Source organism: Cryptomeria japonica, chromosome 4 (assembly GCF_030272615.1).
Source record: "Cryptomeria japonica chromosome 4, Sugi_1.0, whole genome shotgun sequence".
Lineage (NCBI taxonomy): Eukaryota > Viridiplantae > Streptophyta > Pinopsida > Cupressales > Cupressaceae > Cryptomeria > Cryptomeria japonica.
Window position 1 is genome coordinate 760,424,469 of NC_081408.1, and position 64,147 is coordinate 760,488,615.

Here is a 64,147-nt window from a genome sequence, read left to right on the forward strand (position 1 = left end):
CTTAATATCTACAAAACAATAATTATTATCAAATATATCATATTGTGAATCCTCATCCTCTTGGCCTCTAGAATTAATCCTCACTCAACATAATACTCTTTAAGGCTTATTATTATGAACCAAAATTAGCACAAGTATTTAATAGCATGAGATTTCACCTCCTTAACCACAAAATTCAAAGCCTCAAAGAGTTGTTGATTATAGATGCCAAGAAAATTGGTAAGGCTCTACATCCTCCATTGTTTAAAGCCCAAATTCAAGCCATATTAAGACCATGCTCTATTGCTTGATTCAATAATGCAACCCCTGTAAAACCTTTTATGAATTTGAACCTAAATTAAAATTTTTGGGTCAATATTATTATTAAAACATCATTAATGTGATGGATATAAAGGAGTGAATGTTTCCTTTAAAGGGGAATCATCTACACTTAGCAAATTCTTTTCAAAATATTTTATGAGTACTTATGTTTAAGTGTGTAGATTTGAGGGAAAAACTCATAAATTTGATAGAAGATCAAATGATGAAATCTCTTTGATTTCAAAGGTTAAAGGATGTAACCCCTTTGGCTAGAGTATGATCTCATAAAGAGTTTATGTTAAATAATCATTATTCACAAATTTAGTTGCATAATATTAGTAATAATTTGGTATTGTCATGCGTATGTTCATTACAGTTTAGTATTGTTATATCTAATGAGTATAGAATCTATTTTGAATGTACATTTAAATTCTATTATAAAAAAAAGAATAATTCATGAGGTAAATTAATTATTTGTTAAGTTACCATTTAGAATGTAATGATAATAAATGATGTAAATAATAACCAAATTATATTGGTTTTATAAGATCTAAGTTCAATATTGAAACCTAATATTATTTCATGAATACTTAACATTTGAAAAGGTCATCAAATAAATTTTGTAATCATATTTATGTTGATATTTTGACTCAAGAAATTACACCTTGGTTGTCTAGTGTTTCCACATGGTAGCTAATTTAACATACCACACCTATTACATGGGTAAAAATACATCTATATAGAATTGAAATCTTTCATATCTAAATTTTAAAAATCTCTTTCAAGAATTTATCTTTATGATTTTAACATTTTTTTAACCTTTATATGTGGTTTATAGACTCTTGTATATTTGTTTAGATTCTATAGGGAATTCCCTCAAGTCCCATTAAATAAAGAAAAAGGTTTTCACATCCTCATTTTTGTTCTATTAACATGTCTTTTTTATGTTTTCTTATGTATTGTATGTAGCTTAGTCAAATGGATTAGGAAACACATTCTTCATTAAATTTGACACACCTTAAAAGAAAAAAGAATCTATTCATACTAATTATGTATAAATCACAATTGTTCATTGAAAATAAAGATTTGAGATTGAGTAAATTTGTTGCTCATACTTCATGATTGATCTAGACAAAAAGAAAAATTCAAAACTTACATTGAAACAAATTTAATGAAATAAGTAAAAGCATAAGATGTTTTGTGCAACAACAAATAAGAAAAGATACATATTATTGTGTTAAGATAGTGAGTCATACAAGAAAGACAAAATATATAGAAAAATAAAATAAAATAAATTAAAGAATAAAACTTTTGTAACAACATAAAAATGCTCTCTCTTTGTGCTCTCATTTAATAACTAAAAACTATTACATTTATATAGAGTCCACTACAATTCTTCTATCTAAAGAAATTCTTAAAATTAGATATAAATTTAATTACAAATTTTTTTACACATCTACCTCTTTCAAAATACACTTTACATAAATGTGTCAACCTCGTGAAAAAGAAATAAGATTTACAATGTATAACAGAACACTCTTCAAAATCTGAAGTTGAAAATATGATTGTAGATATTAAATACTTTTACATTTTAAATGAAGATCTTATACTAATTGGTATACAATCTCTTGCCACTAGAATCTAGATTTACTTAAATAATGTACTCTTATATTTAAAAGAATCAATAACAATTTTACAATTTCAATAATAATAGATATTTCTCCTGCAAAAATTTGCAATTAAACTGAATGTATATTAAGAATAACCTAAATTGCAAGGAGTTTCATCAGATTTGCAGTTAAACGTGTCTTTCTTGCCACTGTAAAATGGCTGATCTCAACGAATGGTTAGATATCAGACTCATATGCTCAAGCTTTACATTTGTCATGGGCGATGTGTCGTGTCCTTGATAAAACCATTCCTCCATGGCCTCCCTTTCGTATGTAAACCCGTCTGCTGCAACACAAGGATCTTGCATAATCTCCTGCAAATTAAGTAAAAGTTTTTTATGGAACAGTAATTTCCTGACAAAGTGAATCGTTGTTTAAAAAAAAAAATGAAACTTTGAACTTTGATTGAAGCGAAACAAGTGTACAAAGCGAACTTTACCTTCAATATTGGACAGAAGAAGCAGCTCGGAACATCTGTAACCTCAGCTGTGCGAGGCCTGTCGGCGTCAGTTTCAGCGATTGCAAAGTTTCGAAGCCTTTCAAGCATTTTCATGACAGTTGGCTCAAGGTCAGGCCTTTTCTCCCTTACTGGTTCCGTGCAAAGTAATGCAAGTTCAGCTACTTGAGTAGCGTGCGCAAAAGGCCATTCACCTGCTGAAGGGTCCAAAATCTGTTTCAATTTTCCATTATCAAGCGCACTTTCTACCTCATTTATCAGTCCCAGCGCTGATTTCCCTGTAAGAAGCTGAAGGATGATCACTCCTAGGCTGTACACATCAGATTTGGTTGTGTATTTGCCGCTGCTCATATACTCTGGATCCATGTACAAAAATGTGCGTCTTGGCTCTGGATCTCCCTGTACAACTTCTGATACAGGGCGAGCGAGGCCAAAGTTACTGGTTTTGCTTACATCATTCTCGTCGAGGAGTATATTTTCGGGCTTAAGATCGCGGTGGACGATTGGATATGGCTTTGAGCTGTGTAAGAATTGTACGGCGGAGCAAACTTCCATGGCAATGCGAGTTCTGTCCTGCCAAGAGAGCGGCTGAGCGCCGGTTTCGCAGCTCAGACGATCTGCCAGGCATCCGTGTGACATTTGCTCATAGATTATACAACCTCGCTCGAAGCAGTTTCCTAAAATCGTCACCAAATTAGGATGTTGAATGCCTCTTAAAATATTGACCTGCAAATAGAAGATTTTAGAAAAGCCCTAAGAAATCAAGAAAGAAAAAAATCTACAATATTTTAGATTACTTTTAGGTTTATACCTCGCGTTGGAACTCCTGCCAGCACTGTAAACTGTCCTCCCTGAGGGTTTTGACTGCAACCCTTGTTTGTCCTATTTTGCCTCTGAAAAGGTTGCCGTGGCCACCGACTCCGAGATTTAAACTGTCAGAGAAATTGCAGGTTGCCGCTTTAATTTCGTCAAAGGAATATTCCCTTATTTGAAGGGTATTTGAGGAGGAAGGCGTTTCCATACGCGGCCGAGAACGCAAGTAGTCTTGAAGCTGCTTAATTTGAGCCTCCTTTTCTTGCAAAAGGCGGTGGTTTTGCTTCTCCATCGCTGCGAACTTCTCCCGTGCTACTTCGAGTTCATGGAAAGCTTCGTCCCGTTCATTTGAAAACTGGTTAACCAGTGATGTCCACTTGTCTTCTTTAAGTTTTGATTCTAATATCGCGCTTTCCTTCTCTTCCATAGCTTCTTCCAGGGCGCCTTCATAATCTTTAAGCTGGTAAATGCAAGGAAGTTTAAGCAGTTTACTACAGTAGAAAAGAAAATTGCATCTTAAATCACAGGAAAGAAAAAACAGTGCCATACCTTGCGATTTGTTTTCATGGCAGCCGCCTGTGCTTTCATCCGTTGTATGGTCTCCCTTCGCAATTCTCTTTTTGCATTCTCTGCCACCTCTAACGCCTCCATTAACTGAAATTTCAGGATTTCGATTTCTGTACTCTCCTCCTGCATTCAATTTCTAACATTTGTAAGAATATATTTACATCTTTCCAAGATCACAGTTAATAACTCCTATGAATCTTTTAGAAGAAAGATATGAAAATTGAGAAAACTTTGAAGGAATGAAATTGATCTTTAAGAGGGTGAGAAAATACTGGAGATAATTGAGAATCAGACTGGACATCATTCACATCCTCTGACGAAGCTGCCGGAGAATCTCCAGCCAATGGAAAATTAGGGGAAGTTTCACTGGAGCTGCTCAAGCATCGTTGGAGGTCTGGCTCCAATGAGAAAGATCGGCTAAAATCCTCTGAAATTTATCCCAATCGTTTCGAATTTCAAATAAGAAAATAAATACCGCATTTATAAACTACGACTGTAATATCCAAGTGAAAATTTATTTTTACAGAAATGGATAGATCACTGACCGTTTTCCACAACACAACCTTTCCCCTCTGACACAAGATTATCTTTACATACGATCAACACGTCGCAGGAGTTGATCGCGTGCTTTCGGACATAATCCGCTTTCCCTCGCCCTTGAATCTTCAGCCTCCTGTCGTATTTTTTTAAAAATATGTTAAGAGTCTATCAATATTGACAAAAATAGATGACGTTACAGACCAAAATATTGTTGTGCATACTTAGACAGGCCACCGCGTGTGGAAGTTGTGCCCATGACAAGTTTCGTGATGCCTCTCTTCCAAACTTCTTCAACTATTCCTTTGGAAACATCAAGCTTGGAAACAATCAAAGTATCTGCTTTCACCTGTTAAACATTTACGGATTTGATAAGGCACATGCGTACAATTCATTTCAAAAAATGAAAAAAAAAACGTTTTGTAGAGTCCGTGAGATTCGTACCTTGGCTCGATTGCAAACCTGCAAATATTTGCTCATGCAACTGTCGATCTCCCTCTTTTCACTCTTCTCGTAGGCCTCCTTCACTTCGCTCCTTACTTGCTTCACAGGCATATTCCCCGCTGCAATCGCATAACTCCAAATTCAAAAACTAAAACAAACGGATCTACATATTTTCATATAATTGTTATCTGATCATTCAAAAACTTACTTCCGGATGGTATAAAGAGAGGTGGAACATAAATATGAAGGAGGACTATTGGCGCTGCTTGTAAGGTTTTTAGCGCCCATTTGAGAGCAGAGGCGCTCTCATGCAAATCCTTTCCAACGGCAACATAAATTTTCTCAGCTGCAGGAACACTTTCTCCCCTGACGATTTCTTCATTTACTGGGACTGATTCAACCTGCGGGCATCGGCTTCCAACAACAGTTCTCATGCTTAAAATGTCCAAGAAAATTGAGCCACTTACACTTCAACAATTTCAGATACCAAAGAATATTTAAAGTGTCGATCTTATCTAGGACAGCTAGGATCAAGGCGGACATTTAAAGAAGTGTTTGCTGTATCTTCACGCAGAATCGTTTCTGGATTGAAGATAACAACATTTCTACTCATCCAAAATAGGATGCACAATTTTTAAAAACATATAAAAAACAAAACATTTCTGCTGGACTTCTTGGAAATGAGGACTACCTTTTCTCTGAATATTATCTTTATTTATTGTTGTTTACAGAGAGCGACAAAAAAATATTCGAAGCGTTGCTTGAATATTCGTATGATGCTCTCGTGTCATGAAAGTTCTGTAATTCTTTTTAAATCTTAATGTACATGAAGTCGCTGTAATGTAAGATTTGCAAATATTATGAGGGGCGGCAATATCCACGGCCTAATTTGTTTTGTAGTTAATAATTTGTTCGGAATTTCTTCTACTTTGACCAATCAACTTGGGAAATTAGGGTGACAACTTCGTAGGTGACCAGGTTAAAAAAGTTTGGAGGGAATTTGTCTCGTCTTTATTTAAATATTAATAAATATATATATATTTTTTTTTGATGAATAGGTCTTTTCTATAAATTAAAAATATTAGTGTATATTCACAAAAAAAGGTCGGGGGATACAAGATCACCTCGCGAGAGTCACTCGGTTCGCAGTCAGAAACAAAAAAACAAGTTATTCATCAAAAAACTTCCCCAGGCTCACCTTGCGAGAGTCACTCAGTTTGCGGTCGGAAACAAAAAAACAAGCTATTCATCAAAAAACTTCCCCAGGCTGCCAAAGCAGTGGCAGCTGACGGAGGAGGATCCAGATCATCTTTTTTGCCCCATACATTAGCTGGGCCAGGAGTCGGGTCCGGCACAGACCACCCATCTTTAGGATCTTTTCCAATTTCTCCTTCCTCCTGCCTAGGAGGCGAGATTGCCAGATCCAGGCAAGGAAACTTTGAACTAGTGGTAGAGGGCCACCTAGAATCATTAGCAGCAGGAGCAAAAGTCACAGGAGCAACAAAGGGCCACCTCGAGGCAGAACCCCGACGTGGCGGAGAAGCCGAGCGGCATCGCCAAGCATCATCTCTCCCGCTTGAGGGGCGGTGGGGAGGATGGGACCGCGGGATCTGAGAGCGGTGAGCAGAGGAGCTGTGACTGCGGCGACGACCATGGGGCGGAGTACGGTCGGCAGAGACAAAGTCCGATGGTACTCAGGCAATCGCACAAGGGGCATTGCCCTAGTGCTGGAGAAGCTCTTGAAGGTGGGCCACCTCCAGGGCCACCTTGTCAGCTTGCACCTGAATCTGCATTAAAACATTGTTACATATGCATGCTTTAGCATAAAGCGAAACATTAATAACCAAACAGCTGTGAGAAAAAATAACAACATTTCTATCCTTCCAAAGAGTGTATAGGATCTCCATTTTGAAAGCATGCTAGATCTAGGAGAATTTAGAGGGGATTCTAAGCAAATCATCCTAAAGAGCCATGTGCCAGGAAAATGGCTCAGGCCGAAAAGGCCGAAAGAAGTCATGAATCCAACTCCAATACTGTTGAGCTCTTCTACAAAACCAAAAGATGTGCATAAAAGTTTCTGGGTGACCACAAAAAGGGCATCGGGAATGAGCAACTCCCAAATGCTTGAGTCTGGAACCCAAAATAAATATAATTTAATAATGTTATTTATTATTATTTAATTAGTGATTTTAATCTTATTTGATACGTTATTATATAGGATAAAAATCAATCTAGTTTAATATTAAAATATTATGTTATTGAAATAGAATATTATCTTATTTTCATTGTATTGAATAGTTTGAGTTTATATAATTTATGTACTATTGATGCAAAATTTCTAATAGTAAATCAAATAAAAATTTATTTATTTACTGAAAATATATGTTTAACATGTGTCAAATCATTAAATAAGTGTTTCACTCTATTTCAAGTGATATGTAGTTATTGTTTTTGAAATTTGAAATGAAATGAAGTACATGCAAATTTAATTTGCATTTCAAATAGTCACTATTAGGAGCCTTTTTTGCCACATCATCACTACCAGGGGTCACGTGTGTGAGAAGGCAATTCTAGCAACTTTGAGAAGTAGTACATAATTAGTTTTGAAGGTGGTCACATGTTTTCCTCAGGCCATGGGTATATCCTAAACAATCTTCTATAGCCTCAACATTCCCTACAAGGATAAAGTGCTATTTTGTCTTTTAGTGAAGAAAGATGTCTTTGGTGCCATATTGTTTTATAACAAGATTATCAAATTGACATGTGTACATGGATTTAAGCTTATGGCTCCCATGTTTCTATAAAAGGGAATTCTAAGCCATTATACATGGATTCCAGTCCTATCTTGAAAGGTGTTGGGTTAGGTCTTTTTGTAAAGCATTAGAGACAAGTGTTATAGTAGAAAGTGATAGTATGTCAATATGATATTTGGATAGAAAATATTTTGATTAGAATGCAAGAAAAATCAAATATACTTATGTTTGAGTTGTTTGCATGATGTATACATATAATTTTTAAAATATAATGAGAAAGATTCATCTATTTCAAGTTCATGATGTTTTAGTGTGTCTGTATTGTCTCCACTTCTTTTCAAGTAGAAGATTAAATTGATTTAAATAGAACACAAAATTTTGGGTAAATAATTAAGGATCTAGAAAAATAAGTGATATGGGTTCCATATTAAGGGGCGTTAACGTAAGGCATTGATATTGTGAACCCACTAGTCTAAGCTAAATTTGTTAAATAACTTTATTTGTTGTTTATAACTAACTTTGAAGTCCTTTAAAAGGAACTAATTTGGAATTACACTTCAAATTGATAAATCATTGGTGTAATTGTAGTATTTTATTTATTTAAAGTTTGGATATATGTTCTCAAGAGAAAAGATACATATATTCTAGGAATTTTTGCTAGATTTGTTGCGTATTGGATGATCCCACCTCATAGGAGATCAATACAACCATAATTTGTTATATATATATTGTCATTAGATTGACTAAAGATCATAAATTAGTTAATTATGTGTGTCATGATAGTAATATTCTTGATGTTGCTAGCAAATATTATAGAAGTTATGTATCTCTCTTTCTGTGGAATACCTTGAAGAGAATTTATTTAAATTATGCCAAAATTATGAATGGTCTCTTACATTTGACTTTTGGACATTGTTCTTTATTGTTTTTTATTAGGATAAATAGGTTTTGAAGGGGCCATGAAACCCTTTACAATCAGAGATCTTCCACTAAAAAATGGAAAGGACTAATTGGAAGTGAACCATAGGTTTTTTAAAGGACCTGAAACCTTCTAGAGTTATGGGCATCCAACTCCCAAAACCCAAAGGCTGCACCAAGCATAAGCAACCACAACCAGCCAAACGCCAGCCAACTATCAAGAGATAAACATTACAAAACATACTAGCACAAACAAAGATCTAAGTTAACAAACAATAGACCTCAAGAGAAACAAAGAACAAAGGATTTTTGGGTACCCTTAGCCAACAAGAAGGGTTTTTCTAGGCTCCCTCAACCTGTAACAGAGTCTTTGGGCCATAAAAAACTACAAAGCCCAATGCTAACCAAAAACAAACACCGGCCAAACTAAGCCCTTGAAAACTGCTAGCATCCAGCTTGTCCTTGCAAGAAGTGAAAAATGTAACATTTTTCAAGGATCCCTCAACCAAGATAGTGGGTTTTAGAGGGCTCCCACAACCTGAAGTAGGGCTTTTCCAGACTTCATCAACCTTGACGGTGGGTTTTATGAGGCACACACAACTAGACATATGATTTTTCTAGGCTCCCTCAACCATTAAAACCAAAAGAAACAGATCCATAAAGATAAGCACTAGGTCAAAAACTGGATCCAGAGGAAAAGAGGGAAAAACCAGACACCCTCAGCCAAACATGTGGATTTTTCTTGGCACCCACAACCAGAAAAAATCCAGATCACAACAAAACAACTTGAAGAAACCATCTGAGCAACATGGTTTTGAAAAGGCACTTAGAACCTTTCACAAGAAAAAACAAGAGGGTTTTTATAGGTTCCCTCAACCCCCCCAAAAAAATAGGAGGCTGGGATATGACAAGGATCCCAGACCCTTCTGTGAAGAACAACATGAGAGAAGAAACAAGTAAACTGAAACAATAGCTCAGACAACAGCTCGGGCAACATCCTTCACTCCTTCTCTTCACCTCAATAGAAGACATATCCACCTCAATAGGACATGGAAGAAAAAAGACCAAAAGCCCAGAAATTCCACTCACAATTGGTAGAGCCTGAACCACTCCCCCACACCTAGTGACATTGTTATTTACTGTTATTATTTTATGGAATGAAAATATATGTACATGTAAATTATCAATATGACTTGAAATTTATAAAAAGGGGGATTGTGGTGCCAGGTTAGAATCTGATTAGTGAGTAGCTAGGAAAATGATTGACAATTAAAGTCATGGGAGTTTGATTATCATCTAATATGGATTACTATTGGGTTTTAACTATAAGTTATGGTTGTGTTGTGCAGGGAAGAAAGACAAACAATGAGGATGAAGAATCTTATCTACCAAATCAATTACCTCTTAGATAAGTGAAAATTTTAACCATTTTGACTTATAATAAAACGAGGTTTCATTATTTTATATGGATGTGTTTATGAGGTTTATTATTGTGGGTCTTTAAATTTGAGAGATTTTGGGTCAATTTTCATGTTTAAATTACAAAATATAGACCCCCACTGGGGTCACTACCCTTGAGGTAGGGGCCTATTGGATATGCAATCAAAGCACTAAGGCTTGTTTTAACACTCCAAAAGTCCTCATTAAGATAAGTGATGAGATTAGAAGATAGAAGGGTCGAGGGTACCAACTCCATCTCCATACCTCATTTATGAGGGAAGACTTTGGGGATGGGCTGTCGTAGTTTTTGTCCCCTATTAAATGAGGAAAAGACCTCATGCAGGATTGGATGGGAATGTGACAAGTGTCGCCTCCCCATCCAAGTATTCCAAGTTGAAAATCCATTATATTGGGTTTGAAGAGAGAGTAAGGTGTTACCCACTTCTTCATTTTGTAGAAAACCTGAAGATTTGGAGAAAGGAAGAGAGATTTGAGAAAAGGAAGGAGCCCTTGCATGTAGAGATAGAGAAAAATGATGCATAAATTTGGAGAGATAAGTATTCCCTACTCCATCTACCCTTTTTATTTATGTGTTGTAAGATTGAAAGAGCTTTACAAGGTCCATCTTTAATTTGATAGGAACAAATTCTAATATGGGATGTTGAGTGAGTGATATATTTAGATTTCTCTGAAACTTGTAGTGGTCATGTGAAAATTTTGATATTATGTTATCTTTGATCATTTGGTGATATGAGAAAATACTTTATTAATTTGACATTGGACCAAAATTTTCTTTCTTAGGGGTATGGCTAGAGCCCATGAGGCTCCATGACGCGATTAAGGCGGGGTTGAGGGAAATGCTTTGTTATTTATTTTACGTTGGAATACATCTAATGATGATTATATGTTTGATTTGAAAATGGTAATTTAAGAAATCTCTTAAGTAATAGAAGAGATAGTCTTGTTTTTGGTGGTTATTTTATTAACCTGTATGATTATTTTGGCATGGAAGTTTAAAGGTTTTTTTAATGTATTTGGTCAAAGAGTGTCATTATCTAATAAAAGAGAAAGCTGTTTAATATTTTACATTTTATGCTGTGAGAAATCTATTTAAGATTTATCATGCATGTTGAGAGTGTGCCCTTCATTGTAATTTTCATTTTGACAAATTTCTATTCAAGACCACTTGGTTATTTTGAAATGTAGACTTAAGAATAATTTTATGGTGTTTAGGGTGAAAGTTAAATTTTTCAAGTGAAGAGAAATTTTATTCCATTTTGCATGACAATCTTATAGCTAATGGCTTATCTCTCGGAAAAGATATTTGGCGCTTTCCTGTTTTAACTCATAGTATAGCAGAATAAAGAAGATTTATTTCATCTTATTGGTATAGACAGATAAAATATATATATCCTTGTCCTATGCATGCATTAGTTAAAGCATAGAACATGGCATATTAAAATACATAGGCCTATGAAGTCATGAAGAAATATTATTCATTTATGTTTCTATAAAGCATTAAAAAAAAGTGAATAGAAATCTACTTATCAACTAATGTGTCTTCCAAATGTGTCAATGGTATGTTAGATCATGTAGCCAATACCATGTTTAATCATGTACTTATGATTCTTGATTTAGATATCGTGACATGTGATGATGTAGCATGTATTAAAAAATTGCTCTTTAGTTGATGTAATTAAAAATAAAATTTGTGACCAACATGGTATTTATGATATTTATTTGGATTTATATGATGAATTTGGGTTATGTACCTTACAACGTATAAACCAACTTAAGAGTGCATAAACGTGTAATTTAATGACTAAATAATAGACCTAAGTCTTGAAACCAATAAATTGAAGAATAACATAGAATCATACCAATCCCTTGTGGAGAGGTACAAGAGAATCATTAGTTATTGATTCCTTATTATTCTCCAACAATCCTTGAAGCTTCAATCATGTTTGCCATAATGGTGAATAGACTATATTCAAGACTTATGTTACTAACTATCCTTCAACTTTGTAGAACTTTGTGATCAATTTGGTAGAGCTTTGTTATCATAGAGATTCTATGTCTAAACAGGGAAATCTACTATCTTTTATATCAAAAGTTTAACTTTTGATAAAAAGTTAACATAAACAAAAATTGAGACCAGATTTTGTAATGTCAAGGCCGACACTCAAAATATTTGAAATTTTGAAACATTTTGGTAGAACATGTGTTGGGCACCCTAGTCCCACTAAAATGAGTTGTTAGAAAGGGAGATACAAGAATTTGGGCCTATTATATTACATCTAGGCCTAATTTGGGTTTTTATGAGTACTAAATGTAGAATAAGATAATTAAGTTTCAAAATAAAATATGACATATCTCCTTGAGTTGGTGTTAAATTCAAGGCTAAAGTGATTCTTAAATTTTTTATGAGATTGAAAACTAGATCAAGCACTAGAAAAGTGTGAAATTGGGCTCATAATTAAGGCATACAATTTACAACACTACAATTCTTTTTTAAATAATAAAATTATGATGAAAATAAAACTCTAAAGGAACATTAAAGGGTGGCTAGTATAGAAGAAAGGAATACCACACAATTAAACTCAAACCTTAAAAGGAAGGATAAAACACTGAAGTAGCAATAAATGGAAATATGAACCCCAAAAACATCTAAGAAAGGATAAAAACTTATAATCATAGATCTAAAACCCTAAAAGAAATGAAAGTATAAATTTAAAACCAAACTCTAATGGGTGTAAGGTATATAGGTTTACTATAATGTAAGCTACTAAATACCTTTTTACTAGGGATACCCTAGGATAATCAAATATACACATAATAAAGAGCAATAAACCTAGATAAAGTCAAGGTAAAGTAAATGTTATTTTGAGAAATTAATTGTATGAGGATAGGATACTTAGCTACTGAATGATGAAGAATAATTGTTGATTTTTATAAAATTGATTCATCAATGTCTAGAAACACATTCCTTTGATTTATATATTACCTCAAAATTGGAGTGTACTCGATTATTTATAGGTTGAATGTGAAATCATCATAATTGATTTTATTCTCAATAAAAATGTTATGGTTTGCAAAATATATCATGTAACCCATGTGATTTATTTGAAAAAGTGTGTACTTTTGAAAGTTGATTTACACCTGTAATGGTGTGAAAATAGGGTATTCACTAGTCTAGCTATGCAATTAAGGAATAATCCTATTCCCACTACCCAATTACTTTAAATGGAAGTTAAGTCAATAGATTCACTCCCAAGGGATTAATGTTGATTGAATTCTAGTTATATCCCTTTGTTTGAGTTGAAAATGAGCTATGGAAATGTGTAAATTGAATGATAGTTCTAGGGTTATATGCATAAATGAAAAAGAATATGGAATACAAAAGCTAAGAGGAACCTATGTCTCAAATCTGAACTTGAAAGTGTTGGATAGGGATACTTTGGGTGACCCTATCCTCAGAATGTCAGATGCAAACAATAGATATCTTTTTAGGATTAGAATAAAGTCCAGATTGGTCTACTAAATTATTGTTGGAAATTAGTTAGACATGGGTGTGTGGGGTGACCTTCTCCTCCATTTTTTTCTCCTACATAGGTTGTATCTAATTTTATCTATCTATCTATTATGTTGTGAACTCAATGGTCAAAGCTAAATTTTCTAGATATGTGTTATTTTCTCTCTATGACTAACTCTATAGGCCATGAAAAGGTACTAGTATAGGAAGTCCTATTTCTATTATTTGGATTCACACTCCAAATTGATAAATCACATGTTTAACTTTAGTATTTTCTTTCTTTAAAGTTTGGATATATGTTCTCAAGACCAACAATACATATATTCTAGGAACTGAGCCAAATTTGTTGCGTATTTTATGTTTCTTGGTCTAATTAAGTGAGAGAATTTATATTTTGTAATACCCAAATTTCCAAGTAATTATATCATTATGTATTATTAAGGGATGAGTCTCCTTAGCCTTACTGAGTGAAAAGTGTAAAGGAAACCAACCCTATGATTGTTTCATCTTCATTAGCAGCTACATTGAGATCATTTTTCATAAAAAAGTGACAAATCTCTAAAATATTTTGAGCAATTAGTTGGTGGAACAAACTAATTGTATGGAGCAAAACATAATTCAAAATAAAAATTTAAAACATTGAAAATGTAAACAAATCAAGCAATCAACTAACAATTGATACACAACAGGTTACCTCATGCCAAGGTGCGCAAAAAACTAAAAAGATGGAATGAGATCATATGTAGCTTAGGGAAGGAAACATCCTACTTAAGACAAGTAATAGATGTTTGGGTGATAACATAATGAAATTTTTTGTTACAATTATATGTTATCAACATTGATGTACATTTTGAAGGTATTTTATTAAAGGTACATCTTTTAAGTGTGATTTTGAAGGTTTGAAAGTGCATGTTAATTTTTGGTGTTCGTATTGGGGTGACCCATGTAGTTTAGTAGTATAAACACTTGCTTGGTGAAACTGCCACCAAGGTTGAAATATCCATTGGGTAGCTATGCTCCTAGACTCGGTAGTTTTGTTGGGCTAGTGTGCTTGTGGATTTGAATAGCAATAGTGTTCAACACCTTAAAAAGTCTCCATTAGCGATCGAAAATAAATAAATAAATTTGGTGTTTGTATGTTTGTATTATTTACCATGGAAGGCATCCTAGTCTCAAAATCAGAAAAAAGCCATAAACCAATAATTATTTTAATGTACGATGTAATCACATACAGACAATTCATAAAAATGCATGAAATACAATGGATATAAGTATGAACTAAAGACATGGAGAGATGATGATAAAATAGAGGAAGACCTAAAATATTGTGAAGTGTAGTTTATTACACATGGCTCTTACAAATAGGTTTTCACCATGGCACTTGTTCAAGAAGCTACTAGAGGTTATTTTCCTCCAAGGATGATTCTTATCTTCACTATTTTTATTATTTATTATGTATTTTTATTTTTTTCATGGATGTTTAACATGATGTCTATTTACTAGATTTTCATCACGGTTATTTCCTTGAGGTACCATATAAATTGTTTTAAATTAAAAGAAAATTCTATTTACTATTATTCCTAAATCTCTCTTCATCTTTATTGTTCATTTAATAAACTATTCACCTATAATTTATTACTCAATGATATAACCCTTACAAGATTGTTTAGAAACCTCAATATTTCATTAAAAAAAATTAAACTAAAAGGTGAGCTAGGAGGAATTATTAATTTTTCCCACATCTTTATTTATTTTTAAATATTATATCTCTACCAATTAAAAGTTGATCTAGATCACCTTTAATTTCAAAACCCTTAATTATTTCTTAAATCAAATGGTAAACCAACTTTCATTTTGAAATTTAAAGACTTTTATTTTTATTTTATTTCCAAATAGAAATTCCTTTGATTCCCTTTCATCCTCATTTTTTAATCAAATTCTAAAAAAGACTTGAAAATCTAGGAGATTCCTACATAAAATGCACATGTTCCAGATCTCCACTATATTTGTTGGCTATACTTTTATAATAAAGAACTTAAGACCATACAAAATATCTAGAATATAAAGTAACACTCTTGAGAATAAATAAGACAAATATAGTTTCACATTGATTTTAACATAAATATATTGAATGTCAAACCTCTCGTTGACCCTAATTACAAGACGCTTTGAAAGTGTGAGATGTTAGTCACTCTTGGAACCCATGGCAGCAAGAACCCCCCCAGATTGGCTACAAGTAAATATAAATCGACCAACAAGATGGTTTCTCAAACTGAGACTTATTCCAAAAAGAAGAAGTTGGTTTCTAAAGACTATGGTCCCAAGACCTTGGACCAGGAAATTAAATTGGACATTCCTCTTCATGTCCTAAAGGAGAAGCAGGGGACTCTGCCTAAAGATGTGGATAGTGGCTTACAAAAGGAAAGTACTCTAATGAATCTGGTGATGGAAGCAACTAGAAGCCATGAGAACGGCTGGAAGTGGGTGGGGAAGGATATTGATACCCTCAAAGAAGGGATTAAGGAGATAATTGGTATCTTCACTGATTCGCCCGAGCCTAACAAACTGGAGAATCTCATGATCATGACCCAGAAGCTTTCCCATGATGTGGAGGTTATGAAATGCAATCATGAGCAAATAATTGAGAAGGTTAAGCAATCTATGGAGGAGATCAAGAATAACCTTAAGAATCTAGTAGACATAAGCAAGGAGGCCATGAGAAATAGTATGGAGGGGATGGAAAAGATCAATGCCATGGTGGCGGAGTACAGATCCAATCCCATTGACAATGATTATCTTGGTGACAGTAACATAAAGAAAGAACTGGGTGGTGAAGACTCTACTGTGGGTGGCAATAAAACTACGGGTCCTAGTTTTAGGACCAGAAGCAGGAGCATCAATAAGGGTACCTACAGGTTCATTATGGAGGACTTGGAGGAAATCAACAAAGTTACCATACAGAAGAACAAGGAGCTGGTGCACTCTCTTAATTGAGTGTTTGTTTGTGCTTTGTTTTGTTGCATGTTGATTATTTTTGCTTTTGAGATCGGTCTAGGGTGTTCCCTTGTTTTGCTGTTGGTTTCTATTTGGTTGGTTGATGGCCAGTTTCTATAAAACTCTTGTTTTCAGGTCCATGTAAAACCCGTTTATCTTTATCAAAAAAATAAATATATTGAACACAGCTATGGAAAAGTATTTAAATATCAACATCCTTCATTGGGAAGCCATAATAATTAACAACATAATTTGAGTCTAGAATTCTAGGTGAGGAATGTACACGATTTTATTTAATGAGTTAAAACCTGATATGTTGATAAATGAAATCTTAGGCCTATCAATGTAAATTAAAGATAGTATTTTCCTTTCATAACATTAGAACATGAATAGGCTTAGCTATGACCCTGAAAGGATAGTTAAGCACTAAGGTCCTATACTCTTGTTGCAAAAGAAAAGAGATTTTGAAGTGTGTGTATGTTATCTAGGTTTTATGATAGAAATATAATTGAATTTGATAGAGAATAGTAGATAGAAAAAGAAAACCAAAAACAACAACCTTGATCAAGTACAACGATACATAGAAGAAACTAGATCTAAAATCTAAAGTAGAATGTGTCAAATAGGGTATTAGGCATCCTATTATAATGGTGATTGAAACTAATGAAGGCAATTAGAAATGCAATCAGGAGGCTCTATGCTACTATCTCTAGAAAATTAATCTTGGATTATTAGGATAGTGGCATTAGGTGAATTAGCCATGGTTTTTCATTTGTTTGAAAGATTTTATCTATAAATATCTTCTTTGCACTACCATATCCTTTTCAACACATAACTTGCACACATAAATAAAAAAAAGAAAACATATTTGTGTTGTATAGGGGCTTACCTCAATTGAATGCCATGTTGGTGTTCCCACCTTTACAATAACTATTATTATGAAAAGAGTGTGTACTCTTGTAAGGATAGAGGATAAACATGTAATGAAATGTTGACTTGGCAACATATTACCTAAAGTATTAAACTCTTTCATGGAATCTCACACGAGAATTGATGTGATTGAGTGAATTCTCAAAACATGTTAGTGCATGGTTTTAACATGGAGAAATAATATAATTGAAGAATATTGTTGTAACAAACTTGTACTCTTTTCTACTTGAATGAATTGAAATGCTTATGAATATTCTTAAAAGTCTTGGTTATAATTTTATACTAGAGAGGGAGTTGTATTTATATGCAATTTACATATTTTCAAAATTCATTTTATGGGAAGACAAATACAACAATGCACATTCCTACTATTTTCAAAATTGACCTTTATTCATTGAAATTTGGGCTTTATTTGACTAGATAGGGGTATGCAACACCCTAGTATTAGAAAAATAGGCCATGAAAAAGGTTGTGAGTAGAGGAATGTAGCAAGTTTACAAAATAGTCCTAAAATTGGGCATAATTAGGTATAAATTAGGCACATCTACTAAATTTGGTCCAAATCTAATGTGAAATTGTTAAATTATATAATTTACAACACTACAAAACCCATACAGTAATTCTTCATGAAAAGAGTAAAATAAAGAAACATGGACCTCCTCCTTAAATTCCAACTCTATCACATACATTTGTGAATATTTCTATGAAATATCCTTTTAAAACAAGATCATATTTCAAATTCTCCTAATGTGTTGCAGCTTTGTCTTTCCCTTGAGAGAATATTTCCTCTAAATAGAGTTTATGATATAGAAATCTCTAGATTTTAAACTACATCCATGAAATGTAATAATATTTTTCATGAATTGTCAATGTTTTTTATTAAAGGAAGGTGGGCTTTTGACAAGGCAAAAACCGAGGTACACAACAAGGAGCATACCAAAGAAGTAACCAATAATAGGTAGAGAGAATCCAAAAAAATATTACAACCAACAAACAAAACAACAATCTTGTAATGAAAATGAACAAATAACAACAACTAGAAAGATCAATTTAAATCAAGGTTGGGTTCTAACTTCACCCCTAGAGGAGAAACATGAGAGGGGGACCTTCAAGGAATGATTTTTTTTATTATGATGAACAACTATCCAAGAAGAAACATCATCATGAGTAGACAACTTAGGAGTAGGGGAGGAGCCTCCATAAGTATAAACATAAGAATATTGACCCAAATGAGAGCCTAGTTTAGAGGGAGAAACTTCTCGCAACAGCGACTAAGAATTTGGTACAATCGAAAGAAGAGGAGAGCTTCCTAATTCACTAGGAACTACGACAATAGAAAAAGAAACAACATCCAAGAAAACCAAACTAATTGAAGTTGTAGTGGAAGAAAGCATCAAGTAAGGTGATTATATTGCTTGACTTGGGGATTTTGCACACCTATTCTCTACCAAGTCCCACCTATTTTCTACCAACTCCATGAGATATTCAAATTTTAACAGAAAAGATTGAATGATTATATAAACCTTAAATGAAAAGATTATATTTCTAACCATAAAATGAACCAAATACAACCTAATAGAAAGTGCAGCAGCAACGCAACAATGGATTTGTGTAAGGATTGAAATACTTTTCTATAAGAGAACAAATTCAATGGGTATAAATGGTCAAGTCAATGGTTTTATTTAATATTAAATGACAACCAAGATTGATCTTCGTTTATTCAAATCAGGCCAAATGTCGATTAATGTTTGCCCATTTGAACATTCTATTCAATTAAATTATCTATTATAATGATAAATAAATTTTTTAAAGGGCTTATCTTGCTGTACGTTGTACAAATCGAGAAAAAAGAAGAATATCAAAGTGATGAATGTTGAAAGTGACAAAAATGTTCTACCCAATTCTCATGGAAATAATAGTATAATAATATTGAATTGCTCATAATAAATTCGTTGAGGTGTCAATTTACTGTTTAATTGGACTTTCCGATCCTGATATAAGGCAATTCTTAAAATGGAGAAAAACGAATATTGATGACCTCCATTAAAAAATATTGAAGATAAACCCCAGCTTTCTTATATTAAAATAGTTCTATTTTTTTAACTATAAAATATGTAGAGATATATAATAAGTTAATTTGAAAGTTTTAATTATCTTTTAAACAAATTAAATAAATAATTTAAAATGATTTCGAATCTTAGTTCTCTTCATGAAGAGAATACCTACTTTCATTTTGGTACACATCAAATATTAACTGATTATTTTTCTACGACAAATTAACAACATTAACAAATATGATCAAATATTATGGAAGAAAGTTGAGATGCCTTCCAATCATTATTTATATTTTGTTATTTGAATTACGTGAAAGACAAAAATTATTACTAAGAATTAAATGATTTCAAAACTTTAGGAAAAAAAAAAATACTTTAGCCTTTTAATGTCGTTGCCCAATGAAAATAATAATAATCTATAGTTAAAAATATATAGTCTTTCCAGTATTAAAAAATTATGGCCACTTATACAAAATTGTATACTACCATAAAATAGATGTAAGGAATGCAATGACAAACACAAAAAAATAGAGCCACTCTTGTTGATGGCAATTGCAAGAACTTTTCATGATTATGCAAATCAAATAAATAATAATGGCAACACTCACCATCTTTTAATGGTTTTCAATAGTTCTAAAACTAGTTATTGGTATATCACAAAACATGGGTCTTTTTAGTTTCTAATTGTAAATAAATACAAATATGAATAAGATAAAAGATATGTACACGTATATTCATGTCTATGGAAATTTCATTTTATTAATAATTAATTATTTTATTTTGTAAATGAAACACTCACCTCTTGTGGAATAATTATAAATGAAAATACACAATCCATATGGAAGATTAAATCTATTTTATAAGCAATAAATTATATACATACATATACATATACATACACACACATGTATGTATATGTGTGTGTGTACACACACACATACATGCATACATATATATACACATACATGTGTGTGTGTGTGTGTGTGTGTGTGTGTGTATACAACTATGAGCATCTCTTAGACCTAAAATCAGTCAATATCAAAGTTATATTAGAAGGTTGATACAAGAGAAAAAAAAAAAGGTTGAAATTCAATTTTTCAAGTCAGAAAAATAATTTTTGATTAGGATAAAACAGGTTTTGAAGGGGCCCTAAAACCCATACAATAAGAGAACTACCATCGATTAATGGACTAGACTACCTAACAATAAACAATAGGTTTTAGAAAGGACCTGAAACCTTCTAGACTTATGAGCATCTAGAACCCAAAACCCAAAGACTGCACAAAGCATAAACAACAATACAGAGCAGCCACAACTAGTCAAACATTAGCCAAATTTTCAAAGTGAAACATTACAAAATAGGTTGACCCAAGCAGAGGGCCTATGTCAATAGACAATAGACCTCAAAAAATGAAAAATGGGGGTTTTTAGGTACCCTCAGCCAACAAGAAAGGTTTTCCTAGGCTCCCATAACTTGTAACAGAAAATATGGGTCATAAAAAGCCACGAAGCCTAAACCTAACCAAAAACAAACATTGACCAAACTGGGCCCTTGAAAACTACTAGCATCCAGCCAGTCTAGCCAGTCCCTAAAAGAAACAAAAAACATAGGGTTTTTGTAGGCTCCCTCAACCTCAAGAGTGGGTTTTGCAAGCCTACCACAACCTGTCAAGGCCCAGACAACAACATCTCTTCCTGAAAGAACAATCTGGGACACAGTGACATTGAATTTTAACAAGGCTTCCTTAACCTTAAACTTGAGGAAGAATAACTTTGAAAAAATTATACCCTCCATCCTCTCCACCTTTGTAGGAGAATAAGGAAGGAAATCAGCATAAAGACTAGTCTTCGCTCTCAAATAGTTAAGAGACAACACATCAATAGCTTCCTAACAAAATTTTCCAATCTCAACCATAGAATCCACCTTCACCTCAATAAAATGTAGGTCATCTCCAACACAATCCATCTTCACCTCTAAAGAAGATAGGTCCACCTCTTAGGAAAAGCCATAGAAAACAAGAGATGCTGAGGAAAAAACTAAAGAAAGAAGGAGAAGCCAATGCAAGAGCCAATAGGGATAGAAATATTCAAAACCGCCCATAAAGATGGTGCACCAAACAAAACCCAGGGGACCACAATGAAGGGCTCCAAAAAAGAAAGATAAGGAGGATAACCCATATCAGAGAAAAGGTTACCATCCCCCATGAAACACACCAGTCCCAAAATTCTCAAAAAATAGAGACCCCCTTCCAAAAAATAGGGCCACACAACCAAGTCGGCAACATTTCCCAAAATGATTTCAAAAGTAGCAAAAGAAACCATGTAGTACCCCTACTCAATTGAACTCATTAGACTCATATTTTATTATTATTTGTTTTTAGTGGACACATTACCATGATGTGTTATTTAGATTTTTATTACATTATTTCATGCTTTATCTAGATATGAGATGCATAATTTATTTGCAGTATTTCAGTACTTGTGAATTATGGCATTTTATGGATTATTGTTATATACTGACACTTTACTTTATCTATGTAATGTGGAATTATATGTTGTGTGTCTGAGAGTGTATTGGATGTAAGGGGACGATTTTCCTTCACTCATTTTGGTGAGACAGGGAACGTCGCGATTCTCCTTCATCGGTGTGTATGTCGTGTTTTCTATATTGTATATATGTATGTGTGTTTCGGTGATGTAGGATTTTCCAGGTACAAGTACTGGGTAGGTACGGGGTATAGTCTCCACCTGGCTCCACAGGTCTGAGCGTGCCTTATATTTTCCAATGGAAGTGGAGGAGATAGTAGTTCACCCTATTTTACTATGTTACACTCGTGTGAGTGTCGTTAGTTGGTCATCCTGTTAGTTTGTTCGGCCTTCGTATTTTGTTGTTTGATCTTTTTATGAGTATTTTCTTGAGATTTGTTTAGTTTGTGTGTTTTAGTGGATTTGATTAATTAATTAAGTTTATGGAGTTATCTCATAGTTGAATTATGTATGCATTGAGATTATAAATTTAATTAATTAAAAGAAGTTATTAAATTAAGTTGCAAACTGCATGATATTAGAAATATATTTTATTTAAATTTTAGTGGAAAAATAAATTAGATTATTTGTATTTATTATTTCCTAGAATTTTAAATAAATAAAAAAATAAATAAATAATTAAATGAATAAAAGAATTCATTAAAATTATAGCATTGCATTAATTTCTTTATTTAAAAAATTAATTATCTGCATTAGAAAGGAAAAGAATGAAAAAATGATTTTTAATTATTGCATGTTAACTTATCCTTTGTTAGGAAATTAGAAAATAAAATAAAATTTCTTTTATTACAAAATTTAGGTTTTTGGAGAAAAAGATATTCAACCTATAATTTTAGTTTAAAAAGGGGAATAGGTTATTATTTTAGGATACATAGGAAACAAATCAGGGATTTAGGTGAAGAAATTTATTTGGAAGCTGATTGAAGGATTGGTTCTCTTCTACAAATTTCTTCCAAGGAAAGCTATACGAGGTTGGGTGGCTTTTGTTGATTGTTTGTTTTAAAGAAAATATTTCTATTCCTTCTATCTTTTGAATGATGTGTGTGTCAAGATGTTTGTCATATCCTGTCTGATTAATTTTGTTCTTAGCTAAAGTCCATACATGAAGTTAATTTCTAGTTTAATGGAAAGAAGTTATTTCTGGGTGTTTGCGGATTAAATTTTGAGAAAATTGAGAAAATTATTATAGCAAATATTGCCAAGATTTTTATAATGAATGGAAATTGCAAGATTTGGGAGGAATGGGATTTACCAGAGAAATCATTCCCTCTTGTTTGTTTTTGTTCCACTATTGGCTATGGTAGTCTTTTAATTGTATCTCTGTAAAATTATTATTTACTTAAGAAATAAATTTAATTATTAATTAAATTTATTGGATTAATTAAGTTTGGGAAAAATCATTTTTACCATATTACTTTTTTTGGAGAAAATATGTAGTAATTACATTTCCTTGAAATAAATTGTATTGGATAGAAAATTTAGTTAGAAATAATTTTTATTAAAAATAACATTTAATATAAATTAGGTTTTTGAACTTTAAAAAAATCAAAAACAACAACAACAACAACAACAACAACAACTTCGGTAGTTACTACCGACGGTAGTACAACTACCGGCGGTAGTGCCTGCTACCGCAAGGTAGCAGTGCTATCGGGGGTAGTACTTGTTACCCACGGTAGCATGGGTAATTTAAAATTTGCTTTCCCTAGATATTTCATGCAACCCGAAATATAGTGTTTTGGATTTTCACGCAAGGTATTAAATTTTTTTTTAAATTAATGTATTAAATATATATATATATAAAATCATAGATAAGTTATTTTATTTTGGATATTATGTTATTTAGTATTATTTAAATACTGTGGAAATTAATTTTGAGTTGACATATATATTTTGTAATATAATTATAAGTATATTATATATATACGACGTATATATAGGTATTCATATATATATATATATATATATATATATATATATATATATATATATATATATATATATATATATATATATATAGATAATTTAATTTAGAGTGTGAGTGTTGAGTGTTTTCAGAAAAGCTTGTAATTTTTAGATTTTTTTAATGCTTGGAAACACATTAGGAGATTAATTCATATGTGAATTTATTTAACTTTATTGGACAAATGACAAGATTGATTTCTTTGTATTAAAATAGTTGTAAATTCTTATTATCTGGAAATTCTTTATTTGCAAGTTATTTATGGTTTTGGTTGTTGTAAGAAAAGATTGCCTATATTAGGATCTTGTGTAAATGGTGTTTGCAGTCAAGCTTAATTATGTTGCAATTCTGGTTGAGTTGTCATTGTGTCCTATGTTATTATATCTCCTTGGTCAAGTGTTGTTGTATAACCTTATTGATGTGAGCCATTGTGTGTTTTGTCCAAATGGTCAATCTTGGGTTAGTGATTGTGTATCCTGTACCTGTGATTTGTCAAGATTAGTTATGGTTGTCTGTTTCATCATAGAGTTCTTGTAGAGAGACATTTTTTGTTAGTATCCTATGAGAGAAAGTGTCTTTCGAGTGGGGGCCATGCCCGAAGTGGATGACAGGATAACCCGTCAAAAGTCAGTTAAAAAGTGATAGCCTAACAATATATTGGGGGGGAGAAGAATAAATATTAATTAAGATAATGTACCTTGTGCATAGGTGAGTGCTAGTACAGGGCTCATAATATTACGAGAAGGTTTGGAATGGAAAACTTACCACCTTGTCTTCATGGAAAGATTGGTAGGGTCCACATGAGACTTAGTTGGAGCCGAAAGCTGGGAGAGGTTACCAAGATAGAGATCCAGGACATAGGAGGCCTACCATGGTAACCATCAAGCTATGTGATGACACTCTCTCCTTAGAGTCACTAGTGTTTTGTGAGTTGAGTCACATGAATGTTTGCAGAGTCTTGTAGTTCTTTTGTACTTGTCTTACTTTGCTTGATTGAGGGTTTTCTACTATCTCCTAGCACGGTGGGGTGGTTCCATTTCGGGATCACATGGTAGGGTGGTAGTGCCACTTCCCATCGAATATTCTGGATTGTATCTTTAGGAAAGGAAAGGCTTCACTAGTGTTTTCTTGGTTTGTGGTTCATGTACCATCTCATGTTTGTGATCATTGTTCATTTGAGACCTTGTGGTCATTGTATCAGTCTTTTGTGTAACCTTGATATTGTAACTTTTTAATTCGTGGTATTATTGGAAGCCATGTAATTATGGATATTGTAATATTATGTGAGTGGAATGTATGTTAATTCAGTTACTTTGATCTTATGTATAAATAATTTATGGAAAACTGAATGCATTGGAATACTTTATTCTCTCATTATGGAATTTAGATGTATGTGTACTTTTAAACTTAAGCATTTACTTTATCTAATTAAATAGACAATTGGATTAACCATGTTGTTAATATAATCTACAATTAATCTTCGTTGGTAACCCTTAGGAATTCAGGTGTTAGTCTTCCATTGTGTTATTAGACATGCAATGGTTATAATTAATGCACTTAATCTTTTAAAAAAATAAAATTATTTCACCCTTTAGTTGCTAAGTTGTGTTGTTTTCCTTTAGGGTTCCTGGTAGGGCATTACAAACCACAAGCGTAGCCCATGCACTCTTCCCACAAGCCATACCAATCGTATGGAAGAAAAATATGTTGGATAAGGGTGTCTTTGCAAAAGGAGAGCCTACAAAAAAAGACCCAATTGAGGAAAGAACATATTCCCTAAGCAGAGAAGGGAGGTAGGTAAGAGAGCCCTCATTAGTGATGAAAAAAAAAGAGAAAAGAAAGGGAAATGGGAAGACCTCAACACATCTCCCACAACCCTCAACCCCACCCGAAACTTTGATAACTAGCTTTGTTGCGAACTACAACACCATCTTCATTCAACTTGTTCTTGAAAACCCACTTAGTACCTATAACATTTTTTTTACCAGTTGGGGTACTAGATTCCATGTGTTGTTTTTCTCAATTTGTTCAAGCTCCTCCTTTATATCTTTAACCCAGTGATCATCACCAAATGCTTCCTTAGCAGTTCTAGGCTCAATAGTGAAGATCATGCAAGAATTTTCTCTGACTCTTCTTCTGGTTAGCACTCTAGCATCCTTATCTCCAATAATATGTTCAAGATTATGATTGAGTCTCACATACCTCGGAATAACATAAAAATTATCTTCAGCTATATTTTCTTCGTTATCATCCTCTTCTTCTGAGTCTACCTATTCCAATTGAACTGGTACATGAGTATTTGCTTTACCGGTTTTAGGTTTCATAGGTTATGGTTCTAAAAGAAAAATGCAGGGATCTTTATCCTTTCTCTCCACACTAGTTTCCCCTAAGAATTCAGGATACTCATACACTCAAACATCAACGCTCTCAATGATTTTCTTTGTTTGGTTGTTAAAACATTTATAGGCCTTACTCTTGGTGGAATAACTAAGAAATATACCTTCATCACTTTTAGCCTCAAACTTTCTAATATAGTCACATCTTTTAATAAAACATTTGTTTCTAAATATCTTGAAATAAATAACATTAGGTGATCTACCATACTAGTATTCATAAGGAGTCTTGTCCTTACCTCTTTTTACCAAAATCTTGTTCATTGTGTAGATAGTTGTGCTGACAGCTTCTCTACAGAAAGTGTTTTCTACACCTCCTTGTATCAACATCATCCTAGCAACTTCAACAACTGATCGGTTGTTTATCTTTGCAGTACCATTTTGCTGTAGTGTCCTTGGTGTAGAAAGTTGTCATTTGATACCATTCTCTTCACAATATCTAGTGAATTCTCCACCTTGATCAGTCCTCAAACACATTATCTTCTTTCCACTCTCCTTTTCGGCTAAGGTCTTGAATGCCTTGAACTTACTGAATGCCTTTTTTTTATCTTTCAAGAATGTGACCCACATCATCCTTGAGCAATCATCAGTAAAGATCATGAAATATTTATCACCTTGAATACTTTTAGTCCTTATTGGTCCACATAGGTCTGTATGAACCAAATCTAGTAGATGCTCCGCTAAAAAAGATTTTCTCTTGAAAGTTGAGGATGTCATCTTTCCAAATTGACATTCCTTACATAGAGCATTAACTAGTTTGTCCAACTAAGGAAAACCTCTCACTGACTTGTACTTACTCACTTTGACAATGTTATCAAAATTTATATGACAAAATCTCCTATGCCAAATCCAACTATCATCTATTTTAGCAATTAAATAGTTGCTGACTTTAGGATTCAGGTGAAACAAGTTACCTTTAGTTTGTTTGCCGATCGCAATCAGTTCACCTTTGCTCCCATAGATTTTGCACATATTATTTTTAAACTCCAATGGGTATCCTCTATCATTGAGTTGGGCAACACTCAAAAGATTGTGCTTTAGACCTTCAACCCAATAGACATCATCTGCACTACTCTTTCCATTAAGAGAAATATTTCCCTTATGTTTAACCATGTAGGGTGAGTCATTACCAAATATTACAACTTTGCCATCAAATTCCTTCAAAGAAAAAAATTGCTCTGGTCATCGGTCATGTGGTGTGAACAACCACTATCAATGATCCAATCATCAGAATTATCCATGCAAGAATCTAAAGCTTTCTGATCAGATGTCTTCTCTTTAATGGCTACAAACACAATATCTTAATTAGCATCACCATCAGATTCCTCATCAATGACACTGCCATCAATTTCAATAAGACAATCTCCTTTTCCTTTTCCCTTGTACTTCTTGAACTTGTCTCTCTTTTACTCATTATCACCATTAGGAAAGTTAGAAGCTATGTGTCCAATCTTGTTGCAAGCAAAACATTTTAAAGTTAATTTACCTTTATATTTATTGGTACCTCTTGGCAACTACTTAGCCAACAATGCTTCAAGCTTGACTAAACTATCTTCATCATCAATTTCTCTGTTGGATCTAAATTCATGACAATGACTAAGATCTCTACTTTTCCTCATAGATGGGTTAGAAATAGAAGCTCTAAATGCTTATTCATATTTCTGAATGCTACCATCATAACCATTTAGTTTAAAAGTAGTAAGCTTACCAATGATGGAGTCAAGGGTTACCTTAGTTTTGTCGATAGATTTAGGTCCTGAATGACTGCAACTTGGATAGCATAGACTAGTAGCAAGTTTCTCAACACCTTACTAACTACTATGGCATCATCCATTTTACTACTAGCACTCTTAATCTTGCTCACTATCTCTTTTATCCTCTGACCATAGTGTTGGATATTCTCACCTTCATCCATCCGCATGTCACCAAACTTCCCTCTCAGAATCTCTTCCTTGGAAATCTTCCCATGTTCATCACTGCTAGAAATCTCTTCAAGTTTCTTCCATACCTGATGTGCAGTCTCAAAACCATGGACATCAACATATTCAACATCAGACAAAGAACTGATAATAGCCTCCAGTGCTAGGTTGTTTTCTAGTTGCTCTTTCTTTTAATCATCAGTCATAGTCCCAGTAGGTGCAACATATTGAATATTAACATGTTCCTAGTATTGATTTCTATGACTTGATATAAATTTTCATTCTGTCACTCCATATCCTATAGTTCTCTTTATTAAACTTCAGACCTTCCTTCTTCATCATGATCTACAAGATCTTTACATCAAGTTCTTAGGCTTAGACCTTAGAGGACTTGAGAAACGCTATGATACCAATTGATGGTATGATGAAATAACAAGGATCCAGTCAACTACTAAGAGTGGAGGTGAATCAGTAGATAGAAAAACTTATATTAACTTTACCAATCTCAAAAATAACTTGTCAAGTAAACATACAACAATCAATGCAATATCTTTGTTAGAATAAAACTGTCAAGATAAACTGATTGAATGTTTACAATGGATAACAGTAAACAATTTGTAACTCACAAACTTCCAAGTACTTCTACTGACATAAGTAAAACCTCATTTCATATTTTTGTTACCGGTTAACATAACTTATCAAAGTGAAATAAGTATTTAAGAAAATCAATCATAGAAACATAACCAAAAAAACATTCACCACTTGACACAATATTTTTTATGTGGAAACCCAAATAGGAAAAACCACGATGAGATGAGACTCACAAGATAACTATCTGAACTCTTTTGAAGTTCACTCTATTAGGAGCCAAGCATGTTAAATTTTTTACAAAAAGTCCTGATAAGAACAGATCTTGTTAGGGACCACCCGGTTAAGGGATTGACTATAATGCCTTATTAGAAGCAATACCCTATGAGGAGTAACCTTTGTAAAGGATTTAGAATCCAGGCTAATGGAGCACCTTGTTAGAATAGTTGAATAACACCAAGCTTGTTAGACCTTACCCGGTTAGGGGATTTCACTCTTGTAATTGTTAGAAAACAATAGGAGTTTGCTGATCTATTTGAATAGCACTTCATTTGCTTGTTCAGATCTTTTTCATGCTCCTTTCTTCCTTTACTCAAACTGTAGATACATCATCGAATTCAACAATCACATACTCAATTCAACTTTTCCACCTCTTAAACTAAAACAACTCATCGATCTTATAAACAAATCAATTAGGTCGTTAACACAAAAAAAACCTAATTCTCGTAGAGATTACAACAAGTCAGTTCAAGTATGACCATTGGATTCAATAACAATATCTACACGTCATTCAAGAAACCCTTGACTTCTCCTTGATCATTGCTTCATCGAACTTAGTAACTCATCACGTGCTTTGCATTACATGCAATATAATTTCACATTCCCTAGACAAAAAATATTAACTAAAAGTGCCAAAATTTCTTTGAAACACTCTTCATACATTATGCATATGTGTCATAACCATTTCCGCTCATTACCAGATCATAAACCAATATAACCAATTCACCAAACTTAATCGGTTAGGGTTTATCAAAACAACAGGTATAGTTTACTAGTTCAACTCTCCAAACTTTGCAATATTGGTTTAGTCCACAAACTTACCTATCGGTTACAGTTTCCTTTCACTTAGCTCTTCCTACCAATTACAAGATATTATTACTATAATAACATTACCGGTTAATTGACATCAATGACAACATAGCTTATCATCAATGAAATCTTCATGCAAATGCCAACACACTTACCCCTTGACAAAGGTTATTTTTCTTAGAATAGTAGTAGCTAACTATGCCAAAGAAGCTTGAGAAATCCTCCCAAAAAGATAAAAAGGCACTAATAAATTCAGATTGGTGAAGCTCTAAATGCTTCATACAGATTTCGAGACTCTTAAAATGAATAATGGTGAGTCTATTTCAGACATCCACACAAGAGTATAAGTGTGATTGGGTTCAAATAATGTATTGATGTATGACACTAAATTTTTTGATATATAATGTATTTTTATATGAAAAAAATCTTTTATGCATGGTGGTATTTTTAATCCTCTATTAAGTTATCTTGAGATGATCATGAATTGAGGAGTTATATCTCCTCAACCATGTCTCTTCAATTACTTTAACTAATCATGCTTCTAAACAGAGCTGATCCGTTTGTTTATGGTCCCTATATTAACTTGACTAATAACCCCTTTGATCAACCTACCAACATAGGTTCATTGCCTTCTAGATGCTCTACCCTAGGTGGGAAAGTAGGTATCAAATTTGGTCTAGAACATGTTGTAGGCACACATCGGTTTGAAGTTATATTATGGATTGAATTGTCTTTATTTACATTTGTATGCCCATTATTACCACCTTGGTTGTTATTTTAATTGCGATTATTATCATTATTTATCATGGTTTGAGTCAACATGTCTCTTAATTGCATCATTCACTCTTGAGTAGTTTAATGTTTTGTTGTGAATCAATCCACACTATCTAGAATATCTCCCATATTTATGCTTCTTTGTTCACTACTTGAAGATTTAGGACTGTTAGTGTTGTTGTTCAATGATGATCCTTGGTGGATATCCAAGTGTAGACACCTAAAATTGCCTAACTTAACTAAATAAATATCTATTTTTAATTATTTTAGCCGAAGCCTTCTATTAATTACATAAATCTTTATTTATTTAATTAATTCAGTTATCCTCCTCTAGCCGTTTTCTCATTTTAATAAATATTTTTATTTATTTAAATTATCTTTCCCTAAATTAAATAAATAATTTATTTATTTAATTTGCCCCCACTTTTTCTATTAATTAAATAAAAATTTTATTTAATTCATTCATTCATTAGCCTTTTCCTATATGACACATGCATTTATCTCTTAATTTTCCTTTACTTACCCCTCTTCATATTTTATTATTTCTTCTACCTAAACTTTAATCCTAGCTGACCATTTATTTCTTTCATCTCTTAATCTTATCCCTCCATTTTCTAAAGTGTCTTCTATATAAGATGGTACTCTCATTCTTTCACAACCCTAACTAATGCATCTATCAAGTCTTCTTTCAATCAAGCGACTTCACAACCACAATCTGATCTTTGTTGAGTTCTTGTACACATACAAAATCTGAGAGCAAATATATCAAACAAGATCAATGGAAATAACAGACAATAGAGATCAAACCCTACTTCACATGTGAATGGTATTATTGTTCAATTTGTTGATTTGCATGTTCTTAGGTATCTTTATTGACATATGATAAAAAATTTATTGTAGGATTAGAATTGTTTGTGGTTGGATCTTTGTGATTTTGCAATATTTTGTCATCATCATTTTTCACCTCACAAGCCAAAATATTTGAAATTATATCCTACTCCAAAACTTGGACATGCTTCCACTATCTTCTTATGTCCCTACTATAATATCTTGTCTCTCTCGATAATAAACCTTCACAAACTAATAGGTTTACTAGCATTGATACAACCATAATGTCCCTTGTAGATCCTTTTGGTATTTTAGCTAATCTTGAATAGATTGTTTTTTTATTTGTATACACAATCGAGACAGCTGTCATTGGGAATTAGATTGGAATAATATAATTAAGATAGTACGGTGTATATGACTGCCACAAACCTTTAGATAATTCAAGAATAATCACATTTATGGAACTCAATTTATTCAATGTGATGATTATATTATGCGTAAAAAGTAAATACTAATATAATGCACGATATCAATGAACTAATAACTTATACAAGCAAGTCAGCTGATAATTAGCTGGATTGGTGTACTTTAATATAAGTGTGATTGGGTTTAGATAATGTACTCGTATGGGACTAAGTTTTCTGATATATAATGTATTGGTAATTAGTTAAAGAGGATAATGATTTGTTCTTAATATTTGTCAAACTTTAATCGCTCTTCCTGAATACTTCCTTATGACCATGCGTACAGATCTGGTTGTTATGTCTGATTGCTCTACAAGTATTATTCCCTCATAACCCTATAATGTCTGGACAGCATCTCTGCTTCAATTGACTCTTTACTTGTGCATTCTTAGCCTTGTAAATAGGTGGATCAATACCACCTTACATGGCTGCTTAATGGCTCTTTGAGCACTTCAAATCTGAATTTAAGTATGTGGAAAAAAATCTTCGATGCCTTGTACGAACTCATGATCTTCTATTACTAACACGAGTGTTAGTCATACGTTTTACATTGTCGATTTTGCAATAAACGGTTGCGATTGACTAACACATCTCTATCACGCTGTACGAAAGATCTATTTTGGAACCAGAATAGCCGCGACCTCAATGAACCTTCAATTCTGTTTTCGAAATCATCACGGTTATGAGTTTGTTTGTCTCTCCATTCAACACATAAAACAATATTTGAAAATATTTTAGTTTTTTTAATATTTAAAACTAAGTTTGATATTTTTTGTTTCTTTCCACTTGAACGTTTTATTATTAAGATTGTAAATTAATATTGTAAAAATAACAATTTTCTTCATTTTTTATTTTTTTATAAAATGATTTGTATACTCTAATTTATATTTGGTAAGAGTATTTAATAGTAAATTCTAATTAATATTATTAAAAAATAATTAAATTTATTTTATTTTTAATTTTTATGAATAAAATTATTGATAAATTATAATTCATATTTAGTACAAGTAATTTATATTTTTAATAAGAGTGTTTAATTTTTTTTAATATGAATTTAAATATTTATTTATCATAAATACACTTTGAAAATTTGACATACGTTAGTTATCATCATTTAATGTCAATATATGATTTTATTATCATTATATCAAATTTCAGGTCTAGTTGTGGGCATATCTAACATCAAACAAATTTACAATTCTATGAAAATAAATATATAGTGTAAAAAATCAATTGGGAGCAATTTTTTTTTGGTCTTTTCATCTTTATTTGCTATAAGTTATACAAATAACTCTCTCTATTTGCCTAGGTCATGACATTTTTTATTAATTCATGATTTTGGGTCTATCTTATAACTTTATAGTATTTATTATAAAATGGCCAACTTCTAATAAATCATGTAAATCATGTTGTAAAAATTTGAAATGTCAAAATTATAAATTATTTTTGAATAATTTTAAATAATTAATTATAATTAATAAATAATTAAAATTGTTAGTTAGATTTGATTTTTAATTTATAATTTAATAATATTTCCAATTTTTTTCTAATAATTGATATCTTAGATGTCATAGAAACAATTAAAACTAGCAATCACACCAAAAAAATATTGGTCTATTAGTTGCTTAAATTTGTGAAATGGATGAAATTAATTGTTAGGTCATTCAGTAAATGATGTTGTTTGTGCAATAAGAGACTCAATGGAGAAGTGATATCTTTGAATCAATTGTTCATCCTTTTAAATACAATCAAAACAATATCTTTAAATCAAGAAGATAATGATACTCTAGAGAGTACATATTTATAAGACACATGGTATGAAGAATGTTTATTATTTATTTTTGTATAAATTTTACCTTAGTGTTTAAATTTTATTTTATTTTGCTTAATTTTGCTATGTCTTTTCTTGGATTTTATGAGTTGTAGATTTTTTTGATGTTAGATATGCTCACAATTAGGCCTACAATTTCATTGTCACCCCTACATATCATGAAAATTTTATAATAAGATGCTAATTAATATACAATTTTATTTAAAAATATAAACATCATAAAATCATATACATTGATATCATATGATTATAACTAATGTATATCACAATTTTAAAGTGTATAAACTATAAGTAAGTTTTTAAATTCTTATTAAAAAATATTTTATAAAAATTATTAGAAATGTTTTGAAAATCAAAATTACCATGGTCCATAATATTAACTTGAATAATCATCCCTTTGATCGATCTGATTTGTTCTTTCTTGAGACAGCGATATTCTTAATTATGTTGCTCCTCACGTCTAATGAAAGGTTTGAGTATTCTAACTTTGTAAAAAAATATTAATTCGTACCTCCTCACTATGACTTAATTTGAAATTAGTTAATCGACTAATGCAGATTGGAATTCTCCTCCTTGAAAAGCAATAAGGTAGAGGATAATCTCTTGTTTAGGAGACGATATATATTACTTCCTTTACAATGATTATGCAGAAGACCATTTACTTGTCCATGCAATATGTAGTGTCTTCTTTGACAGTGATTAAATGTGAGATGATCCATGCCTAGAATTGAGCTGTTTATTCCCTTCCTTGACAGCGATCCATTTCTTGCTACTGACTAAAATGAAAGTGTCCTAGGAATGCAACTCCTGGATCATACAATGTTCCTCTTGCTTGGTTGGTTTCAGAATTTGGACGGGGATAGCATAGTCTCCAACTCCTTAGAAATTGCTTTCCCACAAGAAACCTCAGATTGTTTCTTTTTTGTTTTTGAGTTTCGGTAGTCGACGCACCTTTGGAGGGTTCCATCCATTTTCCTTACCAACACCATGAAAAAATCCAATTATCTTAAACTACGCCTTCTATGTCCTATGTCATGTATCTCCTTGATAGATTTCTTAATGTCATTCTTAAACTTCTTGATGTGCTTGTATGGTGCTGTCATTTGACCGTTCTTTTAATTTGATGGTGTCTTCGTATCCTTTACATGGTGGCCTTCTAGGTGGTATGTTATAAAAAAACTAGACTATTCTCATCCATGATCAGTTGTAGATCTTCGTGTTAATACTTAATGTGGTTTCTTAAAATCTTTGAGGAAATCTTTGAGGAAATAAGGCATTGTGTGTCCCATTCAAACTATCCATGTCTACATGAGTTCTCCAGCATTTCATTGGATATTCTTCTAAATACCACCCTCTTGCTAGATATCTTAATTTTGAAATTTATTGTCTAGAAAAATTGTGAGTACTTATCAATGATTATCATCCACTTTAACATGTAAATCATTCTTAACAATGTAGTCACCAATTGTAATGTTTGAATTTTGTACCTTTGTTGAACAAGACATTTAGTAGTCATTTGCCAATTTCAAACTAAATTTTTCAGTTTAATGGTTTGAAGTCCTTTTGTCAACCTAAAATGAATTAATACAATTGTGAGTACTGCCTCTATCAATCAATACCACTATCTCTTGTCCTTGTAATATACCTCACACCTTAAGAGTTTAACTCCTTGAGTTGCATTCATAGTGGAAATTGTATCATCCTTTTTCTCTTTAAGCATGGGCTCCTTTATCATTGGTTCAAGAGCTCCTAGGGGAAAGACTCAACAAGAAAACTCTCAATCCTAGCCCAAAAATCCAAAGACTAAAAAGATAGCTTCCTAGAAAGCAACCTATGAATCTATGGGCCAAAGAATTGGCGGGCATACAAATCTTACAAATTACAATTTCATCACTCCATAACCCCAAAATATGGCCTTTATATTTTACCAGTTCGTGATACATTACCCCAAATCTAAACTTAACAATAAGTAGCATTTAATGTCTAGTATGCTATAATATACATATTTAAATATTTAAAAAGGCTACAACAACATAAACGAACAAGGGGGCATCGTGTATCCTGCAGGACTCCACTAGTTGGAAATGGAACAAAGATATTCATGAAGTGTTAAACAAAGCATTCTATTGTCAAATTGGGACCTCGGTACAAGTATAATCAATGGAACTTAGAATAGCCAACAGCTTGGTTACTCACCATCCAAGGGGAAAATGTCCACATTCAACTCCACTATCTCTACATTTGTTGCTTGGACCTCAATGGGAAGATCAGAACCAGAAGATACATTGGGCTGGCTTTATAAAAGTATATCTGAAAACAATGGCTGGTGAGGGGACAACTACAAATTCGGGGTATTATAGGCCACAGATTAATCTTATCACTGGGGCAACTGGATTCATTGCATCCCATGAAGCAACCAGACTAATGAGGAAGTACCCTTAATACAAAAATTGTTGTGTTAGAAGATATCAACTACTGCTCAAATCTCAAGAAGCTCTGGCCGTCAAAGTCATCTCCCAAATTTAAGTTTGTAAGGGGTGAAAATGCAAGCGTAGATTTGGAGAATTTTCTTCTAAATATGGAGGGGATTGACACTATCATGCATTTTGCATCTCAAGCCACATTGACAATTCCTTTGGAAATAGTTTCCAATTCACAAAGCACAATACCTATGGGATGCATGTTCTGATAAAAGTCTGCAAGGTCACTAGATAAAACAGGTGATACATACATGTCAGCACAGATGAGGTGACTGGAGAGACTGAGTAAGATGACATTGTGGGAGATCATGAGGATTCACAACTTCTACCCACAAATCCATACTCTGCAACCACCAGAGATGGATCCAATGTTTGAAGCTATCTCTACTGTGAGGATGTAGCAGATGCTATTGAGGTTGTTTTGCATAGGGCAGGTGAATGCCATACATCTCACATATCTGACCTAGAAGACGTCCAATCCATCAAATGCATCTAAAAATAGAAAATTTCAGGGCAGGTTTCTAAGAGAAACTCCTTGAGGGAAAAGGAATCCAGTCCTTATTTGAATCACTGGGCCTTAGTGAATAAGCCGAATGTGGCAGCTAAGCACTTGAACTGTCAGCCCACCGATCTGGATGATTTATGAACCATTCAATTGTCATCTTAAGTCCATCTACCAATGTAGTGTCTGAACATCCAGGAAGTACCTTTGATTGTTAAAACTTATACTTTGATAAGCCACATATCCTCATATATGCTAATCTTTGTGCTGACCTATACCCTTTGTTTACAATATTCTATAATATTTCTAAATTTGCACTCTGTAATAAGTCTGGAAAGTCATGTAAGTCAATGGGGGATATTGAGGAGTCCAAATTAATGTTCTCACAACCCTTGTTAGCTAACAAATTTACAAGTTTATTACCCTCTCTATATCTATGGGAGACATAAAACTCTTTGAAAGAGTCCAATAATGATCAAATTTGTTTAGGTATATATGCAATTCTCCAATTCGAAGATTGTCTGGTAATATAGGCATTAACAATGAGGATTGAGTCACATTCAATTTGTATGTTTGTGTAGCCCAATTTTTTTGCTGATACAAGTCCATTTAAGAGTGCAACTGCTTCAGTCGAATTGTTTGTCCCTGGGGGATGTTGGTAGATTTCGATGCAATCAGATTACCTAGATGGTCACTAAACATTATTCATTAGCATTTTAAGAAGGAAAAATTCATGATTTTAGATCTAATATTTGTTAACTTACTATTTACAATGCAATGATAATAATATGATGCAAATAACCAAATTATAGTATTTTTATAACATCTAAGTTTAATAATAAAACCTTATATATATATATACTAAATTTGACTCACCACACCTATTGCATGGGTAAAAATGCATCTATAGGATTCAAAGCTTTTATATGTAGAATTTTAAAATCTTTTTCAAGAATTTATGTTTATGATTTTAATCTTAATTTTACCTTCATATATTGTTTGTAGAATCTTCTATGCTTGTTTAGATTCTTTTGGGATTTCACTCATGACCCATTTAATGAAGAAAAAGGTATTCATGTTCTCATTTTTGTTGTATTAACATGTATTTTATATTTATTCTTATACATTGTATGTTGCTTAGTCATGTGGATTAGGAAGCAAAATTTTCATTAAATTTTAAATAGCTTGAAAGAAAAGAGAATCCCTTCATCTTAATTATCTAGAAATCATATTTTTTAAGATTTGAGATTGAGCAAGTTTTTTTCTCATACTTTCTTTGATTATAATAGATTAAAAAAATTTAAAACTTGAATTTGATACAATTTTAATGAAATAAACAAAAACCCAAGATGATTTGTGCAACAACAAAGAAAAATTGCATATTATTGTATGGATATAATGAACAACACACACAAAAAAAAGCTAAAAAATATAAAATTTATTGAATAAGAGTTTTGTGGCAACATAAAAATTCTCTCTTTATAATCTTAATTGATAACTAAAAAAAATGAAAAAATATAAATTTATTATATAAAACTTTTGTAGAAACATAAAAGTGCTCTTTAATCCCACATTGAAATGACTTTCTTTGCCTTGTGCCAGCCATCTTGGATTGTCAATGAATAAGATAAAATGAGCAAGAGAGGCAGTGAACAAGGTTCGAGGGATAGGGTTTCTAAGGTAGAGGAGGAGGTGGAGGTGGGTTTTTTGTGTCTAAGGTGGTCGCAGTAGTGGCGGTTATGGTTGGGGTTGTGATTGGAGGCTATGGGAGCACTACGTCTGATTCCCAGCATGCATTGCTTGAGGGCTCTACTTTCCCTTCTTGCTTGTGTGAGCTCATCAGTGGGTGCCTCAGGAGAGACTGGGATCTATCGATGTGTAGCAGTTTGTGGTTGCCTTTCCCATCCGGTGGTTCTGGTTTAAAATATTCCATGCTTGTCGTGCTTTGCTTCTTCATGCAAGCTCCTTTGGCCTTTTTGGGTAGGCTTTTCATCTATGTTTTCGGTGGGAGTTGGCTTCCTTCCTCCACGGTGGTCGTTGGCCCTAGTGGTGTTTACTTTCCCAGGTATCTTCTCTGTCTTCCTTGTCAAGGGTTTTACTTAGAATGGTCTATCGAGGTGACTCCATATCCTATTAAAGTGGAGATGTGTTTTGCTGGTTTTTCTTTGTCTAGGTGCAGGGGGTTGTTCTGGGTAGTTTCTTTCTCGATAGAAAGATCTATTTTCTTAGTGCCTTGGGATTTGTTGAGGGTTCGGGGGTTTTTGTTTGTCCTCTATTCTTGGGTGTTTGGTGCGACCTTTTATGTTATGGTTCTGGGTGCCATTCTAAAACCCAATTATTGTGGTTTGGGGAGCCTGTTAAAACCCCATGGGGTGGTGTTTTCTAATTATGGGTTCTTTATGTATACCCCCATTTCCTTGTTCCAAAGGAAAGTTAAGGGAGCCATTTTAAAACCCTTATTTTTTCTGTCGATGGGGTATAGTATTTGTTCTCCTTATATTTTGACTCCTATGCCTCTTTCTCAACACCTTTGGTTTTCCTTGGTTCAGTCTATTGAGGTGACACCTTCTTCTATCGAGGTGGAGATGGTTTGCTCTAGGGATGAACTCTCTTCTATAGAGGCAGAGTCAGGTGTTGTCTTTGTTTACAGGAGCTACAAGTGGTATTTGGTGGATCAACTATAAGGTTGCAGGAGACTTGTAAAACCCTCGTTAAAGGTTAGGGGAGCCCGAAAAAACCCTACTTCTAGTTATGGGAGCCCTGTAAAACCTACTTTCATGGTTGAGGGAGCTTGGAAAAACCCTACTTTTTTTACTTTTTGTAGGGACAAGCTGGATACTAGTAGTTTTCAAGGATAAAGTTTGGCCGATGCTAATTTTTGGTTAGGACTGGGCTATGTGGTTCTCCATGGCTCAGAGATTTTATTATAGGTTGAGGAAGTCTGGGAAAACCATTCTTGTTGGTTGAAGTTGTCTGAAAACCCCTGGTGTAGGGCACACATCACTCCAAGAAATTTTGGTTTGTTCTAAGTTTTTGTGTTTTCTTTCAAGTTGTAATAATGGACCAACCATTTGGGACTCAATGGAGCCATGGTTGACTTTTCCAAGCTTTTGTTGTGTTCAGGATGTTATTAGCCTAGAAAGTTGTAATGTTGATGTTGTTCATAGATGCACTACTCTAGAACAGAGTCATCATGTAATAAGGTGAAAGGCATTGTTTTAGGTCTCCTAGAATGCATTAAGGGCCTTTTTGGATCCTCCAAGTACACTTGAATGCAAAGTTGCATCTTAAGGTTCAAAAAAAGTAAAAGTTGCTAAGCAACATTTTGCAACATTGCAAAAGTTGCATTTTTTTATGTTGGAGGTGAAGAAGTTGGTTCTAACCAAATGAACCATGTAGTTTAAATCCCAAGGCATCATCATTGTATGGGGTTGGAAGTTTGAAATGCAAAAGCAAGTTTTTGTTGTAAGAAGAAATCTTGTTTTGACACTGTTTTAATTGTTTTCCTTTGTTTTGTTGCATTGTACAGTCCAGTACGGACTTGTAAGAGGAATTTTACCTACAGGGAATGAAAGTTTGTTGAGTCTACTTTCCAACAAGGTCGATTATCAATTTTGATTGTGTCTAGTTGCAGAGGTCTACTCCATTCTCTGTGACTAGGTGTAAAACCCTTGCAAAATAGGGTTTAAGCAAAAAATGGCTCTAACCTGAGCATCCACTGATGGAACTAGTTGTAATCTTGTGAAATGATAGGTTAGGGTCTGTAAATATGTTAAGATTAGGTGTTTTTGTTTTGTAGACCTTTGTGGTGTTTCTACAATGATACCCTAGGCTCACATCTAGGAGTTGGTGAGACTAGGACAATAGAAGATGTGCATTTTTAGAGCACATATTCATTGGTAGGAGGAAAGTTGATACATGGTTGGAGACCCCCTTGAATGTCCTTTCAAAATCCTGGATTGGTTTTTGCAGATGTTTTTACTAGTGAAGCTTTTAAGACCAAGTTTGTAAGTCACCCAGGTAGGCCTAAACCCTTGAAAATGGGACAATTTTGGAAACCCCTTATGTATGGAGAACCGGATGCCATTTTACAATATTGTTTATAACTGTGAAAAGGGTACTCAAATTAGTAATTTATTTGTGTCCTTATGTGGGAAGATTTGAAACTAAGCCATGTAAACAACAATAGGAGGGTTAATTGCATTAGGCTTATTTGGAGCCCAGTAGAGATATAGTGAGGTTGAGAAGGCTTGGTGATAGGCTTGAAGGTGATTAGACCCCTCAAAGACATCAAAGAACCTATGTAAGTTCACTTTACGCACCTAGAGAGAGTTGGTGAATGAAGTCCTTTGCACAGGTTGTTGGAGCCCTTAGGAGTGGTGTTAGAGATTGAGGTGGAATCCTCAATAGGGAGTTAGATTGTTAAATACCAGTGGCTATACCTTGGAGGCAAGCCAAAGTGGTTTATACCTTCGAGGTCTAGGTAGAAAAACCCTTATCAAGTACCATTGGATAGGCTTGAGGAGTTAGGGGGTTGAAAAGAACAAGGAAGACAAGAAGGTGAACATGATCAACTCCAAGAACCTCTGTATCAGGTTGATAGGTTTAGTCAAATGGCACATTTAATACCTTGCAAGAGCACCAATGATGCCACCTACATTGGAAGACTCTTCTTCAAGGAGATAGTTAAAATTCATGATCTTCTAATCAACATAGTTAGTGATAGAGATGTGAAGTTCCTAAGCCACTTTTGGAGGACACTTTGGAGGAAGTTGGGCACCAAATTATCTTTCTCATCTGCCTACCATCCTTATTGAGATGGTCAGACAAAGGTAGTCAATAGATCTTTGGGTAATCTACTGAGATGTCTCACCAAGCAACATGGGAAGACTTGGGATTTGGTAATCAGTCAGGCAAAATATGCATACAATGACTCAGTTAACCGAAGTACAACTAAAAGTCCTTTTGAGATAGTGTATGATTTTCATCCTAGAGGCATTTTAGAACACAAGGATCAGCTCTATGACACCCAAGAGTGCACAAGGTGAGAATTTTGCACAAGGAATCAAAGAAGTCCATGATAAGGTAAGATAGACCTTACAATAAAAGTCCGAGCAGTATAAGGTGAGTACTAATAAAACAAGAAGGAATGTGCAATTTAAGATTGGAGATTTGGTCCTAGTTTATCTAAGCAAGTAGAGACTTCCAAAAGGGTGGTCTACCAAGATATTGATGAAGAATATTGGGCCTCTCAAGGTGGTGCACAAATATAGATAGAATGCATATGAAGTTGAACTCCCTCCCACCTTGGGTATTTCTCCTATCTTTAATGTATGTGATCTCTATCCATACAAGGGAGAATCACAAACACATCAGTTGGACACTTCATCACAGGGTACTCAAGATTGGGTGAGAGATTTACCACCAAGCCAACTGGTCAAGCTGGAAAGTATCTTGGACACCAAGGTAGTAAAGAAGACAGGGAAAAGAGTATCCAAACATTATCTTGTAAAGTGGGTAGGGTTACCTGAATCAGATTCTATGTGAATGTCTGAATTAGATATTCTTCAGCATGGAGTAGAAATTGCAAACGTCTTAACACAAGGGACTTAAGTTCTTTGTCCCAGGGAAGTATGGTGCAGGGTACACATCACTCCAAGCAATTTTGGTTTGTTCTAAGATTTTACTATTGTCTTTCAAGTTGTAATAATGGACCAAGGTCATTTGGGACTCAATGGAGCCATGGTTGAGTTGTCCAAGCTTTTGTTGTGTTTAGAATGCTATTAGCCTAGAAAGTTGTAATGTTGATGTTGTTCATAGATGCACTACTCTAGAACAAAGTCATCATGTAATAGGGTGCAAGGCATTGTTTTAGGTCTCCTAGAATGCATTGAGGGCCTTTTTAGAGCCTCCAAGTACACTTGAATGCAAAGTTACATCTTAAGGTTCAAAAAATGTAAAAGTTGCATTTTTTATGTTGGCAGTGAAGAAGTTGGTTCTAACCAACTCAACCAGGTAGTTTAAATCCCAAGACATCATCATTGTATAGGCTTGGAAGTTTGGAATGCAAAAGAAAGTTTTTGTTGCAAGAAGAAATCTTGTTTTGACCCTTTTTTAACTGTTTTCCTTTGTTTTGTTGCATTGTACGGTCTAGTATGGACTTGTTAGAGGAATTTTACTTGCAGGGGATGAAATATTGTTGAGTCTACTTTCCAACAAGGTATATTAGCAAGTTTGATTGTGTCTGGTTGCAGAGGTCTAATCCATTCTCTGTGACTAGGTGTAAAACCCTTGCAAACTAGAGTTTAAGCAAAAAATGGCTCTAACCTGAGCATCCACTAATGACACCAGTTGTAATCTTGTGGAATGCTAGGTTAGGGTCTATAAATATGTTTAGAGTAGGTTTTTTGGTTTTGCAGACCTTTGTGGTGTTTTTATAATGATACCCTCGGCTCATAGCTAAGAGTTGGTGAGACTAGGACAACACAAGATGTGCGTTTTCAGAGCACATATGGATTGGTAGGAGGAAAGTTGATACAAGGTTGGAGACTCCCCTTGAATATCCTTTCAGAATCCTTGATTGGTTTTTGCAGATGTTTTGATTGGTGAAGCTTTTAAAACCAAGTTTGTAAGTCACTCGGGTAGACCTAACCCTTGAAAATAGGACAATTTTGGAAACCCCTTGTGTACAGAGAACCCAGATGCCATTTTGTAATGTTGTTTATAACTCTGAAAAGGGTACTCAAATTTGTAATTTATTTGTGTCCTTGTGTGGGAAGATTTGAAACAAAGCCTTGTAAACCACAATAGGAGGGCTAATTGCATTAGGCTTATTTGGAGCCCGATAGAGACATAGTGAGGTTGAGAAGGATTGGTGATAGGCTTGAAGGTGATCAAACCCCTCAAAGACATCAAAGACCCTATGTAAGTTCGTTTTACACAACTAGAGAAAGTTGGTGAATGAAGACCCTTTACAGAGGTTGTTGGAGCCCTTAGGAGTGGTCTTAGAGATTGAGGTGGAATCCTCAATAGGGAGTTAGATTGTTAAAGACCAGTGGCTATACCTTGGAGGAAAGCCAATGTGGTTTAGAGCTTGCAGATCTAGGTAGAAAAACCCTTATCAAGTACCATTGGATGGGCTTGAGGAGTTAGCAGGTTGAAGAGAACAAGGAATACAAGAAGGTGAACAGGTTCAACTCCAAGAACCTCTGCATCAACCCCTCATTGTTTTTCTTGAGGTCTATTGTTTGTTAACTTAGATCTTATGTTTGTGCCAGCATTTTTCTACTTGGCTGATTTTTGGTTGTTGTTTCTCTTTAATTTAGCATTTGCAGTTGTCCGTTTTGGGTTTCGGATCCTGATAAAATCCGAGGGTTTTGGGTTCCTTCAAAACTTGTCGTATGGAGTTTCAGGGCCCCTCAAAACCTATTTATCGTAATCAAAAATAGAAAAATGCTCTTTTTATACTCTTAATTGATAACTAAAGACTATTACATTTATATAGAGTGGATCACACTTCCTCTATCTAAAAGATTCTTAAAATTAAATATTAAAATATAACAAATTTTTGAAGCACATTACCTTTCTGAAATACAATTTACATAAGTCTGTCAACCTTTTGAAAAAGAAATAAGATTTACAATGTATAAGAAAACACTTTTTAAAATCTGAGGTTGAAAAAATTATTACATATACTAAATATTTTAACATTTCAAATGAAGATCTACTAGTTGGTATACAATCTCTAGCCACTACAATCTACTTTTACTTAAATATTCTACTCTTTTTCTTAAGATAAAAGATGGATGCCTGAACTTTATTAAATAGAATTGGTTACACTTTTTGGATTAGTATAAAATTATAATAATAAAAAATAAAAAGGGGGCAAAACAATCCACCTCTCAGAGACAAAGGAGAAATCCAGCAAACATACAGTAGTTACAATTCTGGATATAGTATAAAGCCAGAACAGAAAGAGCAAAACAGTCGACCTCTTAGCAACAAGGGACAAACTCCAGCATACATACAGAAGAAGAGATCAAAAGGACATTACTAGACATATTTAGCCCTAAAACTGTAATAACTTCCCTTGCAGAATTATGTAGGACAGACGCCAAGAGACGTAGTCAGGAACAAAATCCGAAGGAGTGTCAATAATTTTACATTTCGTCTATACAACAGATATTTCTCCCACCAAAATTTACAGTTAAGCTGAATGTATATTAACAGTAATAACCCTAAATTGAAAGAAATTTCATCAGATTTTAAAGTTAAATGTGTCCTTCTTGCCACTGTAGAATGGCTGATCTCAACGAATGGTTAGATATCAGACTCATATGCTCAAGCTTTACTTTTGTCATGGGCGATGTGTCGTGTCCTCGACAAAACCATTCATATTTTTTACGATTCTTATGTTTCAAAGTCTTATACACCCTCATCTCTAATTTGGGATTCTTCTGAATCTTACATTGACACTTTATTTATTGTTGGTATTCAGAATTCCTTTGTTGTCTCTCCAAATGATATTTTTTAGACTAATATACTTATAACAATAAAATGACAAATGTTGGGATTAATGTTTCGTCTACTATTTCTTCTACTATTGCTAGACAACTTCAAACGAAAAAAATGGTAGCTTCTAACTTGTCTTGTATTAGGTTTAAGATTTCCTCTATTGTTTATTCTAAGAAATTTGTTATCCCTAATAATGGTACTCTTTCTCACTTTAATTTTGTGTCCCTACATCTTTTTGTTGATTCCTTTTTTGGGGTCGTTAAGAGTGTTTCGCTATCCCTTTCACTTGAATATTTGCATGTTGATAAAAATAATGGTTTGATAGTATTACAAAGAAGGAAAAGGGATGTTAATTAGACTAAGGTTGTTCCTAGTTTAGAAAATGAATAAAATTGTAAAAGTTTTACCTAGTCCTAACTTTGGTTACCTCTTGGGCACCTTTGTCATTATATTTTTGTAACAACCTTTTGTTTTTTGATGGTTTGTTTCTGATCTCTAAGGTTTGGGCTCTTCCCCACTTATACTAATAAAAGAAATTCCCCCCTTATTAAATTGTTCTTACAAATATACTCCCAACACAACACCCAAAAAAAGCTATTGAAGAAACAAATATTGTATTAGTTGGAACTCCATAAAGCTACATCATAACCCTTAAAAGAGTGTAGCTCCCAAGCTAAATCAATGAGTTTTAATATTACTGCCTCCTTGAACTCCCAAATAATTTAAATTCTCCAAATTATTTCATAATAATATATTGTTCCATCATGTTCATAGTTGTGAATCTTAATTTTTTGTTTGTCAAAATCTTATGTAGAAATTTCAAATCACTTTCAATTTTTTACAATAGCTTACCTAGCAAGTCCCCTGGTTATAACTAAGGTTTCAGGGTCATGACATCAAAGAGTACATAGCATTAATTGTGAGGGGCCCAAGTAATGCCCTACACTTTTCCATAAAAAGCTTCATTAGGAAGATTAATTATAAAGGAAGAAACCAAGCATAGATACAAGAGCAACGTACAAAGATAGCTTTGCAACAATTGTTGTAGGAAAGGTAGGTTTTTCTGAAACTGTTATTGTGCTTATTTCACATAAAGTTAGGGTTTTTGAATTGGGAATTGGAGAACTGCTTGACTAGAGAGGAAATTCTATCGAAATCCTGCTGAAATAGTAAACATGAAATTCAAATACCTAGGGTACAAACATCTTAATGGGTTTGAAAGTTCATTACCAAAAGTTATGGATACCAACTGGGTGTATGTAGATTTGAATGAGTTCTAGAGGAGGGTAGAAAATCCCAAAAAACACACCATTTCTCAAAGATTAGTTGAAAGTGGATTACTTGAGGTGTCTCTGTTCTCAATATTTATACACTTATCATTATATTTAGAATCTCATTTGGCATCTCCTTATTCCTTACAACAATCCTTCCATCATATTTAGCACTATAGGATTTAATAATTAATGTAAAATAAATATTCTCATATTTTTTATTCATCCATGAACTTCCATTAGCCTACCAAATGTTCATTATTATAAATTTAAAATTCTCTATTCCTTAGAGGCATCAACCTATGTTTCCAAACATTATTAATCATATTTTAAGTGTTCACCCTTCCATTATGTCGATCTCACTATTAAAACTGGCATAGCCTCCCCAATAATAGGTTACAAGCATTCATCAACATTATATCTTAGAAAATTTTATCATAGATTTATTAACCATTACCTTGTATTCCTTTTGCAACCATGCAACAACATATGAGTTTGGTTGTTTTAGCCACCTCAAATTTCATTTTTGAACCATGTCCATGAAGGATAAAATGTTTGACTTATCAATTGATGAACAATAAACATATTTAAACCAAGGAGAAAATGTATAATTTTTAATAACCACTTGTAACAGTCATAATAATATGTTGGAAGTTGGTAAATAATGTAATATAATAACCACTGATAACTTTTCCCCCTTAGTGATTGTCAAAAATCATGATTGTAATGGATCCTACTCAAGGGTCCCTCATTCCTACTTTTTGAATTTCCCCTTCCTACTCAATTGTCCTACATTGAATTTAGTTGTTTGCCTTGGTTTTTTGGGGGTTGAAGTTGCTAATAGTACTAGTTATGAGCCTTGTAAATTTGGTTTTAGCTACAAGATTGTTGTTGTAGGGTCCCTACGATAGGGCTACTATTGGTGGTTGGGTGTTAAGTATCTCCATTATTCTAGATGATATTGTGGATGCTCTTTTTGGGGCTTTGCCTTGAAAGGATGTTATTAGTTCTAGCCATGTTTATCGCCCTTTTCTCTCAGTTCCCATCATAAAACCTATGTAAACTTGTTAAGGAGAATATTGTTAACCACTTCTTAGGTTAGGGCTTCATTTTGTATTTCTATGCCTTTGTCCCCTATCTCTGGCAAGGTCATGTTGAGACATGGAGTGATAGATAATGAGATTTTTTTCTCTAAAATAGGCCTATTCTATAGGTTTTCCTATCTTTTGTATTTTCTACTATATCTAAATAGCTAAATCTCTACACATTGGTATCCTTTGGTGGAAAGTAAGACTGAGATTTACCCCTATGATAGGGGTTTCTTTTTTGCTAGTTTTTTTTCTTCTATTGACAGAGATACTATTCTTGAAGGTGGTAGCTAAACATCGGTTTTACACCCTCTCATGCTTCATGCTTGGTTGCCTTCCTTTAACCCTCTTAAGGAATCAATTAATGTTTCCCTTGTTTGGGTGAGACATCCTTATCTCCCCTTACTGGGAATGCCTAGGGGTATTTTCTATGGGTGGATAATTCTACTACTGCTACTGCTACTACTATTGTTGCTACTTCTACTGCTATTGCTATTGCCACCACCACCACCACCACCACAACAACAACAACTACTACTACTACTACTGCTACTGCTGCTGCTACTGCTATTGCCACCACCACCACCACCACCACCACCACGACTACTACTACTACTGCTGCTGCCGCTGCTGCTACTCCTACTCCTACTACTACTACTACTACTACTACTACTACTACTACTACTACTACTACTACTACTACTACTACTACTACAACAACAATTACTACTACTACTACTACTACTACTACTACTACTACTACTACTACTACTACTACTACTACTACTACTACTACTACTACTACTACTACTACTACTACTACTACTACTACTACTACTACTACTACTACTACTACTACTACTACTACTACTACTACTACTACTACTACTACTACTTTTTTTTTACCATAGCTTTTTTCAATATATTTTAGTATAAATTTATCTCTCTAAAGCTCTCTTGGGGGATATTATTCTGAGATTGAAGAATTATCCTTACACCTAGTTGATTGGTTATGAGTGAATTCCTTTTTGATGTAGATATTTTTTTGCTACAAGACATCTCACCTCCAATTGTTCATGTGGCCCTAGCATGTCCTCCTCTTCTTGGAGGGAAAATTCTATTATTGAAGATCTTATAGTATTCTTGGATGATTCTTGTGTTTCAAAGTCTTTTACACCCTCATATCTAATTTGGGATTCTTCTAAATCTTACATTGACACTTTATTTATTGTTGGTATTCAGAATTCCTTTGTTGTTTCTCCAAATGATATTTTTTGAACTAATATACTTCTAACAATAAAATGACAAATGTTGGGATTAATGTTTCGTCTACTATTTCTTCTACTATTGCTAGATAGCTTCAAATGAAAAAAATGGTAGCTTCTAGCTTGTCTTGTATTAGGTTTAAGAATTCCTCTATTGTTTATTCTAAGAAATTTGTTATCCCTAATAATTGTACTCTTTCTCATTTTAATTTTGTTTCCCTACATCTTTTTGTTGATTTCTTTTTTTGGGGTCATTAATAGTGTTTCGCTATCTCTTTCACCTAAATATTTGCATGTTGATAAAAATAATGGTTTAACGGTATTACAAAGAAGGAAAAGGGATGTTAATTAGACTAAGGTTTTTCCTAGTTTAGAAAAGGAATAAAATTGTAAAAGTTTTACCCAATCCTAACTTTGGTTACCTCTTGGGCAACTCTGTCATTCTATTTTTGTGATAGCCTTTTGTTTTTTGATGGTTTGTTTCTGATCTCTAAGGTTTGGGCTCTTCTGCACTTATACTAATAAAAGAAATCCCCCCTTTTAGTACATTGTTCTTACAAATATACCCCCAACACAACACACAAAAAGAACTATTAAAGAAACAAATATTGTATTAGTTGGAACTCCATAAAGCTACATCATAACCCTTAAAATAGTGTAGCTCCCAAGCTAAATTAATGAGTTTTTATATTACTGCCTCCTTGAACTCCCTAATAATTTAAATTCTCCAAATTATTTCATAATAATATATTGTTTCATCAAGTTGTCTCATGAGCCCTGAAAGGGTATAATTTCTCAAATAATAGTTATCAAATTATTTGGGCAATAATCAATATTGAGTTCACTTAATCCCGTACATATTTTTAAAAAACAAACTTCACAATATATGCATTTTAGAAAAGAAATAACATAATAAAGAAGGCAAAAAGTTTCTTGTCATGCAAACCACCATATCAAAGCTAGAATGTAGCTTGAGATGTTGAAAAATATCCAACATCTAGTGCCTCTAGTTCTCCAATTCTGAACACTCATAATATGACTTCATTCTTAATATCTACAAAACAATAATTATTATCAAATATATCATCTTGGCACTCCTCATTTTCTTGGCCTCTAGAATTAATCCTCACCCAACATAATGTTCTTTAAGGATTATAATTATGAACCAAAATTAGCACAAGTATTTAATAGCATGAGATTTCACCCCCTTAACCACAAAATCCAAAGCCTCAAAGAGTTGTTGATTATAAATGCCAAGAAAAGTTGGTAAGGCTCTATATCCTCCATTGTTTAAAGCCCAAGTTCAAGCCATATTAAGACCATGCTTTATTGTTTGCTGCAACGCCTGTAAAACCTTTCATGAATTTGAACCTAAATTTGAATTTTTGAATCAACATTACTACTTAAACAACATTAATGTGATGGATATAAAGGAGTGAATGTTTCCTTTAAAGGGGAATCATCTATACTTACCAAATTCTTTTTAAAATATTTTTTGAGTACTTATGTTTGAATGTGTAGATTTGAGGAAAAAAATCATAAATTTCATAGAAGATCAAATGATGAAATCTCTTTGATTTCAAAGGTTAAAGGATGCAACCCCTTTGGCTAGAGTATGATCTCATAAAGAGTTTATGTTAAATAATCATTACTCACAAATTTAGTTGCGTAATATTAGCGATAATTTTGTATTGTCATGGGTATGTTCATTACAGTTTAGCGTTTTTATATCTAATGAATATAGAATCTATTTTGAATGTACATTTAGATTCTACTATAAAAAGGAAAAAACCATGAAGTAAATTAATTATTTGTTAAGTTACCATTTAGAATGTAATGATAATAAATAATATAAATAATAACCAAATTATATTGGTTTTATAAGATCTAAGTTGAATATTGAAACCTAATATTATTTTCCATGAAAAAGGTCATCAAGTAAATTTAAAATCATATTTATGTTGATATTTCACCTCAAGAAATTACACCTTGGTTGTCTAGTATTTCATCATGGTAGCTAATTAAACATACCACACCTATTACATGGCTAAAAATACATCTATATAGAATTGAAATCTTTCCTATCTAAATTTTAAAAATCTCTTTCAAGAATTTATCTTTATGATTTTAACATTTCTTTTACCTTTATATGTGGTTTATAGACCCTTGTATGCTTATTTAGATTCTATAGGGAATTCTCCCAAGTCCATTAAATAAAGAAAAAGGTTTTCGCATCCTCATTTTTATTCTATTAACATGTCTTTTTTTATGTTTTCTTATGTATTGTATCTTAGTCAAATGGATTAGGAAACACATTTTTCATTAAATTTGACACACCTTGAAAGAAAAAATAATCTCTTCATACTGATTATGTATAAATAATAATTTTTCATTAAAAATAAAGATTGGAGATTGAGTAAATTTGTTGCTCATACTCTCCATAATTGATCTTGACAAAAAAAAAATTCAAAACTTACATTGAAACCAATTTAATGAAATAAGTAAAAACATAAGATATTTTGTGCAACAACAAATAAAAAAAGATACATATTATTGTGTTAAGATAGTGAGTCATACAAGAAAGACAAAATATATAGAAAAATAAAATAAAAATAAATTAAAGAATAAAACTTTTGTAACAACATAAAAATGCTCTCTCTTTGTGCTCTCATTTAATAACTAAAAACTATTACATTTATATAGAGTCCCACTACAATTTTTCTATCTAAAGAATTCTTAAAATTAGATATTAATTTTATTACAATTTTTTTTTTAGACATCTACCACTTTCAAAATACAATTTACATAAATGTGTCAACCTCATGAAAAAGAAATAAGATTTACAATGTGTAAAGAACACTCTTCAAAATCTGAAGTTGAAAATATGATTGTAGATATTAAATACTTTTACATTTTAAATGAAGATCTTATACTAATTGGTATACAATCTCTTGCCACTAGAATCTAGATTTACTTAATAATGTACTCTTATAAATAAAAGAATCAATAACTATTTTGCAATTTCAATAATAATAGATATTTCTCCTACAAAAATTTGCAGTTAAACTGAATGTATATTAAGAATAACCTAAATTGCAAGGAGTTTCATCAGATTTGCAGTTAAACGTGTCTTTCTTGCCACTGTAAAATGGCTGATCTTAACGAATGGTTAGATATCAGACTCATATGCTCAAGCTTTACATTTGTCATGGGCGATGTGTCGTGTCCTTGATAAAACCATTCTTCCATGGCCTCCCTTTCGTATGTAAACCCGTCTGCTGCAACACAAGGATCTTGCATAATTTCCTGCAAATTAAGTAAAAGTTTTTTATGGAACAGTAATTTCCTGACAAAGTCAATTGTTGTTTCAAAAAAGAAACGAAACTTCGAACTTTGACTGAAGCGAAACAAGTGTACAAAGCGAACTTTACCTTCAATATTGGACAGAAGAAGCAGCTAGGAACATCTGTAACCTCAGCTGTGCGAGGCCTGTCGGCGTCAATTTCAGCGATTGCAATGTTATGAAGCTTTTCGAGCATTTTCATGACAGTTGGCTCAAGATCAGGCCTTTTCTCTCTTACCGGTTCCGTGCAGAGTAATGCAAGTTCAGCCACTTGAGTAGCGTGCGCATAAGGCCATTCACCTGCTGAAGAATCCAAAATCTGCTTGAGTTCTCCAATGTCAAGAGCACTTTCTACCTCATTTACCAGTCCCAGCGCTGATTTCCCTGTAAGAAGCTGAAGGATTATTACTCCGACCCTGTATACATCAGATTTGGTTGTGTATTTGCCGCTGCTCATATACTCTGGATCCATGTACAAAAATGTGCGTCTTGGCTCTGGTTCTCCCTGTACAACTTCTGATAGAGGGCGAGCGAGGCCAAAGTTACTGGTTTTGCTTACATCATTCTCGTCGAGGAGTATATTTTCGGGCTTAAGATGGCGGTGGACGATTGGATATGGCTTTGAACTGTGTAAGAATTGTACAGAGGAGCAAACTTCCATGGCAATGCGAGTTCTGTCCTGCCAAGAGAGCGGTGGAGCGCCGGTTTCGCAGCTCACACGATCTGCCAGGCATCCGTGTGGCATTTGCTCATAGATTATACAACCTCGCTCGAAGCAGTTTCCTAAAATCGTCACCAAATTCGGATGTTGAATGCCTCTTAAAATATTGACCTGCAAATAGAAGGTTTTAAAAAAGCCCTAAGAAATCAAGAAAGAACAAAAACTACGATATTTTAAATTATCTTTAGGTTTATACCTCGCGTTGGAACTCCTGCCAGCACTGTAAACTGTCCTTCCTGAGGGTTTTGACTGCAACCCTTGTTTGTCCTATTTTGCCTCTGAAAAGGTTGCCGTAGCCACCGACTCCGAGATTTAAACTGTCAGAGAAATTGCAGGTTGCCGCTTTAATTTCGTCAAAGGAATATTCCCTTATTTGAAGGGTATTAGAGGAGGAAGGCGTTTCCATACTCAGGCCGAGAACGCAAGGAGTCTTGAAGTTGCTTAATTTGAGCCTCCTTTTCTTGCAAAAGGCGTGGTTTTGCTTCTCCATCGCTGCGAACTTCTCCCGTGCTACTTCTAGTTCATGGAAAGCTTCGTCCCGTTCATTTGAAAACTGGTTAACCAGTGATCTCCACTTGTCTTCTTTAAGTTTTGATTCTAATATCGCGCTTTCCTTCTCTTCCATAGCTTCTTCCAGGGCGCCTTCATAATCTTTAAGCTGGTAAATGCAAGGAAGTTTAAGCAATTTACTACAGTAGAAAACAAAATTGCATCTTAAATCACAGGAAAGAAAAAGCAGTGCCATACCTTGCGATTTGTTTTCATGGCAGCCGCCTGTGCTTTCATCCGTTGTATGGTCTCCCTTTGCAATTCTCTTTTTGCATTCTCTGCCACCTCTAACGCCTCCATTAACTGAAATTTCAGGATTTCGATTTCTGTACTCTCCTCCTGCATTCAATTTCTAACATTTGTAAGAATATATTTACATCTTTCCAAGATCACAGTTAACAACTGCTATGAATCTTTTAGAAGAAAGATATGAAAATTGAGAAAACTTTGAAGGAATGAAATTGATCTTTAAGAGGGGGAGGAAATACTGGAGATAATTGAGACTCAGACTGGACATCATTCACATCCTCTGTCGAAGCTGCCGGAGAATCTCCAGCCAGTGGAAAATTAGGGGAAGTTTCACTGGAGCGGCTCAAGCATCGTTGGAGGTTTGGCTCCAATGAGAAAGATCGGCTAAAATCCTCTGAAATTTTTCCCAATCGTTTCGAATTTCAAATAAGAAAATAAATACCGCATTTATAAACTACGGCTGTAATATCCAAGTGAAATTTTTTTTTTACAGAAATGGATAGATCACTGACCGTTTTCCACAGCACAACCTTTCCCCTCTGACACAAGCTTATCTTTACATACGATCAACACGTCGCAGGAGTTGATCGCGTGCTTTCGGATATAATCCGCTTTCCCTGGCCCTTGAATCTTCAGCCTCCTGCAGTTTTTTTTTTAAATATGTTAAAGTCTATCAATATTGACAAAAATAGATGACGTTACGGACCAGATTATTGTTGTGCATACTTAGACAGGCCACCGTGTTAATTATGGGTAGCTTGGACAGCTGTTCGTCCTTATCCAGAAATAACAGCATTAGTTATGGGTAGTTTTGGACAGCTGTTCATCCTGACCTAGAATTAGAAAATGGTTGTTTTTGTCAAACAAGTATTGTGAGGATAAAAACAATTGTTATTTAATAGTGGCTCTTTTTAGGTGACACCTCATAGCCAAAATTAGTTATTGGTTATTGAGTTGTCTTAATCTCAGCCGTTGGTTTGAATTAATCTTGGCCGTTGGTTTTCCAATAAAGTAGTATAAAAAAGGGTCATGGGTCATTTGAAAAATAAGAAGTCTTGAGAAGAACTTGCAGTGATAGCAAATAGTCTTGCAGTGTTAGCAAGAGGCGCAGTGATAGCGTTGGTATAGCAGTGGAGGATATCAGCAGGAGATATTAGGAGTTTGTCGGAGTTCTGCCAATAAGAGGCAAGGAATTCTTTTGTAATTCTTATACTGCTGAAGATTAATATATTTTCCATCTGTAGAACTGGTTTTCTCTTAGGGGTTTTTCCAGAGACGATTGTCCAAAAATATTGTGTCCTTGTGTTGCTTATTTCTTTCCGTACTTTTAGTGAAGTTGCAGTTGTGTTATTTTCGATATTCAGCTATAAATTTATTTTCAGCAGTTAAATAATTTTTATGAGATAGGAGATTAATAATCAGTGACTGCAATAAAATTTTTACATGGTATCAAAGCTTTGTTGAGGGTAGAAAATGTTTACCCTAAGCAAAGGAAAGAAATTTGAGTTTGACCTCTTTTGAGTTATTGTTTTCCTTTATTTCTTTGAGATGGCCTCAGCAGGTTTGAGAGATCAGGATAGATTGGATGGTGCCTCAAATTTTGGTGTCTAGAAAGCCAGAATTTCTCTATTGCTGGAAGAGAATGGTATCAAGGAATATGTTACCAGTACTGTAGCTGTACCTATAGATCCAGTACAACTTGCAGCATACAAGAAGGATGATGCCAAGGCGAGGAGGATAATCCTTGATGGTGTCAAGGACCATCTTGTTCCACATATCGCAGAGTTAGATACAGCGAAGAAGATGTGGGATGCCATTTTGAATCTGTACCAGAATGCTACCACTAACCAGAAGCTGATTCTCAGAGAAAAATTGAGGAATACCCAAATGAACAAGGGAGAAGATGTTACAAGTTACCTCACCAGGCTTAGACTTGTCAAGGATGAGTTAGCAACTATTGGAGATAAGCCAAATGAAGACGCACTAGTAAGAATAGCCCTAAATAGGTCTACTAAGCAATGGGATGTCTTTGTTCAAGTTATTAATGGACAAGACACCTTACCTAGCTAGGATCGACTATGGAGTGATTTCACTCAAGAGGAGCTTAGACTAAGTCTTGTCAATGGAGCCAACAACAAGAGTCAGAAAAGTGAGGTAGAACAAGAAAATGTTGCCCTAGCAAGAAAGGGGAAAACAAAGAAGGGATCTAGCAAAGGAGCAAATTCACAAATTGAAAAGAAGAAGAAGGACCTATCTAAGGTCAAGTGCTTTGGTTGTCACGAGTTTGGCCACTATGTCAGCAATTGCCCACAAAGGAAGAAAGATAAGAAGGGCAAGAACTAAGTGGCAGCTTCAACAAGTGCAGAGGAGCTTTCTAGTAGATTGGAGGATGAGTTTGCACTCATAGCTTGTACGATTAGCTCAACCTCACAGAGTGTCTAGTATATAGACAGTGGGGCATCATTTCATATGACAGGAGTTCGAGAGTACTTCTCTAGCTACAAGGAGGAGAACACCAAAATCCAAATCTCTATGGGGAACTTGTCCAAGCTCAACTTAGTTGGGAAAGGGACTGTTCAGCTTCAGAGGGAGAATAGAAAGGTAATTCCTCTTCATGATGTGTTGCATGTGCTAGGCTTAGGTATGAATTTGGTTTCTGTATCTATCCTTCAGGATAAAGGGTATAATGTTCTCTTTAGAGGGATGCATGTTTTGATTAAGCATAAAGATTGGAAATCACCCGTATCTATTGGAGTTAGGAGTAGTTGCCTTTATAGGTTGCAGTTTGATACTCCTAAGGCACTCATGAGCAGCAGTAACCCTAGAGATCTTGGAGAGCTATGGCATAGGAGGATGGGCCATATTCATCATGGAGCACTTAGATTGCTTTGTGAGACGGTGACAGGTGTTCTAGAGGTGAGCATGGAGCATGATGATGTATGTAAGGGATGTGTGTTGGGAAAGTTTGTGAAAGCATCTTTTTCAAGGAGTGACACCAGATCTACGGGTGTTCTTAATCTAGTACATTCAGATGTATGTGGACTAATGTCGACAAAGTCTCTCAGAAGATATGAGTATTATGTTACCTTTATTGATGATTTCTCTAGGAAGACCTGGATATACTTCTTGAAGACCAAGGATGAGGTTTTCAGTCGCTTCCAAGAGTTCAAGGCTCTTGTGGAGAACTCAACAGGAAGGAAGATAAAGGTTCTTCGATCAGACAATGGAGGCGAGTACAAAGGAAATGACTTCCAGGATTTTTGTACCAGAGAAGGAATCAAGAGAGAGTGGACAATTCCTTACAATCCACAGCAGAATGGACTTGCTGAGAGGAAGAACCATTCTATTTCAGAGGCAGCAAGGGCTATGCTACATGACCAGGACATGCCCCGCTACTTATGGTCAGAAGCATGTAGTACAATAGTCTACATTCAAAATAGGGTTCCACACAAGGTATTAGGGAAAATGACACCAGAGGAAGCTTTCACGGGGAAGAAGCCAAATGTTGGTCACTTCAGGATATTTGGGAGTTTGGCATATTGTCTTATTCCTGGAGACACAAGTACCAAGTTAGATCAAACTATAGAGAAGGGGTACTTTGTTGGGTATAATGAAACTTCAAAGGCATATAGGATATTCATTCCAGGGACTAGAAGAATTATTGTCAGACGTGATGTCAAGTTCATGGAGGACAAGGCGTTTAGAAGGTCCATAGATTTGCTAGCAGATGATCGGAGTGAGCAGCCAACGAAAGCTACAAGTCTAAGTCAAGGACAGCAAAGCTCAAGTACAGTTACTAGTACAAGTATAGACTCAGGTAGTGAAGATTCACAGAGTATGGAGCAATTGGTGCAGTAGGATATGCATCTAGATGATATAGAGGTTGATATTTCATCCTCTACAGTTGGCAGTAGGAACCATGAGGTTGAAGACATACAAAGGGATACTCAGGAGTCTGTGGGAGCTCCTAGGAAGAGTATAAGATAGAGGAGACAACCAGCCAAGTTCAATGACTATGTGGCATTAGTCAGCCAGTTGGTAGATAGTGAACCTTCCATCTATCAGGAAGCTGCAAAGCATTAGGTATGGCACGATGCTATGGTTGAGGAATATAACTCAATAATGCAGAATGTTGTATGAGAGGTAGTGCCTAGACCAACTGATAGAGTAGTAGTTGGATCACGCTAGATCTTCAAGATAAAGCATGGTGCAGATGGTAGCATCGAGAAATATAAGGTGAGGTTTGTGGCCAAGGGGTTCTATTAGAAGGATGGAATAGACTATGAGGAGACATTTGCTCCTGTGGCCAGGTATACTTCTATATGAGCTATAATCTCATTTGTAGCACAAATGGGATGGCAGATCCATCAAATGGATGTCAAGACAACATTCCTTAATGGAGAATTGAAGGAGGAGGTATACATAGAACAACCAGAAGGCTTTATAGCACACAGCAAAGAGACCCACATGTGCAGATTAAAGAAAGCCTTATACAGACTCAAGTAGGCTCCCAGAGCGTGGTATGAGCGCATTGATACATACTTGCAGGAAATGGGCTTTGTGAAGAGTGAGGCTGATGCGAACTTCTACTACTTGGTGGTTGGGGGTGAGGTTCTCGTTCTTGTTCTATATGTGGATGACTTGTTTCTTACTGGTGCGCAAGGGCTCATAGAGGATTACAAGAGGGACCTTGCAGAAGAGTTTGAGATGAAGAATTTGGGACTTATGCACTACTTTCTAGGCATGGAGGTGTGGAGACTGATGGAGAGATTTTCCTTGGTCAAGGGAAATATTGCATTGAAATCTTGAAGAGATTCGAGATGGAAGATTGCAAAGCCATGTCTACACCCATGATCACTAATTGGAGGAAGGTAGATGCATCCAAGGAAAAGGATGTTGATCCCACCCTATATAGGCAGCTGATTGGTTCGCTCATGTATTTGGTCAACACCAGGCTAGATATAGCCTTTGCAGTAAACTCTCTTAGTCAGTTCATGGTAGAGCCAAAGAGAGTGCATTGGACAGAAGCTAAGCATGTGTTGCGTTATCTTCATGGTACAGTTGAGTACGGGATCAGATATGTTCGAGGTGAAGGTATTAAGTTGATAGGCTATACTGACGCAGATTGGGTAGGCAGTACAACAGGCAAAAGGAGTACTTCAGAATGTTGTTTCAGCTTGGGATCAGGAGTTGTTTCTTGGTTTAGCAGGAAGCAAAAATCTGTGGCCTTGAGTTCATCAAAAGCAGAATACATAGCAGCCGGCATGGCGACGTGTGAAGCTATATGGCTTTGGAAGTTGCTAGTAGCCTTGTTTGGTCAGAAGGTTGAGACTATGGTGATACACTGCGACAATCAAAGTTGCATCAAGTTGACTGAGAATCCAGTGTTTCGTGATAGATCGAAACATATAGACATCAGGTATCACTTCATCAGGGATTGTGTACAGAGGGGGATTGTTTAGCTACAGTACATACCTACAGAGGAGCAGGTAGCAGACATTCTGACAAAGGCATTGGGGAAGGAAAAATTCATCTTCTTCAGAGATAAGATGGGTGTCGTGCAGAACAGCTTCCTCGCTAAGAGGGAGTGTTAATTATGGGTAGCTTGGACAGCTGTTCGTCCTTACCCAGAAATAACAGCATTAGTTATGGGTAGTTTTGGATAGCTATTCGTCCTGACCTAGAATTAGAAAATGGTTGTTTTTGTCAAACAAGTATTGTTAGGATAAAAACAATTGTTATTTAATAGTGGCTCTTTTTAGGTGACACCTCATAGCCAAAATTAGTTATTGGTTATTGAGTTGTCTTAATCTCAGTCGTTGGTTTGAATTAATCTTGGTCGTTGGTTTTCCAACAGAGTAGTATAAAAAGGGGTCATGGGTCATTTGGAAAATAAGAAGTCTTGAAAAGAACTTGCAATGATAGCAAATAGTCTTGCAGTGTTAGCAAGAGGCGCAGTGATAGCGTTGATATAGCAGTGGAGGATATCAGCAGGAGATATTAGGAGTTTGTCGGAGTTCTGCCAGTAAGAGGCAAGGAATTCTTTTGTAATTCTTATATTGCTGAAGATTAATATATTTTCCATTTGTAGAACTGGTTTTCCCTTAGGGATTTTTCCAGGGACGATTGTCCAAAAATATTGTGTCCTTGTATTGCTTATTTCTTTCCGTATTTTTAGTGAAGTTGCAGTTGTGTTATTTTTCGATATTCAGCTGTAAATTTATTTTCAGCAGTTAAATAATTTTTATGAGATAGGAGATTAATAATCAGTGACTGCAATAGAATTTCTACACACCGCGTGTGGAAGTTGTTCCCATGACAAGTTTCGTGATACCTCTCTTCCAAACTTCTTCAACTATTCCTTTGGAAACATCAAGTTTGGAAACAATCAAAGTATCTGCTTTCACCTGTTAAACATTTACGGATTTGAACAGTCACGTGTACACAATTCATCTCAAAAAAAGAAAAAAGTCCTTTTGTAGTGTCCGTGAGATTCGTACCTTGGCTCGGTTGCAAACCTGTAAATATTTGTTCATGCAATTGTCAGTGTCCCTCTTTTCATTCTTCTCGTAGGCCTCCTTCGCTTCTCTCCTTACTTGATTTACAGGCATATTCCCCGCTGCAATCGCATAACTCCAAATTCATCAAATAAAAACAAACAGATCTCCATATTTTCATATCAAAGTTATCTGGTCGTTCAAATACTTACTTCCGGAAGGTATAAAGAGAGGTGGAACATAAACATGAAGGAGGACTATTGGCGCTGCTTGTAAGTTTTTGAGCGCCCATTTGAGTGCAGAGGCGCTCTCATGCAAATCCTTTCCAACGGCGACATAAATTTTCTCAGCCGCAAGTGCAGGAACACTTTCTCCTCTGACAATTTCTTCATTTTCTAGGACTGTTTCAATCTGAGGGCGTCGGCTTCCAACAACAGTTCTCATGCTTAAGGTATCCAACAAGATTAAGCCACTTACAGTTCAACGATTGCAGATTCCAATCAATATTTAAAGTGCTGACCTTATCTAGGACAGTAGCATCAAGGCGAACATTTAAAGAAGTATTTCCTGTATCTTCAAGTAGAATCGTTGCCAGATGGAAGGTAACGACATTTCTACTGATCCAAAATAGGATGCACAATTTTTAAAAACATATAAAAACCGAAACATTTCTGCTGGACTTCCTGGAAATGAAGACAATTTTTTCTCTGAATATTATCTTTATTTATTGTTCACATAGCGACAAAAAATTATTCGAAGCGTTGCTTGAATATTCGTATGATGCTCTCGTGTCATGAAAGTTCTGGAATTCTTTTTAAATCTTAAAGTACATGAAGTCGCTGTAATGTAAGATTTGCAAATATTATGAGGGTCGGCAATATCCACGGCCTAATTTGTTTTGTAGTTAATAATTTGTTCGGAATTTCTTCCTACTTTGACCAATCAACTTGGGAAGCTAGGGCGCCAACTTCGTAGGTGACCAGGTACAAAATAATGGAGGGAATTTGTCTCGTCTTTACTTAAATATTAATAAATATAATTTAATAATGCTATTTATTATTATTTAATTAGTGATTTTAATCTTATTTGATATGTTATTATATAGGATAAAAATCAGTCTAATTTAATATTAAAATATTATGCTATTGAAATAGGTGAAAGGACCCAGTAGTTGTGCACCCTAACTTCGCACTTCTCAAAATCTTACATGGAAATTTCAATCACTCAGATTTTTTTACAGCAGCTTACTTGGCAAGTCCCCTGCTTATAACTAAGGTTTCAGGTCCACATCATCAAATATGATGCCACATCAGCATGCTTTTTGCCAAGGTGTCCAAAACAGCCCAAAACAAAGTGAGACTAATAGGTGTGCAAAAGGGCCCCAATACTTGTGGAGTTGATGTGGCATCACATGATTGGTTACTTTTCACAACAAATGGTATATTTCATTCAATTAATGGTACTTATCATACAACTATTGGTGTAATGTTATACAAAGGTTGGACATTAAATCAACAAGTATGGGGTATTAAATCAACAACTTCTATCACAAGAGTTGGAACACGCTCAACTACTGGGTCCTTTCCCCTAGAATATTATCTTATTTTCATTGTATTGAATAGTTTGAGTTTATATAATTTATCTGCTATTTATGCAAAATTTATAATCGTAAATCAAATAAATTTTTTTATTTATTTGGTGAAAAATATATGTTCTCAACTTAACATGTGTCAAATCATTAAATAAGTGCTTCACTCTATTTCAAGTGATATGTTATTATTGTTTCTAAAATTTGAAATTAAATGAAGTACATGCGTATTTAATTTCCATTTCAAACAGTCACTGTCAAGAGCCCTTTTTCCCACATCATCACTACTAGGGGTCACGTGTGTGAGAAGGCAATTCTAGCAACTTTGAGAAGCGGTACACAATTAGTTTTGAAGGTGGTCACATGTTTTCCTCAGACCATGGCTACATCCTCAACAATCTTCTATAGCCTCAATATTCCCTACAACAAGGATAAAGTGCTATTTTGTCTTTTAGTGAACAAAGATGTCTTTGGCATAGTCTTTTATAACAAGATTATCTAATTGACATGTGTACATGGATTTAAGCTTATGGCTCCCATGTTTCTATAAAAGGGAATTCTAAACCATTATACATGGATTCCAATTCTATCTTGAAAGGTGTTGGGTCAGGGCTTTTTGTATAGCATTAGAGACAAGTGTTACAGTAGAAAGTGATAGTATGTCAATATGATATTTGGATAGAAAATCTTTTGATTAGAATGCAAGGAAAATCAAATATACTTATGTTTGAATTGTTTGCATGATGTATACATATATTTTTTAAAATATAATGAGAAAGATTCATCTATTTCAGGTCCAAGATGTTTTATTGTGTGTGTATTGTCTCCACTTCTTTTCAAGTAGAAGATTAAATTGATTTAAATATAACACAAAATTTTGGGTAAATAATTAAGGATATAGAAAAATAAGCGAGATGCGTTCCATATTAGGGGGTGTTAACGTAAAGCATTGATATTATGAACCCACTAGTCTAAGCTAAATTTGTTAAATAACTTTATTTGTTGTTTATAACTAACATAGAAGCCGTTAAAAAAGAACTAATTTGGAATTACACTTCAAATTGATAAATCATAGATTTAATTTTAGTATTTTATTTATTTAAAGTTTGGATATATGTGCTCAAGAGGAAAGATACATATATTCTAGGAATTTTTGCTAGATTTGTTGCATATTGGAAGACCCCACCTCATAGGAGATCAATACAATCACAATTTGTTATATATATATATATATATATATATATATATATATATATATATATATATATATATATATATATTGTCATTAGATTGACTAAATATCATAAATTAGTTAATTATGTGTGTCATGATAGTAATATTCTTGATGTTGTTAGCAAATATGATACAAGTTATGTATCTCTCTTTCTGTGGAATACCTTGAAGAGAATTTATTTAAATTATGCCCAAATTAGGAATGGTCTCTTACATTTGACTTTTGGACATTGTTCTTTATTGTTTTTTGGGAAAGTGCAAGGTAATGAGTCACAAATTCACGGAAGTCCACGCATTGGAAAACGCACTCTTATAAACGGGGGCCTGTTTTCAAAAAACGGGGGCCCGTTTGTGCTTCGGGCTTCCGAGCCGAAAGGTAATGGGGGTCCGAAGCAAAAAAAAATGGGCCCCCATTTTGTTCTAAAACGGGGGCCTGCTTTTAAACAAAACGGGGGCCCGTTTCTAAAAACGGGCCCCCGTTTTGTTTAAAAGCGGGCCCCCGTTTCTAAATGGCATTTTTCCTTTTTTTTCCACAAGCTGCCCTTGTTTGAAAACGGGGGCTCGTTTTGTGGAAGTTGATTCCACAACCCACCACTTGGCTCGGGATTAGGCCCGAGGTAGGCCTGGGATGGCCACACCTAAGACATGGACCTGCAAATTCAAATCTCCATGAATGAAAGCACAAATATGAACTTCAGAAATAGTTTACGTGCCTCTAATCAGAGAATTTTTATATGAAATTAAAACCCATTTCAAATTATACTGTCTAGATTCTAAATATGTAGATTTATTTAAAAATTGATTATTTTAACTATTTTTCATTTAATTTATACTAAATCGGGTCCATAAATTTGAAATATTAACTAATTTTGTTAATTTAATAACTTTTTTATTTTAAAGAATTTTGGAAAAAAAATTATATGTCATCAATCTACACAAAATTATTTTGTATTTAAAAATAAATAAATAAATAAATGTTAAGTTTACATCAAATTATGTGGGTCGTACACGTCAAATTTTTAAAACGATAATTATGGCCATT

General features: G+C 34.0%; 2 protein-coding genes across 2 annotated transcripts; both read right to left on the reverse strand.

Moving 5' to 3' along the window:
- Positions 1-2,098: 2,098 nt before the first annotated feature.
- LOC131045395 (U-box domain-containing protein 33) lies at positions 2,099-5,222 on the reverse strand. Its single transcript, XM_057978981.2, has 9 exons — positions 4,997-5,222; positions 4,789-4,907; positions 4,569-4,693; positions 4,353-4,480; positions 4,080-4,234; positions 3,790-3,930; positions 3,239-3,700; positions 2,410-3,153; positions 2,099-2,284 (listed from the first exon to the last, which is right to left on the reverse strand). Exons 1-9 carry the CDS (start codon positions 5,220-5,222, stop codon positions 2,099-2,101), a joined length of 2,286 nt encoding a protein of 761 aa, XP_057834964.2.
- Positions 5,223-5,996: 774 nt separating this feature from the next.
- LOC131045396 (U-box domain-containing protein 33) lies at positions 5,997-60,728 on the reverse strand. The gene is made up of 11 exons (XM_057978982.2): positions 60,497-60,728; positions 60,288-60,406; positions 60,079-60,194; positions 54,300-54,427; positions 54,027-54,181; positions 53,737-53,877; positions 53,186-53,647; positions 52,357-53,100; positions 52,052-52,231; positions 26,122-26,189; positions 5,997-6,249 (listed from the first exon to the last, which is right to left on the reverse strand). Exons 1-11 carry the CDS (start codon positions 60,726-60,728, stop codon positions 5,997-5,999), a joined length of 2,598 nt encoding a protein of 865 aa, XP_057834965.2.
- Positions 60,729-64,147: the final 3,419 nt, after the last annotated feature.

Coding starts and splice junctions, on each gene's coding strand:
- LOC131045396 (XM_057978982.2), bottom strand. CDS start 60,728: ATGAGAACTGTTGTTGGAAGCCGACGCCCTCAGATTGAAACAGTCCTA. Junction 54,182..54,299: donor AGGTTGTGCTGTGGAAAACG/GTCAGTGATCTA, acceptor GAAAAATTTCAG/AGGATTTTAGCCGATCTTTC. Junction 6,250..26,121: donor AATTTTTATGTTATTCCGAG/GTATGTGAGACT, acceptor TAATGATTCTAG/GTGGCCCTCTACCACTAGTT.
- LOC131045395 (XM_057978981.2), bottom strand. CDS start 5,222: ATGAGAACTGTTGTTGGAAGCCGATGCCCGCAGGTTGAATCAGTCCCA. Junction 4,235..4,352: donor AGGTTGTGTTGTGGAAAACG/GTCAGTGATCTA, acceptor GATAAATTTCAG/AGGATTTTAGCCGATCTTTC. Junction 3,701..3,789: donor CCATGAAAACAAATCGCAAG/GTATGGCACTGT, acceptor TGCATTTACCAG/CTTAAAGATTATGAAGGCGC.